We start from the raw sequence: 72,089 nt of genomic DNA on the forward strand, positions 1-72,089 counted from the left end.
CCAATGACATTTTTCGGAGTAATTTTTCTTCCAATCAAACACAGTAAAAGTTATTTTCCTCCACAATCATTTTCCTAGATAAATGATTTCCAGAAATTATCAGATTACCCTGTAATCTGACATACTCCAGCCAAATGGACCCTATGAGCGATATCTGGAGCACAGATAATGAGAACCATTAAGGAGTGCTTTTTTACTAATAGTGGAAGCATTATAGCATATATTTGATAAATATTAAAAACTCATGTTTTTTAAGAAATAATTTGGAGGTCATGTAGTTTTCGCCTTGCATAGAATTTTCTATGAGGGCACTGGATTTGCTATCTGCCTTATTCAATAGATCGAATGTACATGATAGGCAGTTATTACAGAAGTGTGAAAACAAAATGAGGTTTTCAATTCTTTAAATTCCAGTAAACAAATATTAAGTTGATTCATGACCTTATCCTGTGGATAGAGCTTGCATGAGTGCAAAAGGTGGTTTAGAATGCATAGGAAATATAGAAATGATCTATTAGGAATTGCTTAATTGTTGATGGATTCTTTTTCGTTGATGGATTGATTGGACTCTTAATAATCATGATTCTATGTCAGATTACTCAGGACTGGTATTCTATCTTTTACAATTGGATCTTTGTTGGATAAACTATAAATTCTTTCCATGTTGAGGGTTGTCCTGAAGGCTTGCTCCCTACATGCATAAATTCTATGACATTGCTGTCCTTGTCAATAGTCCTTATTTTATGTTAGGCCCTTCTAATAGTCAAACCACACACACCCCCACCAATAAAAAAAAAAAAAAAAAAAAAAAAAAGGAAACAACCATCCTACTTGAACTGACCCAATCAGGACTTGACCCATCTAACTCGACTAGTTGGGTGTCCACTGTTCAGGTACAAGCTGGTCAGGCTTGACCTGCTAGCAGGTTGTGTTAAGTTCATGCTTACATTTTCTGACTGTTGGGTCGTGATATTAGCACCTTTCATCATAAGCACACTTTTTAAGTTTGATTTTACGAAAAGATGTTATCAGTTTCTCCTTTTTCCCTCTCCAGAGTGATTACATGAAATCACAGCATTCCATCATGAAATAAGGAAAGATAGAACCTAGAGCTTGCCTTAATCCGCCAATCCATTATGACCTGCCTCATCTCCTCTCCTATTTTCCCCATTGATCGTTTTTTTTTCTTCCCTCTATTTTGTACCTCTGCCACTTTTTTCCCTCCTTCCCTCTCCCTCCTTCTCTCTCTTCTCTATTCCTTCCCTAGCTTCTCTTCTCAGCCACTTCTGTTATCCCCACTCATCTTCTTCCTCTCTCTCTCCTTATCTCCACTGGCATGGCAACCATTGGAACCCTGTTCTTTGAGTTTAGTCCCACCAATGCCATATCTTAAAATCTCCTTCCTCTCTCCTCTCTCATCTTTAATGTCCTGACCACCATTGGAACCATCATTTTACTGCTTGCATCAAGTCTACGACCATCATCCTACTGCCTACCCCTTCTCCTCTTGTTTCTCCATTTTCCTTTTCCTTACATTTGTTAGCTAGTTTGGAAAATGGGTTGGCATATCATGGTCGAGTACCTATGGGTTTGGGTTAGCTAGCATTGGAGGACCTTTTGGTGGGTCAGGTAAGGTTTGGATCTTCTGGTGGAGGTGACCCTACCTGGACCTGACCCATTGCCATCCCTATGTTTGTCATCCATCAATACTTGAGCTAGGAAATCGACACATTCGAGGGTTTGTTGTTATGCATGTACCAAGTTGGGAAACCTTCTTGATCTCGAGCACCATACCTTGTAAGCTGACATAGGTAGGTGGTACAAAGCTCATTGGTTAATGTATTCCATTTTAGATTCCATAATTGCAGTTGCGACTGAATAATGTGCAAGTGTTGGCATGAAAATTGAGCCTTTAGATCTATTCCAGAGTTTTGGTTGCATGTGCCTTCTTCTTGAGGGTAATGGTGGGGGAGCAAACATATACAGAAGCTCCTCCCAAAGAAAGATGCTTTGGTCAAACACTTGGGGAAGCACCTTCCAAAGTTCAGACCTGGGACATCAGAGAGGAGGGCTGCAACCATTAGGCTGCAGTCTACTTTGCAGGATTGCCTATCTATATGCCATTCTGTTTCTATTATTGGTCTTCATATAGTTCATGTTTTAATCCTCTTATTGTTGCAGATACATGATCTCCTCGAATATTGGTGAAGTTGCCTCTATTTTTCTAACAGCAGCTTTAGGTATTCCCGAAGGGCTTATACCAGTTCAGCTTTTATGGGTCAATCTTGTCACAGATGGCCCTCCTGCAACAGCTTTGGGATTTAATCCACCAGATAAAGTTATTATGAAGAAACCTCCTCGAAGGAGCGATGACTCATTGATCAATGCATGGATTCTATTCCGATATATGGTAAACTATCTTCTTTCTGCTGTCCTTTAGAACTGATGATTAATCGGTGCATCCCTCCAAATTCATTTGCACACAAAGAACCACCTGTCTCATATGCCATTGAATGCACCCCTTGTGCTTGTAGTATTGATAATTAAAATATTGAAAAGGTAAATTGTTCTCTTTCTGCTTCTCTGTAGAAGACTGATTAATCTGTCTGCTGTACAGATTCATGCATTTAACTGACAATTGTATATTCATCTTCAGCAATATGAGAGCTAGCTCTGTTATTTGCCTTACTAAATATGCATACATCCATCTTGAAAACTTTCTTCATTTTTTGTTTTATTATCATAAGTGAATTAACTTTCTTATAAGCATCAGAATTAATTATGTAGGTAACATACTTTGGTAGATTTATGGTGACCCACAATATGTCAATTGGTGATTTTTTTTCTTCTTCTGATGGTTCACAACATGTATGTACTCCATGGAAATGATGTGTGAATTTCCTGTTTTGGAAACCCTTTTAAGAAGCCCAAGCCATCAGAACTTAACATTATTATAGTTGGTGCATATATATAGCCAGCGGCATTCTGGATATACACGTGTTGTGGATGAAGGGCACCTACATGTGTTGTGCACATTATGTCCTGTGCGAACTGTGTTTAGTTCCAGATCAATCCTTTGGTGGGATCCATACGGTTGAGTGAAAAATTTGGTACATGGCATGTGTATGTACCACCTCCATGCACGTCTACAGATTACTTCTCTGTATAGCTCAACTCAAGTCAACTAAGCCATAATCCCAAAAACTAGTCGGGTTTAGCTATGTGAATCATTTTCCTCCATTCCACTTGGTTTAGGGCATTTTGAAGATGTTGAGAAAATTTGTGCATGTTAACCTAAGCTTTAACTACTGATCATAGGTGCTCTCAATAGACATGATTTGTGATGCATTTTTGCTAGCGTATCTTTCACTGGAAATTCTTTTACCTGGAGAGGGATTTATTTAACTTGTGAAATGACTCGTTTTCACTCCATATGCAGGTTATTGGGCTTTATGTGGGGCTTGCGACTGTTGGTGTTTTCATCATATGGTATACACATGGTTCATTCATGGGAATTGACTTGAGTGGTGATGGGCATACTCTTGTCACGTATTCTCAGCTCTCCAACTGGGGCCAATGCTCCTCGTGGGAGGGCTTCAAGGTCAACCCGTTCACTGCTGGAGCACGTCGTTTTGTCTTTGACACTGACCCCTGTGAGTATTTCCAGGCTGGTAAAGTGAAGGCAATGACCCTCTCTCTTTCTGTGCTGGTGGCTATTGAGATGTTCAATTCACTGAATGCTCTCTCTGAAGATGGGAGCCTCCTGAGCATGCCTCCTTGGGTGAACCCATGGCTTCTTTTGGCCATGTCTGTCTCATTTGGGCTGCACTTCTTGATTTTATATGTACCATTCCTTGCTCAGGTGTTTGGAATTGTACCTCTCAGTTTCAATGAATGGCTTTTGGTGTTGGCGGTTGCTTTCCCAGTAATCCTTATTGATGAGGTTCTTAAGTTTGTTGGGCGGTGTGCAAGCTCTGTGGGTGCCAAAAGACGGTCTGAGAAGCACAAGTATGAGTAGCTGCTAACAATAGCTGCAAACTGGGAAGTTTCAAACAGGAGATTCTATTCTACAACTGTGCATTGTTATTAGCATGTGGCAACGCTATTGTTCTAAACCCTCGTTCTCTTCTTCCTCGAGGGAGGGATTGTTTGAGAATGGTGGACCAGGACAATACTGAAGAATCAAGATGGTGCTGGATAAGTATGAAATCTGGGGAGACTACCTTAATTTTTGAACACAATTTAGATTTTAAAATGATGCTGAAATAAACAGCTGCTTTTTTTTATAGATATTTACAATGCAATGCAATTAAGATTCTAATTCAAATTATAGGCTTTGTATCCAATGATGCTTTTGCAGCTGATGTATTACAGATCATATTGACCATGTGCACGTGAGAGCGCAAAAAATGCCAATTTGAGTCGCTTTTGAAGAGACTTAATATTGGTTTGACTGTTTGTATTTGGTGCCTTTTATTTTATTTTGTAAGCTTATAACGATTTTTGCATCTCTTGTTCAAATGGTATGGTTGCAATTCTCGCCTCTCAACCCTATTACTACCCTGTTCCCAAGCATCACCCGTTCTTGTTTTAAGAAAGTCATCCATTATTGTGAAGCTTTATGAATTAGCGGCTTTCAGTCTTTGCCTGCTGTTAGGAAAGCTTAGGTGGCTTTTACTATTGAAAGTTTGAATACCGATGCGTCTGGTGTTATGAACCTCAGCTTAAGATCTGGTGGAAACCTTTTTTTCTCTTCTTTGGGTCGGGAGATATGGTACACCTTTTGAGACTACGATTTTTAGGATCTTGCTCCAACCGTCAGTACATTGGGAGTATGGATCCATATTGTTTACATGTTCAGACAGCAGTTTAATGAGAAAAAGCTAATCAATGAAAAATTCACTGGCTAAAAATGAATTAACAGATGAGTAGAAACTGAAAACAAGCAATAGAAAACAAGTTTTCTGAAGTTCGATGAGCAGACATCATAAGGAGGAGATATGATTGTTGGAGATATGAAACATGAAACATCAAAATATGAGTAGGTGAAGTCAAATTTACAGCATAATGAATAACCACTTACGGAGGCATTTTCTGATCAGATGCAATGGCCTACTGAAAAAAAAAAAAAAAAAAAATCTAAATCCTGAACCAATCAAGACCGGAAAGGTTTATGTACTCTTGTTTTCACCCGGCCCACATGGTACTTGCCTAATTACAGATACACAAACCAGGCACAACAAATGTGTAGTAAAATTACTTGCTACACATTATGTTCTGTCTTTCTTATGCCCCACTTTGCTGATCAAGCTGCTAAGCACCTCAAGTGCCTGCACTTAGATACCTGCATAGGCTGGGATGGCAAATAATCGGCAAACTATGTTTTCCCGGTTTATTCCTGTTCCACTTTGCTGATCAGGCTGCTATAAAACACATCCTTTGGCAGCACACCTAAAAGTTGAAGCATCAAAAGAAACCCAGTTGGCGAAGGCTGTTGCAAATTTGGACTAATCAAGTGCCTTTTTCTTCACACCAAAGTACACCATCTGGCATTACAACAAATCAGGTCATGATCTCCTGGCATGTTGTGGCTGCTGGTAGCACATGCCATCAGTGTACCTTTCTACAATATTCAGATTTCCAGACGATCAATAGAACGGCTGCTCAAAATCATGTGCTTAGCGGAGTACTCTTCCTTTGTATCATGTGCTTGGCAGAGTACTCTTCCTTTGCAACTTGGAGAATTGAATGTTGACGCCATCAAGAATGCTATCCAATTTCAGCTTGCAGACTATAGGTAGTCCAGGAACAGATTCTATCAACATGACATTCACAAAAGTACCATCATATATACAAAGTGCAAGCATATATCTACTGCAGATCCTTGAAATGGATGGTTCTGCTCAGAGTTCTGTTTGCCTACCTTCATGCCATGACTTTAGACTTGGTGTTGGTCCACCTAAACAAGCGCATAGACACACATTCAACATCTAAAGATGTTTTCCTTTTTTGAAAAATAATTATTTCCACTTATGAAGATGATGAACAATCAAAAGAAAGGTATTACAAACCTACACCATGATTACATGGTCAGACTGTTTGCTTATGTGAGCAGACATACATAGAATTAGAAAGTAAAACCCGCATTAAAGGACCAAGTGGTCACATTTGAAATGGACTAGAAAGTCCCTAACAAAAGCAGTATCTTGGCAAATTAAAACCAATTTATCTACCTTCAGCCTTGATCAACTGCGAGAAAACTCTATTCATAGAGTCGTTAGAAAGATTGTTGGAACTTGAGGTACTAACTTCCTCAACAGTTGCACCCTCAAGGTTCCCAGTGTTCTGAAACCGTGAAGAAAGTTCAGCAATCCGATTGATGCTATTAACCTCAGAGACCCCAAATCTTCCTCTTGGAGATGCAGCACATATTCCAAATTCCACAGCACATCTCCCATTGTGGGCCTCTCCACACCATAATCTGCCAGGCATTTCTCGACAGTCTCACCAAACTTCCTCAGAGAATCAGACCTAACTGTTCCTGCAATCCGAGTATCCACAATCTGCTTCAACTCTCCTCTCTTCTGCCATTTCATGGCCCACTCTGCTAAGTTCACCATCTCTCTTGGAAGGGTGGGATCGATGACCGGTCTTGCACAAAGCACTTCAAGCAGAACGACTCCAAATGAATACACATCTGACTTCTCTGTCAGCTGTTGCCTGCGGAAATACTCTGGATCAAGATAACCAAAGCTCCCTTTTACTGCAGTACTAACATGGGTCTGGTCCAAATCTGGTCCGGTCTTTGAGAGCCCAAAGTCTGCAACCTTGGCCATGAGATTCTCGTCAAGTAGAATATTTGCGGATTTAACATCACGGTGGATGATAGCCTTGGCAAAACCAGTGTGAAGGTAGTGAAGTCCTCTGGCTGCTCCGATGCAAATTTCCAGCCTCTGTTTCCAACTAAGACTAGGAAGGTCAGAGCCATAGAGATGGCCTTTGAGAGTCCCTTTCTCCATGTACTCATAAACAAGAATCATCTCATTCCACTCATCACAGTACCCAATAAGAGAAACCAGATGACGGTGGCGCAGACATGATAGCAGCTCAATTTCTGTCTGGAACTCATTGAGGCCTTGTTGGGATCTTGGATTACCCCTCTTAACTGCAACCTCGGTCTCATCTTTCAGCACTCCCTTGTAGACCTTCCCAAAACCTCCTACTCCAATCACCCAATTGTCATCAAAGTTGTTTGTTGCTTCCTGCAACACAGCTAAGGAGAACCGGAAACTAAGGCTTGCATTTTGTGCAGATGTAGCAGCGGTGCCATTAGAAGTTTTACTCCCTGTGCTGTGTGAAGTCAGTCCATTGACAGAGAAAGGCATCCAAGTCTTTGAATGAGGCTTCCTTGCCATTTTCCTCCTCCGAAGCACCACCAAGAGAACAAAAGCAGCAATTGCCACAGCAATTGCTCCGAGGACTGAGCCCAATATCACACCAAAATTTTTCTTTGAACCAGGTGGTGCAATAACAATAACGGAACCAGTGGAAAAATTCATTTTCATGATCTCAAGCCCATTCAGAATGCCATCAGGCCAAACATTAGGCAAGGTTGAAGGGCCGATACTAATACGAAGCTTACTGGATGCATCACTAGCTGCCAAAACAAAATCCATATAAACAGGTGCAGCCAAAGTTTGCGATGTCAGTTCGCTCAGATCAAGATTGGAAGCCACTGACCAGCCATTTATGTAAACATCAAAGTAGAGATTCCCAAGTGCCTTGCTAACTATATCACAGAAATGAAGCCGTATAAAATAACCAGAATTTGCATCAACGTTGAACTGCCATGTCATGTTAAAAAGTGCGTTAGAAGTATTTGTTTCTGCCAACTCTATCGCTGTGCTATAGACAATATTTGGGGCAGTCTCTTGAGTGGCTCCTCCTGGCAGATAATTAATCGTTCCAGAGTAAGAAACTGCTTTGGCAACATTCTTATAAAGTTGGAAGCTTTGATCATTAACCCAAGTTCTCCACAGAGTATCATTTTCTGAGGAAACATTGGGGCCGCCCATATTGATCCTATAAACAGTCTCCAACGCCTGCTCTGACAAGCCTTGATATTGCTCGAAAGGATTAACAATCAAGGCAGTATCATTTATGAGATAATCAGGAACTGAAACAACTTCTATAGCGTTTATGAATGCAAGGGCTGGGTTTCCTGAGGGTGCAAACGAAAGGATGAGTTTGTCACGATTTATGTTCACCGAATATTCCCTGAAAACTGGAGAAGAATTCCCCTGCGGTCGGAAATTATGGAGGAGGACAACATCATCAGTCGAAACTGTGAAGTTTGCAGCACTGAGATTGTAGCTTTGGAACATAAATGGGAAGAAGTAGAGGCGGATGAAGTGCCTGCCATGCTTCTGGATCGAGAAAGAGTAGGAGGAGGATCCGGTGAAGATCCGTGCAGTCTGATAAAGCGCCGAGCTGTCAAAAGATGAGACCGAGTTGGATGAGGTATTGGCCAAGATGCTACCAGGAGGCGTTATGGTAGAAGAAACGAAGGTATCAGCGACGAAAATTCTAGTGCCAATGGTCGTGTTCTCTTGCGAACCACAGTCAATCAAGTAGTTGTCTTCGGGGGTAAATGCTCCAAAAGCACGTAGAACAGACATGATCCCAAAGATACAGAAGCCTAATCCAAGTTTTCCGATCCCAATCACGTCACAACCCAGAGTTTCTTGAAGAATTTTTTGAAGCACCACTCTAGAGAAAGAGACGAACAACGCAATGGAGTCAAGCCACCATTTTTGAATGATTAAAAGCAAGAAAAACCCTCTGAGAACAAAATCAATGCACGAAAAAGGATAAAAGGAATGCAATTTCTGAGATTGGAACCAAGAAACTCGTATTCGAAAGCCACCCCATAACCCCCCCAAGACCCAAAGACCAAAACCATCATGATGTAAACACCTTGGGATGCGAAGAAAAAGATCAATAATCAAGAATTGAAACAAGGGAATCCTAGTTTGCAACGGAACAAACAAATCCAGACATCAAGCCACCAACTTTCCTCTACAACTCAAAAAGACAATCAACTCGAATGATTGAAACGCAGTGCAAGGAAGCATTAGGGAAACGATTCAAACGGAGAGAAAGAACGGAAAAGATGGCACCTTTAAGCCTCCTCCAAAGGGTCTTTCCCAGATCAGCAACCAACGATCAGTGGCCAGCGAAGCTCCGAAAGAAGGCAGTGCGCTTTGATCGATTCGACAGGGTCTCAAGTAGGGCTTCCAGGGAGAGAGAGAGAGAAGGGGGGCAGGAAAAGCCCCAGCCGAGTCAAGAACTAAAACAAGAACTAAAACGGCTACCACTGCAATTAAAGAGGAGGCAAAAAAAAATAAAAAATAAAAAAAAATGGAAACAGCTCATTAAATTGGGTAGCGCCGTGTAACCAGAAAAAAAAAAAAAAATAATAAAATAAACCGCCGGCTCGAACCAGCCAAATGCCGGAGCATATGCACGGTGGATAGCGTACAATCGGGAATTGGTGAAATACAATGGGTACCGTGGCGTGTTATCCATCGTGGGATTTGTCTTACGGAGGCCAACAGAAGACACCAACAGCTGGCAGTGCGAAAAATTCTTACGGTTTTTATTGCCAAGTAACCTTAAAACCCTTTTTTTTTTTTTTCCGCCGCCAGCCCCTCCTCTTCCCCACCGCCTCCCTCTCTATACAAAGGATGAATTGAAAAAAAAAAAGAAAGAAAAAGAAATAAATAAAAAAAAGATGAATAATTTTTTTTAACTATTCTTTCATATATTTAATAAAATAAAAAAAATAAATAAAAATATTTTTTTCTCTTTTTGATATAAAAAAATAGATGATATTTTTATAATATTTTATAAAATTATTTTTTAATAAAAATAATTTTATTATAAATTTATAATACTTATTTATACTAAAAAATAAGCAATATATAACTTATAATCTATAATCATATTAAAAATTATATAAATATTTAATTTAATACATAATTTTATAAATTAATTATTAATAAATTAATTATATAAATAACTAACTAATTTATTATTTAATTTAAATAGTTAATTAATATTATATAAATAGTTAATTAAAAAATAATAAATATAAATAGAGAAATAGATAATAATCTAATTATTTAATTATAATTATAGAAATTATATATTAAAATTAAAATAATAACTAATAAAATTTAATTTAATAATATATAATTAATAGTATATATATAAATATATATAAATAATATTAATGAAAAAGTAAAGAAGTATTATATGTTTATCAAAAAAAATTAATGAAGAATAGTTTTGTTAATATTGAAGTCTAACTGCTCCATCCATCTTTCCTTCATCCTCTCAATTCGAAAAGATGCAAAATGATGGATTAAGATGGATGGACAATCCATCTTTTTTTTCCATTCTTTCTGTAATTTTTTGAATCAAATGATCGATGGAGACTATCCATCATTTCAATTTCATCCATTTATCCTCTCATGATCCCAACTAAATACAACATTAGAGAGATAACTGTTATTCTAATTAAAAATCTTGTAAAATTCATTGATTAAGCTAGGACCATCAATGAGATTACAAGCTACATATTAGATTATGCCTATATTCACATAACACTTAGAAATAGCTTTTTTTTCTTATGGTATTGGGGTTGGCCATTCTAAAATTATTTTTGGATATTTTATCTATATCAATCGATGTTACTGATTGTATTAGTTCAATCTATAAATTTTGTAAGATTTTTAGATCAATCTTATGAAAAAATCCAAATAGATTTTAAAAGGAACAATATTCCTGTAGCTTGAGTCGTAGATGATTCTTTGTCCATTTGAGAAAGTCACCTCCCAAATTAAACAAGTTTTGTGTCTTTTTGCTTTTTTGGTAAAAGTTTCACGTCTCTTTCATAGCTGACATCTTGACTACAATTTTGTGATGGCAATTGATGTTCACATGGCTTAGAAAATTGATTTATCTTTGCCGTGATGGAAGGCAGGCAAAAGATTAATACAATCAAGATATTCTCAGATCTCGACCGATATTGTTGCGGCCAATCGTCTCATCATCCGATCGTTGGAGAACGTGCACCTGCAAAAAAGAGAAGTCCACACTGACCGGAGGCGGCTCCGACGGGGACCCTCCAACGGTCAAGTCAGAGAGGTGACTGGGCAACAGTGAAATGAAGACAGAAAGCTCAATCGAGAGAGAGAGAGAGGGGGAGCAAGCCTATGGTTTCCCAGGGGGTGTCCCTGCACTGTTGCCTTCCCCAATATTTATAGTGGAGCGTGGTATGGCGCCGTCATTAATGGCGCGGACAATTGAGGAATTGTCAACTCACTGTAGACTGTCAGAGTCGCCGTGAAAGTGTCACATCGCCGTGGGGCTGTCAAATCGCTAGGGTTGACAATGCCCTAGGAGGGATAATGCCCTTAGGTGGCAGTGCCGCATGTCGCTGTCAGGGCTGACAGGCTCTGGCAGCTATACGGTGATCGGAGGAGTCGACCGACCCTAGGTCGGTGGCCAGCTGTGTGGCGCCGGGTGGAGATTCGGGCCCCTCCGATGGTCAGCCGGGCATGTTGCGAGAGTCGGCCATCAGACTTCCTGGTCGGTCGGCCAGTCGGTCGGTCGGTCGGTCGGCCAGTCGGTCGGTCGGTCGGTCGATCGATCGGCTAGTCGGTCGGTCGGTCGGTCGGCCAGTCGGTGTCGTCCGTCGGAGTCGGTCGGTCGGGGTCGGTATATCCCAACAGTTGCCCCCCCACTCCTGAGCCCGATGTCGTGTTGGCTCGCGTGAACACGTGGGCGACGGCTTCGGACGAAAGGAGTGGTTTTTCGTCTTTTCTTGCCCCGACTCTGGCGATCACATCAACGAACGATCCAATATTGGTCGTCCCGACTGTAGGTCGAGCATGCACGTCGGGTCAGAGGTTGGCCAACCTCCGAACGTTGTTCGTCGACACGATCATTCCGCAGAATCTGATAGTCGAGTAGCATCCGACGTATTCGGATAGGATAACGATGGCAAGTCGAATATCCATTGTCCAGCCCTTGGTTGGACGTATGCGTCGGGATGTATGATAAACGGTGGCAAGCCGAATATCCTTCGATCGGTCGTGACCAGATCGGTATGTCGCAAATACGACTGCGGTCGTCTTGGCGTTTTGCCCTTCTTAGTCGAAGCTAAGTCGGCAAGTTAGCCAGCCGCATTAGTCGAAGCCCTTTGCCTTTAGAGGTGGGGGCCGTCGTAGATATTTCGCTCCTTCGATCTCCGTCGTAGAATCCGATATGTCCTCGACGATCGAGATGTAGATTGAGCCATTGGTTCGGTGATTCATCGATCAGGCCGACGACAGAGTCATAGATTCGGTGATCGGCAATCGAGCCATGTTGGTCGGGGCCTTTTGCCTTCAAAGGCTGAGGCCGTCGATTTCGGTGATCGGTGATCGAGCCGTTGATTCGGCGATCGATGATCGAGCCGTTGATTCGGCGATCGACAATCGAGCCATGTTGGTCGGGGCCTTTTACCTTCAAAGGCTGAGGCCGTCGATTTCGATGATCGGTGATCGAGCCGTTGATTCGGCGATCGGTGATCGAGCCGTTGATTCGGCGATCGACAATCGAGCCATGTTGGTCGGGGCCTTTTGCCTTCAAAGGCTGAGGCCGTCGATTTCGGCGATCGGTGATCGAGCCGTTGATTCGGCGATCGATAATCGAGCTATGTTGGTCGGGGCCTTTTGCCTTCAAAGGTTGAGGCCGTCGATTTCGGCGATCGATGATCGAGCCGTTGATTCGACGATCGACGATCGGCCATGTTGGTCGGGGCCTTTTGCCTTCAGAGGCCGAGGCCGTCGGTTCGACGATCGATGATCGAGTCATGTTGGTCGGGGCCTTTTGCCTTCAGAGGCTGAGGCCGTCGGTTCGGCGATCGGTGATCGAGCTGTTGATTCGGCGATCGACGATCGGCCGTGTTGGTCGGGGCCTTTTGCCTTTAGAGGCCGAGGCCGTCGGTTTGATGATCGATGATCGAGTCATGTTGGTCGGGGCCTTTTGCCTTCAGAGGTCGAGGCCGTCGGTTCGGCGATCGGTGATCGAGCCATTGATTCGGCGATCGACGATCGACCGTGTTGGTCGGGGTCTTTTGCCTTCAGAGGCCGAGGCCGTCGGTTCGACGATCGATGATCGAGTCATGTTGGTCGGGGCCTTTTGCCTTCAGAGGCCGAGGCCGTCGGTTCGGCGATCGGTGATCGAGCCGTTGATTCGGCGATCGACGATCGGCCGTGTTGGTCGGGGCCTTTTGCCTTCAGAGGCCGAGGCCATCGGTTCGACGATCGATGATCGAGTCATGTTGGTCGGGGCCTTTTGCCTTCAGAGGCCGAGGCCGTCGGTTCGGCGATCGGTGATCGAGCCGTTGATTCGGCGATCGACGATCGGTCGTGTTGGTCGGGGCCTTTTGCCTTCAAAGGCTGAGGATGTCGATTTCGATGATTGATGATCGAGCCATTGATTCGGCGATCGACAATCGAGCCATGTTGGTCGGGGCCTTTTGCCTTCAAAGGCTGAGGCCGTCGATTTCGGCGATCGGTGATCGAGCCGTTGATTCGGCGATCGACGATCGGCCATGTTGGTCAGGGCCTTTTGCTTTCAGAGGCCGAGGCCGTCGGTTCGACGATCGATGATCGAGTCATGTTGGTCAGGGCCTTTTGCCTTCAGAGGTCGAGGCCGTCGGTTCGACGATCGGTGATCGAGCCGTTGATTCGGCGATCGACGATCGACCGTGTTGGTCGGGGCCTTTTGCCTTCAGAGGCCGAGGCCGTCGGTTCGAGGATCGAGTCATGTTGGTCGGGGCCTTTTGCCTTCAGAGGTCGAGGCCGTCGGTTCGGCGATCGGTGATCGAGCCGTTGATTCGGCGATCGACGATCGGCCGTGTTGGTCGGGGCCTTTTGCCTTCAGAGACCGAGGCCGTCGGTTCGACGATCGATGATCGAGTCATGTTGGTCGGGGCCTTTTGCCTTCAGAGGCCGAGGCCGTCGTAGATTCTCCGCTCCTTCGATCTCTATCAGGATCTGCGCACGAGGAGCGGGGAGAGGGGCGTAGGAGTCATACCTGCGATGCGTCGGTCTCGGACTCCATTGTCTGGGCAAGACCCATCTATCGGTGGAGGGCCTGCTGGGTTCAGTATGGGCCCGACCTTTCTTCCATTTTTCTTTTCGGCCCGTGCCTTAAGTCAGGCGCCGGTCGGAAGCTCCTTCGTCCGCGCGCATGTACTTGTACGCGCGCTCCAGCAGTTCGGCGTATGTTCGGGGGAGGGTTTTGTCCAGGGAGTAGGTGAACCGAGATGTCCTTAGCCCCCGTTTCATGGCCGAGATGGCCATGTCTCCATTGAGGTCCCGGACCTCAAGCGTGGCCGCATTGAATCGCGTCACGAAGTGTCGTAGAGTCTCATTTTCTCTCTGCTTGAGGGAGAAAAGACTGTCCGAGGTTCGTGGCGGCTTTCGACTGGTGCTGAAATGGACCACGAAGGAATGCTCGAGCTGCCCGAAGGAGTGGATACTTTCTGATCGAAGATCAGAGTACCAGGCCCTGGCAGCTTTGCGGAGCGTGGCGGGGAAGCCGATGCAAAGGAGAGCGTCGGTTGCCCCTTGAATCGTCATGAGAGCTTTGTAGCTTTCCAGATGGTCGATTGGGTCGGTGGAGCCGTCGTAAGACTCCACGTGCGGCATCTTGAACCGACTGGGGATCGGTTCGTCGAGGATGAGTCGGGAGAGAGGTTGGGCGGTCTGGAAGTCGACTTCGTTTGAAGACTTCTGCCCGTCCACCTGCAACTGCGCGAGCCGACAGTCGATTTTTTCGAACCTGCGTTCGTAGTCGTCTATCCGTCGGTGCTGGGAGACCCCAAGAGTGGAGTCTCCAGAAGAGTCCGAGAGAGAGGCGGACGGCGTTCGCGGTCGCTTCTCCTTCCTCGCCCGCTCCAGCAGGGAAGGAGAGAGCTGCTGGGACTATCGGGCATCGCGCCGTGGCCGCCCCTCCTCTTCTCCGTGGGAGCGCTGTTGCGGGCGCTCGCGCGGAGGCGACGGGGATCGGCGCGGGCGTCGGCGGCTGCTCCTTGAGGGCATCGGATGGGCCGCCGGTTGTTGCTGGAGGCTCTTGACCACATCCGTCAGCACGGTCATCTGCCGTACGATGGCCGCGATCTGCGCCTCCGTGGTCACCGCGGGGTGTGGAGAGCTGGGCTCCGCCGCTGAGGGTGGCGGGGAGTCCTCTTCCTGGCGGAAAGAGCGCCTCACCGACCCGGTGATCCTCGATCGTTGGGCTCTTGTCTTTGTCATCATTTTTTCCCCCCTACCTGGCGCGCCAATCTGTTGCGGCCAATCGCCTCGTCGTCCGATCGTCGGGGAACGTGCGCCTGCAAAAAGGGGAAGTCCACACTGACCGGAGGCGGCTCCGGCGGGGACCCTCCGACGGTCAAGTCAGAGAGGTGACTGGGCAACAGTGAAATGAAGACAGAGAGCTCAATCGAGAGAGAGAGAGAGAGAGAGGGGGAGCAAGCCTGTGGTTTCCCAGGGGGTGTCCCTGCACTGTTGCCTTCCCCGATATTTATAGTGGAGCGTGGTATGGCGCCGTCATTAATGGCGCGGACAATTGAGGAATTGTCAACTCACTGTAGACTGTCAGAGTCACCGTGAAAGTGTCACATCACCGTGGGACTGTCAAATCGCTAGGGTTGACAATGCCCTAGGCGGGATAATGCCCTTAGGTGGTAGTGCCGCATGTCGCTGTCAGGGCTGACAGGCTCTGGCGGCTATACGGCGATCGGAGGAGTCGACCGACCCTAGGTCGGTGGCCAGCTGTGTGGCGCTGGGTGGAGATTCGGGCCCCTCCGATGGTCAGCCGAGCATGTTGCGAGAGTCGGCCATCAGACTTCCTGGTCGGTCGGCCAGTCGGTCGGTCGGTCGGTCGGTCGGTCGGTCGGTCGGTCGGTCGGTCGGTCGGTCGGCCAGTCGGAGTCGTCCGTCGGAGTCGTCCGTCGGAGTCGGTCGGTCGGAGTCGGTCGGGGTCGGTATATCCCAACAGATATTAATAGGATTGAGGTATCCGATATCATCAAATATAATAAATTTTTAATTTTTAATATTAATAATTAAAATATATCATAAATATTAAAAAATAAAATAAAATTAAAATTGATAAACAAATAATAAGTATGGATCATAATACAATCAAACTATTTTAATATCTCAATCGATATAATATGATTGAGGCATCCAGGTATCATCAAATATAATAAATTTTTGGTTTTTAGTTTTAGTAATCAAAATATATCATAAATATTAAAAAATAAAATAAAATTTAAATTGATAAACGGATAATAAGTGCAGATAATCTCCAAATTATAGTTCGAATTGAATTCATCCAATGTACATCACAAATATCATCTATGTTAAGTTGAATATCATCAAGTAGGATCTTAAGTAATATCCATCTTATCTCATCTGATTATTAGCCTTTTGCAATTTACATCGGCCGATGATTCAAGATGAAACTTCTCATGCTAAAAAAAATCAACTGGAGAGGACTTGGCTTTGTATTAGTTACATAACAAAATACTTGGTGACATAGATGGCGCATAATGCTGCGTAGAACAAGCCATCATAGGATCCAGGAGAGCTAATTTAACGAGGGCTTGGTCAAAGTCAAATATGATAACTGGGACGTGTTTACAACTGGTGAAGGCTTGGTTCTTGTTATCAGAGTGTCCTCCAATAGATTCAAAAATGTCTGATCAACTTGTCTCATAAAGAATGCTCCAAGAAAGACAGCTTCTATTGACCACTAATGAAGCATGCCGATCTTGATGAATCATATCTTATTTATTGTACCATATCAATGAGAAAAAACTCAGCTAGGATATGAGTGGGGCAATGAGGAAGCAAGGATGTTTTTTTTTTTTTTTGCGTTTAAGTTAGGGTAAACATATTAGTAGGAATTTAGCTATAATGCTCGCTGCTCTCAAATGATTACAAAGGTACATCAGGTGATATCCATGCATGAGAAGTGTTGGTACAGAATTCTGCTGATGCCGGAGAAGCTGGAGTCGAGGAGATCGCGGCCGTCGTTGGAACCTATAAAGAAAGTCTAAACCGGAGTTGGGGGTGCTCCGACAAAATCCTCCGACGTTCTAGTCAGTACTCTGCTTCAACAGAAATGGAGCACTCGAATGGGATTTTGGCAGAGTTTTGAGATCAAGTTTAGAGCTTAGAGAAGAACGTATCTGGGGGATCTCTTTTATAGACTGGAGAGCGTAACCGATTGACAGCGACGTCCGCAACTGCCTGGTAGTGGGCCGTCCGAGGCCATGTGGAGTTTGTTACGAAGAGTAGTGGTGTCCGTTGTCGTGACTTGCCAGAGAGTGGTAGGGCCACGTGGAGTTTGTTATGGAGAGTAGTGGTGTTCGTTGTCGCGACTTGTCAGAAAGTGGTGGGGCCACGTGGAGTTTGTTACGGAAGGTGGAGTGATGTCCGTTGTCGCGATTTGCCGAAAAATTCGGACCGGATGGCTGAAGCTCGGTTGGGACGTCTGGTGGAGTGGAATAGCTCTCTGTCTCAGTAATTTAAGAGAAGCTCAGATGTTTTCGAGGTTGCTGATAGGTCAACTGTTGTTGGGTGCCTTACGCGTCGATGCTGCAAACGGAAGTCATCCGCTGTAGAAGCCCGGATGAAAACTTTCTGTTGGAGAAAAGTCCGACGGGAGTCCGATTGCTAGAGAAGTCCGTCTGAAATTTGTCCGGTGTAGAAGCTTGTCTGAAGATTATTCGCTGGAGAGATCCGGTTGTATGAGAAATCCGACAGAAGATCGACTGATAGCGAAATTCGGAAGACGTTGTGGAAGTTCGTCCGTTGGAGGAGATCGGATGGCTCTGTGGAAGGTCGGTTGGCGCTGTTGAAGGTTGATGGCTGGAGAGGTATGGAAGACACCGGAGACAGTCGGTCACTGTAGAAATTCCGTCCGTTGTAGAAGTTCGTTCGAAATCCAACCACTGTAGAAGTTTGGATGGAGTCCGGTTCTTGTAAGAGTCCGGAAGGAGGCCGCTTACCGTAGAAGCTCGGATGAAGTCTTCTTGCAATAGGAGTTCGGAGTAGAAATCCGACTGTTGGAGCCCATCCGTTGTAGAAGTTCGTTCAGAATCCAGCCACTGTAGAAGTTCGGACGGAATCCGGTTCTTGTAGGAACTCGGATGAAATTCGAAAAGTGATCGACCGCTGCAGAAATTTGGATGAAGTTCAGTTATTGTAGAAGTCCTGCTGTTGGAGAAGCTCGGACATTAACGAAGTCCGGAAGAAGCTCGGAGTAAAGCCGATCGTGACAGAAGGAAGTCTGGAAGAGATTCGGAGAGTAGTCGATCACTGTAGAAAATCGGCTGATAGTGAAGCCCAGAGAGCATTTTGAGCAGTCCGATAGACGAATGAAGGAGCTCATTATTGGAGAAGTCCGGATGGTACGATAGGAGTTCGTCCGTTGGAGGAATCTGGAGGACACTGTGGAAGGCCGACTGCTGGAGGAGTCCGGATGGTACTGTGTAAGCTCGGATGGCCGGGGGAGTTCAGAAAGACGCCGCATAAGGTCGGAAACTGGAAGAGTCCTGAGAAGGTTGGCCTCTTATGAACTTCGATTGGAGTTATTTTATACCCAACAGGAAGGTTTGAAAGGAACCATCTATTTCTCAAAAAAAAAAAAAAAGGAAAAAAAAAAAAAAACTAGAGAAATAGTAGAGGAACGTAGGCTCTCCCATTGTGAGCTGTTATATCACAGCTAATTGGTGCTGCCTTCGCATAGAAATGATTGGGCAAAAAGATTTACAATGTTACCACGAGATAAAACCTACCCCCGTGCGTTCTTATGGCAAGTGCCATTGCTTAAAAACGAATTACCTCAGGCTTCGAACCATGAAATTAAGGCTTGTAATGAACACATATTCTTATAATACAATGATTGGATTGTGGCTGGGCCCAATCCAACAACCCATCCTAGGAACCGAGGACAGCTGGGGATGGGGTTGGCCACAAACGTAAACTGGCACCAGAGAGCCAGCACAAAATAGAAAAGAGAATCTGAACTGTTATAGTCGTAAAGTCTGGCATTAGAGAACGGGCAGGTAGATCAAACAATGCTGTCGTTTTCTGCAGTTGGCTATACATCATAATGGCATGAAATAAAGCAACATTTGGCGTAACACGGTTGCGTCACCTATGCCTCTGCTTGTCACATTTACCTCTCTTTTCCTTCTTCTTTTCATATTTTATTTTATAAAATGAATGATTTGTACAAAATTAGTATGGATACATTTAAAAGAATTAGAAAATAAAATATATCCAAATTGTCCGGAGCTATCTGTCCAAATCGTATCTTCACGACTTAATCTATCGTGTTGTTTGCTTTTTGACAGACATGTGTAACACAAAAAAAAACATATTATCCGGTTAATTTCCCATCATTCAACTTTTGATTATATAAAATATCCAAGGAACCAATCTCCATCTTAGTGAAATAAGTTAAGACGAAAGAGATTCTAACACGACGAGCTAGAGCTAGGGCAAAGAAAAAGAAAAAGAACTTGGGATAGGACAGGAGGGAAACTGGTGGAAGACTACGCACTAGCCGGCTTAAGCGGTGGGGAAATTGGTGCCGGCTATCCGGGCATAGAAGAAAAAGAATCCAACCAAGCGCATGATGAGGTTGTAGGGCACCCATGTGCCCTGTGTTCTAGAAAGTCCAAGAATTAGGTGTGGGTGCATTAAATCTAATGAGAGTACATTGGTTTGGTGAAGGCATAGGTGGGTCTATTCCAGCAATTAAGGATAATGTGCCACAGCTAAGGGCTAATTTAATTGGAATGCATCAGGATCATGGGTCTTAGCTTTGGGTTGTTAGCTTGGACCACTTTGTAGGTAAGCAGCTCAGGCCTGGCTGCGAATGATTGAAAGAGTGAAACTATGAAGACATCACTTTTTCTTGCATTCCAGCTTTAATCCCTGTTCCTTGCTATAGCAAGTTGCCATGTACCTTGTTGTCATTTATTTCATATTAACAATTCTTATTAATAGAGGTATATGACCAAAAAACAAGGAAAAGAGAGGCAAATAATACATGAAAAACTAAAATCCAAACTCTCACAAAATAAACTATATAGAAGACGCCAGGACCTACCTTTGCAATTCCATTTATGTTCTCCTGCTATTCTTCTCCATTCATGCAGCTTTAATTTGTATAGAGTCTATCATCACCAAAGTTAGGCTGGAAAAAATCTACATCCATCATGCCGTTTCCCTGAGCTGATTGGCTCGAGGTCTTCATTTATTATACCAAGAAACAGAAGGAGCTAGCTTAAGAACTGAATTTGGATGCCCCACCAAGAATGAAATTGAATCTTGGTGCCTCCTCTACTCCACATTTAGAATACAACTAATGAAATTTAGGCCTGGTCAGCATGAAAATATTGCATAAAATTTTGTATGCTTTGAGTCTGCATGCATTAACTGGTTCATGGACACAACTTGAACCTGATATGATGTGGATCTCCGGCAATATGTAGGTCCATGGGTTCTTTCCAAGTCCAACTATGTACCCTGGAAAGCTCACCGAAGTTTACCTGCATGTTGCTATCCACTTTATATCCACTGGTTAGGTTAGTCGGGCCATGGACATGACCTACGTCTTGGAGAAATTGTTCACTCCGCTGCATACATCATATGCATTCCATCAATCATAACTGCTCATAGAAATGAGCAGCTGTGATTGATGGCGTGCACAGCTATATAGTACTGCAGACGGTGTAGAGAATAATCTCTCTTTTCTATTAGCATCTTTAGAGAGAGAGAAAAAAAAAAAAGTTGTGCAACGACCTTCCTTTTTAAAGTTGTTCCAAGTCAAACAAGATGCATTCACACAATTGCAGCCTCGTCCACGATATTTTCCGGTCAGAGTCTTCCTACAAATTACTTCGCTTTTATCAATGGCGGTGGCGTACGGGTGCTTCAAGCTGGCTACATGGGCATGGGCGTTGTGTTTCCTCATTTCCATGCTTTTACATTTATCGACCAATAGTCATCTATAAATTTTTTTCTTGAGCATGTGGTGTTATAACAGAGTCCTTCTGTTAACGATATTTTATCGAAGAGAAGATAGATTTAAATAAAAATTTTTAATAAATTTTAAAATTATTTAAAAAATTATATAATAAAATAAAAAAAAATAAATTTACTGAGGATCTAATTAGATTGGCTCATTAACGTACGAAGTAGAAGAAGAAAAAAATATCTTGAAAGCATGTGATCAATATCTTAAAACAAATTTTCGAATTTCGTATTGATGTTTATCGAAAATTCTACTCTAAGATACAATCGAGATATCCTCTCTTGGAGCATGATCATGAAGAGGACAGACAAATCGTCCAGAACTCAGCAAAAATAAAATAGGAGAGAAAGGAAAGAGAGAAAAGAAACTATATTGCTATATTTGTGATATCCCATGTCATCTGAACTCATAATTTTATATAAACTATGGGAAGACACGAATAAGAGATGCTTCGACTAGCGGACTATGAAGGGAAGCGACTGATCAGAGAAAGAAATATCCATCTGAAAAATATGGCTGTGTGATCAAACGGCCAATTGACCATTCTGGTAGTGAAGATTTTAAAAATTATGCTGATAAAATAGTAAAAATTAAAATAATAAACCTCCGTCCAAAAAATACGGCTATTTGATCAAATGGTAATTGACTATTACGGTAGCGAAGATTTTAAAAATTATATTAATTAAATAATAAAAAATAAAATAGTAATAAGATAATCGTATCATCATCCATGCGCGCCATGCCATGTAGCACCATGTTTGCTAGCCGAGCTGGGCTGAGCGGTATGCACGTGTGTGGTGTAAAATTTGCTTTCCTTTTTGACCCAAGCAAAGATAGACAAGGAAAGAAGGTAGATAAACATAAAAAAAAAAATTTGTCCTTTTCCAATATGGGACTAAACACAAGATAAATAATTTAGGATCTTTTGGAGAGAAGAAAATTTTAAGTTTTTCCTTTAAAACTTTAAAACTCTGACATGAGGATGGTGCTTGACTAACTAATTAATATAAATGATGACAAAATATTTATATCAAACAGTCTATATGCATCTCTCAAGCTTTAAATGTGAAATCTCTTACCAACACAACAGTGTTAAGTAGTGAGATATAGCTAATCTGTTTGCCCCTTCATAATTTAAACTCCATCCATGCTATATCCTATATCTATCATCCCTAGATTAATTATATATTAAAGTGGTGATAAATAGATTGTATTCCAATGGAGCTCAAGTGGGCAATTTGATCATCATCGGAATTCTATTTATTGATTGTGTAGTAGAGTGCCAACCTTCCATAGCATGTGGGCATGCAATTGGTTCTATTGCACAGCCTGCACGTCCCAACACCAATGCACGATTGATTTTGGGCCAGACAATGCATGATTGATCCTACGAAGGATGATCAAATAGTTGGGCACCTTTTGGAATTGCCTCCTTTGCCTATTTGTTTGATAACCTTTTACTCGAGACTCCATCGTTAAACCTCAATGGTCATGGAGAACCTTCTCACGGAAACTGCACCTTAGAGGACCACTGATCTCCAACGAATCAACTAAAAGCTCTCAATGAATCAATATTCAATATCAGGCCTTCTCGAATTGGTGATACTCTAACCTAGAAACTCTCTTCCTCAGGTATTTACTTAGTTGAATCCTTGTATAAGTTCATTAAAAATGGAGATCTTATTTGCTCGTATTATAAAATCATTGAGAAGGCTGCAATACCTGAAAAAGTAACTCATCTTTGCGGCTGGCTATAAGAAACAAACTACAAACTGGTGTCATCATTGTGAGAAAAGATTCGAAATTAAGTACATGATGCATGCTATTGGTGATGCTTTAAAAGTTCTCAATGAATCAACTAAAAGCTTAGGTGAATTAACTAAAAACTCTCAATAAATCTGTAACAGCCCAGGTTCTTGGGCCTGTAAACCCTTGACGGCCCATACAAAAAAAAAAAAAAAAAAAAAAAAAAAAAAAAAAAAAAACAGGGGAGAAGACTCCCTTTGGGAGTCTTCTTCCTCCGTTCACTGACTTCCAATCGGAGTCGGAAAGCGCCCCCTCTGGCTCTATTTAAGGAGGAGAACCCTCCTCTCTCCCTCTCATTGGAGAATCTCGGGTCAATCGACGGCGATCGTCGGGAAAAGTGCTGCGGATACCCTTACTGTGCCCGTCCCAGTTTCTCGCCGGAAAGCCTCGCCGGCATCGAAGGTGAGCCTCCTCCTCCTTCCTCTCTTCCTTCCCCTCCTTTTCATGGCTTCGTGCACCCTCGCCGGCCTTTGAAATCGCCGAAAAATCCATGAAAAGGATGAATCCTATTTTGCTCTGTTTCGGCCGGACCCTTTCCTCTCTTTTCCGGCCACCGACATCGCCGTTTGCGGCGTCTCACCCCTAGGATAGGACTCTCATCCCTCTATCCCTCTTCCTTGAAGGTCTTGGCCGCCGGTGACCGGCCAATGATCGGAAAATAAAAGAAAAGGGGCGGATCCCCTGTTTTTCAAATCCTTTAAATCTCCTGCTGGCCGAACCTCATCGCCGGCCATCCTTTGCTCCACCGCCGCCTCCACCTGCTGCCGGACCTCCGACGAAGCCGTCGCCCTCGCCGGAGCCAAGCTGAAGCCCTCGTCCGTCTCTTGTTTCGGCCCAAGGGAGGCCGTGGGAAGAAAAGGAAAAAAAAAAGAAAGAAGAAGAAAGAAAAAGAAAGAAGGAAAAGAAAAAGAAAAGAAAAAGAGAAAAAGAAAAAGAAAAAAAGAAAGAGAAAAATCTCCTCTCTCTCTCCTTTCTCTCTCTTTCCTCTCTCCTCTCTCTACCTTCTCTCTCCATTTTCTCTCTCTAGATTCTCTCTCTAGACCTTTTTTTTCTCACTTAATGAATTTTATCTCTCTAGTATCTTTCTCTCTCTAAATTTATCACAGACCCTAGGATAAATTTGAAATAAAAATATGATGATTTGAGATTGCTCCAAAATTCATGTAGTAGATCTGATCTCAGCCTGATCCTATTCGAAATTTATAACATTTGATTCATATTAAGTCACCCTGATAGGACCTCTGATGATCTCGACTATGATTGCCTCATCGAAAGGATACGAAGATTCTCTCTCCATTTTCTCTCTCTAAAATTTTCTCTCTTCATGGATTTTCTCTCTCTAGAAGTCTTATGGATTAGTGGAGGATCCAGATACTTAGACAAATCCTAATTTTGGTTAATCCTGAGAGAGGTCCTAGATTTGTGTTATTAGGATTGATTATCGGATAATTTTTTTTATATATGATTTTTATATTTGATTAGGGTTATGAAGAGATGATTGTCTGCATATGATATCGAGTGGAATATTTTGTTAAAGACATTCATAAATCAAAGAAGAACATTGATTTCTGTGCTTGGATCAGTCACCGGTAAATGTAAGAATTCTTGTACAAGATCATCATTATATATGTTATTTTACCGTTGGTTTTATCTCATTGATTTTGCATCGTCGGATCTGAGATCGATGAATTTGTTATATCTGAGACACTGTTATTTATTTATATAATTTTGAGCATGCGTATGTTATATCAATACATATGTATCAGTGATTGATAGCATGATTATATGGGTATGACATATTTATTACACTACAAAATTTGAATTGATTAATGAAGTCAAATATTATAATTTCATGAAAATAAAAAGAAAAGAAATATGGTTTGGACTGGCTTGTCATGTGGAACAGCCTGACAGGAGCTTATGCCTGGGACAGCCCCCACAGGCTTATGTGTGGAAGAATCTGATCCGAGAAAGATCATGAATGATTTGATTCGAGAAAGATCATGAATATTTCGATCCGAGGAAGATCACAGAAATCGATCCGAATAAAAGATCGTCGCATGATCCTGGTAGTCCAAAGCCAAAGTCAAAAAGAAAAGGATTAAAGACGATATGATAATAGAAGAAAATAGAAAGATAAGACACGAAACAATCGTTGAATAAAATTGTTTCACTTATTAACATATGATAATGCATCTCTTTTGATAAAATAGATAATTTATAAATGTTTGCAGTATTCTGGACAGTGAACATCGGCTTTTATGTGTTATTGCTTATCTTTATTTTCAGATTATATTATTATTTTGGTGTGATATGAAAATTCTTACTGGACTGTAAAGCTCACACCCCTTCATCTTTCTTTTCTTCTCAGAGTTACAAGATGTCCATGGTTGGCTATGGGATGGATTTGTAAGTGAACGGATGCATAGATAAAGTACCGTTGATACCTGATCAGAGGATTGAAGGAATGTTAATTATAATTATGCAAGTTTTATGGATTATTATTAAAATTAAATATTATGGTTGATAAGGTTGTAATAATTTAATTTGGCCTTGCATATTCTTTAGGACTTGCTCTAAGGAGTGTACGGCCATCACGTATTCGATCCGGATGTTGGGTTTGGGGCGTGACAAAATTATTATTCAATATTAGGCCTTCTAAAATAGATGATACTCTAACCTAAAAACACTCTCCCTCGGGTATTTACTTAGTTCAATCCTTCTATAAATTTATTAAAAATGGAGGTCTTATCTGCCACCTTATTATAAAACCATTGGGAAAGCTGCAATACCAGAAAAAGTAAGGTATTTTTGCAGCTGGCTTTAAGAAACGAACTACGTACTAGTGCCATCCTTGCGAGAAAAGGTTAGAATTTAAGTACATAATGCGTGCTATTAGTGATACTCTAATGCCTTGTGTTGGGTGGATGTCTGGCCAAAATACCACCTCCCAAGATCCTTTCAGTACCACGCGATGCAGCAGGAAGAAAGAAGAAACAAAACAAAAGGAAAAACAATCAAAATACGTGGATCAGCCACAAAAGGGCTCACCTCCACGGGGCATGCAAACTTCACTATGAAAAGAAAATTTTACAAGAGGAGACCTCACCCTCAACCCTTGTACACCCAATTATCTCTCACATGAAGTTTTCCTCACAAAAGCTCTCTCTCTTGGAGACCCCCCTGAACCCCTGAAGAGCCTGGCGACCGCTGTCCAGGAGCCTCCTGCTCCTTCTCTCACAGCGCCTCACGCCTCTCTCTCTCCTCTCGGTTCGTACGGCGGCGAGAAAACCGAAAACCGCACTCTCTCCTGTTCGTCTCAGGCCTTTTAAAGGCTTAAACAAGACTTAAAACATGTTAGAGAAGGATTAGACCGGGAGCCACCTGGGCCGTCCGATCGCGCTCCGGTCCACGAAATAGGGCCGTGGACCGCGAGAAACGTGTGGGAAACGCCCACGCGGTCCACAGGCCGGGCCGTGGACCACCCGGTCCACGGTGGACCGGGGCAAGGGCCAGCAGGCCGCTGGGTCGCGCGTCCCGCGCGGGCCTGGGCCTGGGTCGCGCGTCCCGCGCGGGCCTGGGCCTGGGACGCGCGTCCCGCGCAGGCCTGGGTCGCGCGTCCCGCGCGGGCCTGGGTCCCGCGTCCCACGCGGGCCTGGGACGCGCGTCCCGCGCGCCGCCGCCTGCAGCCGCGCCGCTGCCGCCCGCCACCGGTCGCCGGCGATCCTCCGCCGCCTCGATTTTTGTGCCGACTTTGAAAGCTCGTATCTCCTCCATCCGAGCTCCGATTCAGGTGATCTTGGTCTCGTTGGACTCCGTTTTTCGCCGCGAACCTCGCTGTGGGCTCAATGTGGGCTGAATCTCGAGGCGTCAAATCCTAACAATCTCCACCTCGACTCGATATTCGGCCACCTCGAAACTCCGAGAGCTTCTAGATCTCCTCGCCCCCATGCCCTGGGGCAATCGCCTGCTGATCATGGATGGGCAAACATGAGAGTCGAGCCAGGCTGCTCGATCCCATCTCCGTCGTATGCTGTGCTCCTCCTGACCTGAGACCTGCTCGGGGCATCATCCTGCGGCAATAAGAATCTTACCTTGCGACGTCGCCTCTCGTCCTCCCGAGTCTCCTGTCTCGTGCCCGATCCGCCTCCTGGAGCTCCACCTCGCTCTGGGCTCCACCTGGCTCCCGATGCTCTACCTCGCACTGGGCTCCCTGCCAGGTAATAATGTCCTCTGCTCCCCTTCTTCCCCTCCAGCACAATCCTATCGTCGCGTAGCACCCTCAGGATTCCTCCACCAGCTACCGTCCTGTAGCCTCTCGAATCCAGTCTGCTAAGTGAGATAAGATTCCGCCTGAAATCGGGTATGTATCGGACCTCCCCCAATCTCCTCACTGCACCGTCATGTGTCCTCCAGCTGACCGTCCCAATGCCTCTGATCGCACAGCTCGATCCATTCGGCAGATATACAGTGCTCTCACTGTTCTCCAGGGAGTCAAACTGCTCCTCTCTGCAACACACATGATAGGGGCATGCAGAATCTAATATCCACTACTGGGAAGAAGTAGATACCTCGTCAGATATCTCCAGGACATCTCCATCTGAATCACTGCCGGCCGTCGCTACAGCAGCCACCGTCCGATTTTTCAGTTGAGGGCAATCTCTGGCTAGATGCCCCAACTCTTCACACCGATAACACCTGGTTTTGCTCAAGTCCCTCCTGGACTTAGACCGCCCTCGATGCGATCTCCTGTCGCTCCGTCTACCGCCTCCTGCACCTCCAGAAGTCATCAAAGCTGAGCTATCGACACCTGAGCTCGAAGCTGGGTTCTCCCTCCTGAGAACCTCGTTCTGGAGTATCGCCGCGGTGACCTCGTCCATCTTGATAGTGCTCTTCCCCACTAGAAGAGCAGTCACCAAGGACTCGTACGAAGAAGGAAGCGACGCCAGCAAAACCAGCGCCCTGGTCTTCTCCTCAACGTTCTCGCCAACGCTGAGAAGGTCGGTGAGGATCTTCTGGAAGTGGCTCAAATGCTCCTGCACGCTCTGTCCCTCAGTCATCCGCAGTTGGTAAAACTGCCTCCAGAGGAAAAGTGTGTTGGTGAGAGACTTCGCCGTGTACAACTCCTCGAGCTTCGACCACAGCATCGTCGGGGAAGTCTCGCTCAGCACATGGATCACCACCTCATCCGTCAGGTACATACGGATGGTACTCACCGCCTGCATCTGTAGCCGTTTCCAATCCTGCACCTCCATTGTGGTCGGTTTCTCATCGCACAAGAGAGCTTCGATCAACCCCTGTTGGATGAGCACGTCCTTCACCCTTGCCTGCCACAAAGAAAAATTGCTCTTACCATCAAACTTGTTGATCTCCATCCTGATTGTTCCTGTTTTCTCCATCTTCAGTCTTGCTCACCACCACTGCAATCTGCGTCCTTGTACCGCCTTGCTCTGATACCACTTGTTGGGTGGATGTTTGGCCAAAACACCACCTCCCAAGATCCTTTCAGTACCACGCGATGCAGCAGGAAGAAAGAAGAAACAAAACAAAAGGAAAAACAATCAAAATACGTGGATCAGCCACAAAAGGGCTCGCCTCCACGGGGCATGCAAACTTCACTATGAAAAGAAAATTTTACAAGAGGAGACCTCACCCTCAACCCTTGTACACCCAATTATCTCTCACATGAAGTTTTCCTCACAAAAGCTCTCTCTCTTGGAGACCCCCCTGAACCCCTGAAGAGCCTGGCGACCGCTGTCCAGGAGCCTCCTGCTCCTTCTCCCACAGCGCCTCACGCCTCTCTCTCTCCTCTCGGTTCGTACGGCGGTGAGAAAACCGAAAACCGCACTCTCTCCTGTTCGTCTCAGGCCTTTTAAAGGCTTAAACAAGACTTAAAACATGTTAGAGAAGGATTAGACCGGGAGCCACCTGGGCCGTCCGATCGCGCTCCGGTCCACGAAATAGGGCCGTGGACCGCGAGAAACGCGTGGGAAACGCCCACGCGGTCCACAGGCCGGGCCGTGGACCACCCGGTCCACGGTGGACCGGGGCAAGGGCCAGCAGGCCGCTGGGTCGCGCGTCCCGCGCGGGCCTGGGCCTGGGTCGCGCGTCCCGCGCGGGCCTGGGCCTGGGTCGCGCGTCCCGCGCGGGCCTGGGTCCCGCGTCCCACGCGGGCCTGGGATGCGCGTCCCGCGCGCCGCCGCCTGCAGCCGCGCCGCTGCCGCCCGCCGCCGGTTGCCGGCGATCCTCCGCCGCCTCGATTTTCGTGCCGACTTTGAAAGCTCGTATCTCCTCCATCCGAGCTCCGATTCAGGTGATCTTGGTCTCGTTGGACTCCGTTTTTCGCCGCGAACCTCGCTGTGGGCTCAATGTGGGCTGAATCTCGAGGCGTCAAATCCTAACACCTTGGTTGAGAGAAAAGAATAGTAGAGATGAAAAAAGAATAGGAAAGAAAGTTAAGCTCGAAATAATCTACATCCATCATGCCATTTTCCTGAGCTGATCGGTTCAAGGTCTTAATTTATTATACCATAAAAAAAAAAAGAGCTTAAGAATTGAATTTGGATGCCCCAGCAAGAATGAAATTGAATTTAGGTGCCTCCCCTACTCTACATTTAGAATACAACTAACGAAATTTAGGCCTGGTCAGCATGCAAATGTTACATAGAATTTTGTATGCTTTGAGTCTGCATGCATAAACTGGTTCTTGGACATAACTTGGACCTGATATGATATGGATCTTTAGCAATATAGAGGTCAATGGGTTGTTTCCAAGTCTAACTATGTACCCTGAAAATCTAGTCGGTGTACAAAGAATTTCGTATCTACTTTCTATCCACTGAGAGAAATTCTTTGTGCACCGTGGGCGGTGTAGAACCACACACACTGTCTATAGTGATTGGTTTCCACACGGAATTGATAATTTTTTTTTTGCATGTCGCACCCAGTCCTTTACATGAATCAATCATGGCGGTGATGATCTATTTTTCAGAAAAATTATTCTCTCCACTATATACATCATACAATCATGCATTCTGTCAATCACAACTACTCATTTCTATAGCAATGCATTAAGACACATGCTGGATGAAAGGAGCCCATAAAAACAAGCGGCTGTGATTGATGGCATGCATAACCATATAGTCCGTACAGCATATGGAATAATCTTTTTTTTTTATTATCATCTTTAAAAAAAAAATTTGTGCACCGTCCTCTTTTTTTAAAGTTGTTCCAAGACAAGCAAGATGCAGTCACGCGATTGTAGCGTGGTCCACGATATTTTCTGGTCATAGTCTTCCCACAAAATTAATTGGCTTTTATTAATGGTGGTGGCGTGCGGGTGCTTAAGCTGACTAGATGGGCATGGGCGTTGTGTTTCCTCATTTCCATGCTTTTACATTTACCGAGTTGATAGTGATTTATAATTTTTTTCCTCGAGCGTGAGGACCGGTAATTGACTAACTAATTAATATAAATGACCGCAAAAAATTTATATCAAACACTCTGTGTGCATCTCTCAAGCTTTAAACATGAAATCTCTTACCAACACAAGAGTGTTAAGTATTGAGTTATAGCCGATCTGTTTACCTCTTCATAATTTAAACGGCATCCAAGCTATATCCTATATCTATCTTCCCTAAGTTAATTATTTGTTAAATTGATGAAAAATAGATTATATTCCAGTTGAGCTCAGGTACGTAATTTGATCATCATTAGAATTCTATTTATTGATTGCATAATAGAGTGCCAACCCTCCCTCCATAGCAGGTGGGCATGCAATTGGTTCTATCGCATAGCCTGCATGTCACGCCCCGAACCCAACACCTGGGTCGGATACGTGATGACCGCACACTCCTTAGAGCAAGCCCTAAAGAATATGCAAGGCTAAATTAAATCATTACAATCTTATCAACCATAATAATTTATTTCAACAATAATTCATAAAACCTTGCATAATTACCATTTAAATTTCTTCAATTCTCTGATCAGATACTATGACACTCTTATTTATCCTTCTGCTCACCCGTAAATCCAAGCCATAGCCAATCATAAGCATCCTGTAATTCTGAGAAGAAAAGAAAGATGAAGGGGTGTGAGCTTTACAGCCCAGTAAGAATTTTCATATCACACTAATATAATAATATAATCTGAAAATAAAGATAAGTAATAACACATAAAAGTCGATGTTCATTGTCCAGAATACTGCAAACATTTATAGATTATCTGTTTTATCAAAAGAGATGTATTATCATATGTTAATAAGTGAAACAATTTTATTCAACGATTATTTCATGTCTTATCTTTGTATTTTCTTCTATTATCACATCGTGTTTAATCTTTTCTTTTTGGCTTTGGCTTTGGACTACCAGGATCATGCGACGATCTTTTATTCGGATCGATTTCTGTGATCTTTCTCGGATCAAAATATTTATGATCTTTCTCGGATCAAAGTGGCCATGATCTTTCTTGGATTAAATCATTCATGATCTTTCTTGGATCAGATTCTTTCACATATAAGTCTGTGGGGGCTGTCCCAGGCATAAGCTCCTGGCAGGCTATTTCACATGACAAGGCCAGTCCAAACCAAATTTCTCTTTCTTTTCATTTTCATGAAATTATAATATTTGACTTCATTAATCAATTCAAATTTTGCAGTGTAATAAATATGTCATACCCATATAATCATGCCATCAATCGCTGATATATATGTATTGATATAACATACTCATGCTCAAAATCACATAAATAAATAACAGTATCTTAGATATAATAAATTCATCGATCTCAAATCCAACGATGCAAAATCAATGAGATAAAACCAACGGTAAAATAACATATATAATGATGATCATATATAGGGATTCTTACCTTTACCGATGATTGATCCAAGCACAGAAATCAATGTTCTTCTTTGATTTATGAATTTTTTTAACAAAATATTCCACTCGATATCATATGTAGACAATCATCTCTTCATAACCCTAATCAAATATAAAAAAAATCATATATGAAAAAAATTATCGATAATCGATCCTAATAACATAAATCGAGGACCTCTCTCAGGATTAACCAAATTTAGGATTTGTCTAAGTATCTGGATCCTCCACTGATCCATAAGATTTTTAGAGAGACAAAATCCATAAAGAGAGAAAAAATTTTAGAGAGAGAAAGTAGAGATAAAAAGTGGAGAGAGAATCTTCGTATCCTTCAGATGAGGCAATCATGGTCGAGATCATCAGAGGTCCTATTAGGGTGACTTAATATGAATCAAATGTTATAAATTTCGAATAGGATCGGACTGGGATCAGATCTTCTGCATGAATTTTGGAGCAATCTCAAATCATCATATTTTTATTTCAAATTTATCCTAGGGTCTGTGATGCAATCAGAGAGAGAGTAGAAAGATCTTAGAGAGATAAAATCCATAAAAAGAGAGAGAAAGATCTAGAGAGAGAAAATAGAGAGAGAATCTAGAGAGAGAAAATAGGGGTCATCTTGTTCATGAATTTTTCGGTGATCCCGAAGGCCGGAGAGGGTGCATAAAGCCATGAAAAAGAGAGGAAGAAAGAGAGGAAGGAGAAGAAGGGTTTACCTCAAGCTTCAGCAGCATCGTCGGCTTCAATTTCTGACGAGCACGAGTACGAGAGGTCACGGCTTCAACGGAAGAAATCAAGAGATCAAGCTCGAAGATCGCTGGTGGAGAGTCTTAAGGGAGGGAAGGAGGGTTTATAGAAGAGCTATCCTACCCTAAGCTGGACTCCATGGGTCCGATTTCACCGGGGTCGGAGGGGAAGAAGACCCCGGTTAGGAGTCTTCCTCCTCCTCCCGTCGGGCTCTGTTTTGGGCTTCTCCAAATTTTGCTAGGCCCAAGAGCCTTATGGGCTGGGCCGTGACAATCTCTCCTCCTTAAAATAATTTCATTCTCGAAATTAAGTTATGTTGTTTAAGATATATTCTAAAAATATATATATATACATGCATCATGTCTTTTATTTCTCATGATTTTGTTATAACAAAAATTATTTGAAATCTCAACTCATTCTTTTTTTTTTTTTTAAAGAACAGTAACATTTTGATCTTGTATTAGAAAAATACCCTAGTTATTTATCTAATACATTCCACTCAAAGTTCATAATTGTCTCAGACTATCTATGATGGAAAAATAAATAAAGACCAAACATCGGGCGCTCTTCACAATCATCGATTTCTTTCTTCTCTTGATCTTCCAATAAATTTTATATGTAGACTCTCATCTTAAGAAAACCTCAATCTTTTATATCAGTCCAAGTAACAATATTAAATTTTTAAAAAATATGAGATCTATGTCAAGATATTTTAAGTTTGAACTAATAACAGAACTATCAAGCTATAACTTGAGATGTCTAGGGTTCTTCTTGATATTATCTACAATAAAATAACCTACTGACAAAAATTATCCGTCTATGATCAGATTAGATCAAGATCTGTAGCATCCTTTCATTATCAATAAAATCTTTCCTTATTTGTAACTAATGTATTCCATCATAATATCTTTTAAATCAAAGGATTAATATTTTTAATCGATTTAAACCACCATGCTTTTGCTGCGCATTCTGATCTTAATTTATCAAATTATATAGGTCTATCAAAGATAAAATATCCTTGTATGTTAGATCAATCCAGGATAGATCCAACCTTCAAATTTCAAATAAAATTTAGAGCAAAACTTTAAGTTTCTTTATCTTGATTGCTCTTTAGACATAGCACATCAAAATTAAATCTTGATCCACTTTCTATGTTTGAAATCATTGCATAAGCTTCATCACCCTTCAAGAATCCAACATGTCTAGAATCGATTAGAGTTAACCTTAGATTTACCTTACAATTATTTAGATAATTTCTAAATCAATCTTCCTTTTTAAAAGAATTAATTCTATGTTGACAAACTAGAAGAACTCAAGCCAACATCCTTATAAGTAGAATTAACTTGATTATTTCTTATAGAGCTTCTTTCATCACAACCCTTAATATTAATCAATAAATCCATACAAAATCTTGTCCCTTGTATAAGTCATTCAAAATTTAACGCTAGCAAAATATCTTAGTTCAATTCAGAAATTTGAACTTTGACTTGAATAATTAATACACTCCACTATCTTCAATAATTATAAAAAAAATTAAAGAATATAATCCAAAGATAGAAATATAAATTATTAAAGATTTCATCATAACCTGTATATCATACTCTGACAAAATAAATTTTCTTCTTTAATTTAACAACAATATCAAAATACTTTTGATCCACTTAGAAAAATAAGCTTTTGACTTGAAATTCAATGCAACTTGAAAGATCAAGGAATCATATTCAGAATATGATATTTTGAGTAATCAAAGATTTCACCAAGATGTGTATCTCATATTCTCATAATAAAATTCAAGTATATATTTTTTTTATCTAAAATTGAATTTCATATATGTCTCTTATAGGTTCAATGCTCAAAAATATTTCTCTCTCATATGATGAAATTTCTTCTTAGACCACATCCTAATTAACTTTCTTTTGATAAGTTCAAAATTTATAATGCTCAGATAATTAACATCGAAATCAGAAAAAGTATCATGATCTTCAATCATATAAGTTTAACATTCCAAAATCATCTAGTATACTCAACATAACTTATCAATACCTTGCACTTCATTCCAGGATCAACTCTCCTCATACTTAGGTCAACCTTACTAATTGAAATCCAAGATATAACTCATCAATTCTATTATCACATGCCACTTATGCATAAATTTCATCTTAATATCTATTGATTTAAAATCTAAATATTGAATCTTCTCTTTTATATCTATCATGTTCCTCATGATCATAACCTAAGTTCAGATATCACTAAAATTATAATTCTGAATAATTATAATCTTAAACTCAAATACTACTTAAATCATATTTTCTAGTGATCATAACCTAAACTCTAATATCATTCTATCATACCTTTAATGATCATAATCTTAAACTCTGATATTATCAATCATACTCTATTGATTATAATCTCAAAGTTTTGATATCACTTATATGACAATCCCTAATGACCTTAAACCTGAGCTCTAGTACTGTTCTATCATATTCTCTGATATCACTCTGTCACATCCTATTGATCTTGCATAAAGTTTTGATATCACTTCATAATCCCTAGTGACTTAAACTTAAGCTCTAATATCATTTTATCAAATCCTAATCACTTATTTCATAATCCCCAATGATCATAACCTAAACTCTGTTATTACTCTGTAATATTTAAATCACTTATATTATAATCTTTAATGATCATAATCTGAGCTCTGATACTACTTTGTCACATCCTATTGATCTTATATAAAGTTTTAATTTTTTCATAATCTCTGGTGATCTTAAACCTAAGCTCTGATATTATTCTATCATATCCTATCACGTATATCATAATCCCTAATGATCATAACCTAAGCTCTGATACCATTTTGTCACGCCCCGAACCCAACACCCGGATCGGATACGTGATGGCCGCACACTCCTTAGAGCAAGTCCTAAAGAATATGCAAGGCCAAATTAAATAATTATAACTTTATCAACCATAATAATTCATTTCAACAATAATTCATAAAATCTTGCATAATTACAATTTAAATTTCTTCAATTCTCTGATCAGATACTATGACACTCTTATTTATCCTTCTGCTCACCCGTAAATTCAAACCATAGCCAATCATAAGCATCCTGTAACTCTGAGAAGAAAAGAAAGATGAAGGGGTGTGAGCTTTACAGCCCAGTAAGAATTTCCATATCACACTAATATAATAATATAATCTAAAAATAAAGATAAGCAATAATACATAAAAATCGATGTTCACTGTCCAGAATACTGCAAACATTTATAGATTATCTGTTTTATCAAAAGAGATGCATTATCATATGTTAATAAGTGAAACAATTTTATTCAACAATTGTTTCATGTCTTATCTTTCTATTTTCTTCTATTATCACATCATTTTTAATCCTTTCTTTTTGGCTTTGGCTTTGGACTACCAAGATCATGTGACGATCTTTTATTTGGATTGATTTCTGTGATCTTTCTTGGATCGAAATATTCATGATCTTTCTCGAATCAAAGTGGCTATGATCTTTCTCGGATCAAATCATTCATGATCTTTTTCGGATCAGATTCTTCCACATATAAGCCTGTGGGGGCTGTTCTAGGCATAAGCTCCTGGCAGGCTATTCCACATGACAAGACTAGTCCAAACTAAATTTCTCTTTCTTTTCATTTTCATGAAATTATAATATTTGACCTCATTAATTAATTCAAATTTTACAGTGTAACAATATGTCATACCCATATAATCATGCCATCAATCGCTGATATATATGTATTGATATAACATACTCATGCTCAAAATCACATAAATAAATAATAGTATCTTAGATATAACAAATTCATCGATCTCAAATCTAACGATGCAAAATCAATGAGATAAAACCAACGATAAAATAACATATATAATGATGATCATGTACAGGGATTCTTACCTTTAACGATGACTGATCCAAGCACAGAAATCAATGTTCTTCTTTGATTTATGAATTTTTTTAACAAAATATTCCACTTGATATCATATGCAGACAATCATCTCTTAATAACCCTAATCAAATATAAAAAAATCATATATGGAGAATATTACCGATAATCGATCCTAATAACACAAATCGAGGACCTCTCTCAGGATTAATCAAATTTAGGATTTGTCTAAGTATCTGGATCCTTCACTGATCCATAAGATTTTTAGAGAGAGAAAATCCATAAAGAGAGAGAAAATTCTAGAGAGAGAAAGTAGAGAGAGAATCTTCGTATCCTTCAGATGAGGCAATCATGGTCGAGATCATCAGAGATCCTATTAGGGTGACTTAATATGAATCAAATGTTATAAATTTTGAATAGGATCGGACTGGGATCAGATCTACTACATGAATTTTGGAGCAATCTCAAATCATCATATTTTTATTTCAAATTTATCCTAGGATCTGTGATGCAATTAGAGAGAGAGTAGAAAGACCTTAGAGAGATAAAATCCATAAAAAGAGAGAAAGATCTAGAGAGAGAAAATAGAGAGAGAATCTAGAGAGAGAAAATATAGAGAGAAGGTAGAGAGAGGAGAGAAGAAAGAGAGAGAAAGGAGGGAGAGGAAAGAGAAAATTTTTCTCTCTTCTTTTTTTTTATTTTTTTCTTTCTTCTTTTTCTTTTTTTTTTCTCTTTTTCCTTTTCTTTTTCTTTTTCTTTTTCTTCTTCTTCCCACGGCTTCCCTTGGGCTGAACAGGGGACGGACGAGGGGGCTCCAGCTTGGCTCCGGCGAGGGATGGCAGCATGGCCGAATGTCCGGCAGCAGGTGGAGACGGTGGTGGAGCCAAGGATGGCCGACGATGAAGTTCAGCCGGCAGGAGATTTAAAGAATTTGAAAAACAGGGGATCCGCCCCTTTTTTTTTTATTTTTCGGTCATTGGCCGGTCATCGGCGGCCAAGACCTTTAGGGAAGAGAGATAGAGAGATGAGGGTCCGGTCTCGGGGATGAGACGCCGAAACCGGCAGTGCCGGTGGCCGAAAAAGAGAGGAAGATGGCCCGACCGAACAGAGCAAAACAGGAGTCACCTTGTTTATGGATTTTTCGGCGATCCCGAAGGCCGGAGAGGGTGCACGAAGCCATGGAAAAGAGAGGAAGGAAGAGAAGGGTTTACCTCAAGCTTCAACAGCGTCGTCGGCTCCAATTTTCGGCGAGCACGAGTACGAGAGGTCACGGCTTCAACGGAAGAAATTAAGAGATCAAGCTCGAAGATCGCCAGTGGAGAGTCTTAAGGGAGGGAAGGAGGGTTTATAGGGGAGCTATCCTACCCTATGCTGGACTCCATGGGTCCGATTTCATCGGGGTCGGAGGGGAAGAAGACTCCGGTTAGGAGTCTTCCTCCTCCTCCCGTTGGGCTCTGTTTTGGGCTTCTCCAAATTTTGCCAGGCCCAAAAGTCCTATGGGCTGGGCCGTGACACTGCATGTCCCAACATCAATGCACGGTTGATTCTGCGTCGGACAATGCATGATTGATCCCACAAAGGGTGATCAAATAGTAAGGCGTTTGTTGAAATTGCCTTTCTCTCAAACTTGGTCATGGCTCCAATATCCACTTTTGGGAGGGTGCATGGACAAGACATACCTCCTTTGCCTATTCGTTTGATGACCTTTACTCAAGGGCTGTGGCTAAAGACCATTGTTAAACCTCAGTGGTTATAGAGAACCTTCTCATGGAAATTGCTACTTAAAAGGACCATTGACATGCAATCAGGTGAATCAACTAGAAGTTCTCAATGAATCACTATCCAATATCAGGCCTTGCGGAATTGGTGATACTCTAACCTAGACACTCTCGCCCTCGGGTATTTACTTAGTTGAACCCTTCTATAAGTTCATTAAAATTGGAGGTCTTATTTGCCCTTATTATAAAACCATTGGGAAAGCTGCAATACCAGAAAAAGTAAGGTATTTTTGTGGCTGACACTAAGAAACAAACTACGCACTAGTGCCGTCCTTGCAGGAAAAGGTTAGAATTTGAGTACATGATGCCTGCTTTGTGGAGCAAGGGAGGAAACAACTACTCCTCACTTTGTCAAAATCAAATGCCCCTTCACTCAGAGTCTTTTGAATGCGGTCAGGATCTAGCTTAACACAAAGGATGGCCTTCTAACTTCCACGAGTTGTGGATTTCTAGGGGATGGAAGAAGATCCCAACCGCAATTAGAAGAGTCGGGGACCAGTTAATTATCACGCCCCGAATCCAACACTCGAGTCGGATACGTGATGGCCGCACACTCCTTAGAGCAAGTCCTAAAGAATATGCAAGGCCAAAATAAATCATTACAATTCTTAACATCCATAATAATTAATTTCAACAATAATTCATAAAATCTTGCATAATTACAAATTAAATTTCTTCAATCCTCTGATCAGGTACTATGACACTCTATCTATCCATCTGCTCACCCATAAATCTAAGCCATAGCCAATCATGAACGTCCTGCAACTCTGAGAAGAAAAGAAAGATGAAGGGGTGTGAGCTTTACAGCCCAGTAAGAATTCCCATATCACACCAATATAATAATATAATCTGAAAATAAAGATAAGTAATAACACATAAAAGTCGATGTTCACTGTCCAAAATACTGTAAATATTTATAGATTATCTGTTTTATTAAAAGAGATGTATTATCATATATTAATAAGTGAAACAATTTTATTCAACGACTGTTTCATATCTTATCTTTCTATTTTCTTCTATTATCACATCATCTTAAATCTTTTTCTTTTTGGCTTTGGCTTTGGACTACCAGGATCATGCGACGATCTTTTATTCGGATCGATTTCTGTGATCTTCCTCGGATCGAAATATTCATGATCTTTCTCGGATCAAAGTGGCCATGATCTTTCTCGGATCAAATTATTCATGATCTTTCTCGGATCAGATTCTTCCACACATAAGCCTGTGGGGGCTGTCCCAGGCATAAGCTCCTGGTAGGCTATTCCACATGACAAGGTCAGTCCAAACCATATTTCTCTTTCTTTTCATTTTCATGAAATTATAATATTTGACTTCATTAATCAATTCAAATTTTGCAGTGTAATAAATATGTCATACCCATATAATCATACCATCAATCGCTGATACATATATATTGATATAACATACTCATGCTCAAAATCACATAAATAAATAACAATGTCTCAGATATAATAAATTCATCGATCTCAAATCCAACGATGCAAAATTAATGAGATAAAACCAACGATAAAATAACATATATAATGATGATCATGTACAGGGATTCTTATCTTTACCAGTGACTGATCCAAGCACAGAAATCAATGTTCTTCTTTGATTTATGAATTTTTTTAACAAAATATTTCACTCGATATCATATGTAAACAATCATCTTTTCGTAACCCTGATCAAATATAAAAATAATATATAGAAAAAATTATCGATAATCGATCCTAATAACACAGATCGAGGACCTCTCTTAGGATTAACCAAAATTAAGACTTGTCTATGTATCAGGATCCTCCATTGATCCATAAGACTTCTAGAGAGAGAAAATTCATGAAGAGAGAAAAAATTCTAGAGAGAGAAAGTAGAGAGAGAAAGTGGAGAGAGAATCTTCGTATCCTTCAGATGAGGCAATCATGGTCGAGATCATCAGAGGTCCTATCAGGGTGACTTAATATGAATCAAGTGTTACAATTTCGAATAGGATCAGACTGGGATCAGATCTATCGCACGAATTTCGGAGCAATCTCAAATCATCATATTTTTATTTCAAATTTATTCTAGGGTCTGTGATGCAATCAGAGAGAGAGTAGAGAGATTCTAGAGAGATAAAATCCACAAAAAGAGAGAAAGATCTGGAGAGAGAAAATAGAGAGAGAATCTAGAGAGAGAAATTGGAGAGAGAAGGCAGAGAGAGGAGAGAGGAAAGAGGAAGAGAAAGGAGAGAGAGGAAAGAGAGAAAATTCTCTCTTTCTTTTTTTTCTATTTTTTCTTTTTTTTTCTTTTCCTTCTTCTTTTTCTTTTCTTTTCTTTCTTCCTTCTCCCATTTTCATCTTTCTTCCTCTTCCTTGGCCGAGTAGGGGAGGACCCGAGGGAGGAGCTTGATAACTCGAGCTCCGGCGAGGGTGGTGGCAGCTGGTTGACAGTGACAGGGCAAGAGAAGGCCAGCGGTGAGGTCCAACCGGCGGAGGAAAATTTGAAAAAACACGGACCCTACCCTTTTCTTTTTGTTTTTCGATCGTTGGCCCGTTGCTAGCGGTCAAGACCCATAGGGAAGGAAGGCTGGGAGGTGAGAGTCCCATCCTAGTGGTGAGATGCCACAACTGGTGGTGCCGGTGATCGAAAAAAAGAAGGAAAAGACCCGACCAAAACAGAGCAAAACAGAGGTTCTATTTTTCATGGACTTTTCGACGAGTTCGACGGCTGACGAGGGTGCACCGCACCGTGGAAGGGAGGGAAAGGAAGAGGGGAAGGAAAAGATAGGTTTACCTCCGACTCCGGTGAGATCTCCGGCGAGTATTTGAGATGAACACGATGATGACATCCGCGGCTTCAATGAAAAAATTCGATAAAAATAAAAGGAGAAATTCGGTGCTCGTCGTGACCAACCTTAGAGGAAAGGAGAGGGAGTTTTTATAGAGGAGCTATCCTACTTTAAACCGGACTCCATGGGTCCGATTTCACCGGAATCGGAGAGGAAGAAGACTCCGGTTAGGAGTCTTCCTCCTCCTCCTGTCGGGCTCTGTTTTGGGCTCTCCAGATTTTGCCAAGCCCAAGAGCCCTATGGGCTAGGCCGTGACATTAATGGCTGCTTTGTGTTGGGAAGTGTGGCATGAGAGAGACAAGATATCCCTTAGGAGAAGAACATCAGTGTTTTCTGTTTTGCAAAGGATGTTGCATTCAATTGAAGCATGGGAACATCTCTATTTGAGGAAGAGACTGGAGGGCCATGCTGCAATATGGAACCAGTTGAAGAGCCTTCTCTCGAATGCTTCTGAGCAAAGAAGCTGACATTGTTTCCTTAAGAAACTCTGATTGTATTCTAATACTGATCTTCTGTATATCTGTTTTCTTGTTGGATGGTAGCATCATTTGAACGTACTGTGCTTTGACCAGAGACCTATGTTTCCTCTTTTTGTAATTACTGCTTCCAGTTTCCTTTTAATAGAAACCAGATGGCTTCTTTGCCTCCTTTTATATCAAAAGAAAAAACTCTATGAAGCACGTAGTGTTGCCATGCCTGTGGCAAGTGGCAACAACTTGTAAGATTTCACCTATTTAATGTAGCGTAATGAATACGTGGCAGACTAGCCAGCCAATGTAGGCTGCCTTGGACGTCAACCCTTTTATCACATGGGGTGTTGATAAATCTTTTGAGCTTTGCAAACTAGAGGACCATCCTTTGGGCAGGATAAGGACTACTCACATAGAATCTTAGTCTCCAATGGCTGGATTAATTAATTATCAGTTTAAGAACGTAAGCAACACACTATCTACTACAACAACTCGGGAAAATTGGGTGGAAGCCAAGAGGTTGGTTTAAATAGAATAGGTGAAAGAACAATATTGTCTTAGCTTTGACTTGAGAAATTGTTTGGTTTGTGAGAAGAGTTTTATTTTATTTATAAAAATGTATTTTCTTGGAAGCTAATGCTTACTTGATAAAGTGATTTTTGCATATTTGATTGAAAATGAAAAAATGGCTAATCTTATTTTGACTCATTCAACATCTTTCCCAATTTTGAATGATGTCAAAATAAATAGTCTCAAAAGTGCAAGAGATCAGATGCTGAATGATGCCACAGAAATAATTTTGAATGAAGAGATCTGCAGTGAGAGCTATCATATATCTGATGGAAGCATATCTAAATTTATCATAGACTACTGAGGCTGAAGTTTTGTTAGACTGTGAAATAGCATGCGTAGTGCATATCACATGTCTAACCACCACGAGGCGTTTAGTTGTACTTGAGCATTTTGTCTACTCTTGGTTGCTTAAATTTGAACCTTCTTCCTAAATCAATAATTTGTGAAGCTTAAAGCTTAGGGTGCGTTTGGTTAGCCCCTAATTTTTTTTATTTTTTAAAAATAAAAATAAAAAAATAGCATTTGATAATAAGTCAAAAAGTAAAAAGTGAAAATAAAAAATATTTGCTTTACGTGGAAAGCAAATTTTTTTTGCTTTCTAAAATTTGCTTTTGCTTCTTTCCAACTTACCCGGGCTCCCTCCTTCGCTCCTTTCGGGCCCACCTCGATCATCTCGGCTGGATCCTCCACCTCACCCTCTCCTCTTCTGTTGGCGCCGCCGCCCTCAACCTCCATTCCTTCCGTTCGCTCCTTGAGCTCAAAAGCCCTTAGCGGTCATGCCATCCTTGAGCTCAAGTGTCTGGTCGAGCTTGGCATTGTCGACGAGACCCTTGACGAGGATACGATAGGTGGTGGGGGAGGGGTTAAAGGGGGCATCTTTGAGGATTAGGTGGTAGTACTCGAGGGCGGTATCAGTCTTGCGGTAGTCGTAATAGGCCTGGAGGAAGAGGTTGTGGGTGATGATGGTGGGGGCGATGGAGGCCTGGGTGATGAAGCGATGGAGGGAGAGAAGGTCGGCACAGCGGGATTGGCGGCATGGACAGCATTGCAGGTGAAGATGGTGGGGCGGCAATTGGAGTAGATGGAGTGGTGGATGAGGAGGGAGGCCTCATTGAGGTCGTTCTTGTGGATGAGGGTCAGGATGCTGTTGTGGAGGTTGAGGCGATTGCCGGCGAGGACGGAGATGGGCTCCGAAAGCTTGGAGGCATTGGGGTTGGATGCGGTTTTGAAACCCGACGAGGGGTGGAGGAGGGGGGCTACTGGTGAGGGAGGAGAGCGGGGGCTCAATCTGAAGGCGGCGCTCGGCGACGGCCTCCTCGGGGGTGGCAAAGGAGTGAAAGTGGAGGCAGAATGGGGTGGCGGCAGGGAAGGGATGTGGGTAGGGTTTTAGGGATTTGAGGTGGGAGAAAAGCGGTTTGGAGAGGGCCAAACATACTTTTTGTTTTTTTACTTTTGTTTTATGGTAAAAAATAAAAAAAATAAAAAATATTTTAAAAAAAATAAAATTTAAAAATCAAAAAATATAATCAAACGCACCCTTGATATGCAGTCACGAATGATTGTTGAAGTTTGATGATCGTTGAAGAACTGTGGTACAACCTTAATGACAATCAAAACATTTATATTCTTTAATTCGGTTATTTTTCAGTTGTCTCTATGTTTTTATTTATTTTTTCTTTTGCATGCATGTGCTTTATTGTGTGATTCACCAATTTAGGAAATCCTCATGTGTACCCTGAGTGAGAAATATCCAACATGGAGTCTAGCTAGCTTTCCCGTTCAAACAGATGGCCTATTTCCATCTCTTATTCTCCTCCATTGACTTATACACTACTAACTTGATTCTTCGATTATTTTCATCTTAAATGATGCATTGCGTGAAATATTTAGTAAACTGCTGAAGGGTTTTGCAATTGTAGGTGAAGCTCGTTAAAATTGCTCAATTCCTGTAGCTTACTAGCTATATATCTGTCATAGCACTTTGAGACTTTTTGTAACTAAAAAACCCACTCAAGAACTTGTGATTCCATTCCAGCATATCACCCGGCGTTTGAGTTGATTACTTAAGCTTGGAGTGGCAATGTTTGCTGGACTTTCTTTTTAAGGTTCTTGCGTTAGGATTATCCCCCTCCTTTTTTCCGTTTTTTCTCTCTTTTGCATATCAATTTCACTCTCTTAGTGAAATGGAGGTAATCTAGTCATCATTGTCCTTTACAAAATTCTCAATAAATTTAATCTAGTTATTTGGAGCTTTCCAATTGTTTCCAGGTTGGCAGCCTAAGTCCAATAACTCCGATCCAAGAAGTCATTGAAAAGCCTCTGGCTTAACTGAATGATATTTTAAGGAGTAGTTTTTGATGCTAACACTTACTAGAAGACTTGTTTTATCAGATCACAGAAATTACCTAGAAACCCAAACAAGCAAGCAACACGATGGTTCCTCAAAATTGGGAAGCCTTTTTACCAAGGCAAATAAAATAAAAATAGCCACCTTGGAAGTGAATCAGAGATGGTAAAAGAAAAAGTTTAAATAAGAACTGGATAAGATGAAGCACATCTAAGAAAAACTGAAAGCCATCAATATGTTAAACAGGCAGGTCTAATGCTTCGCCAAAAAAAACAGGCAGGTCTAATGGATCATTCAGAGTATCTTTTGCTTTCAAAGTGCACATGCGACTCTCCATATTTATTTGCCAAATCGGAAAGTCTACACTATAAAAAAAAATCTACAAATTTTTGTCAAAAATAATCTTTGATAGATAGTTGCACCATCATCGAAACTAATTATATTGTATAAAAGCAACAAAATGGTCTCTGCATCAACTAACAGAGCATGTTAGTTCTGCAAGCTTAGTAGATAACAAGCTGCAACCAACCATTGGTGCACGAATTGCAAAAGAAAGCTAACTCTCATTATTCCGAATGGAATAAAAATTATAATGTGCTACTAAAAGAATGCAATAACAAACCTAACACATCATACTCGGTTCAAATTCTGACAGAAATTTGCTAATAATTTGTTTCAAAAAGAACAGCAGCAGGACAATTTGATTATTCAGGGGCCTTCTGAAATATAGAGCAAACAAAGCGCCGCTTTGAAGTGAGAAAAACAACATGGGTAGGGTATGTTTGAAACATCAAATCAAAAACCAGAAGAGCATACGAGAAAAATGAGTGATACAAGAAAAACACAATAAAGATGGCCACACGGTCCCCAAGGATGTTGACGCCTACTGCCTTGGGCCAGGGGTAGATTCCTCTTATCTGCTTCCTTGTGATGCTGAGGTGCTGCATAGGGCCTGAAAGAAGAGAAATGCTCAAGAATGCTCTTCAATTTGGATTGTGTTTTGGAGCGGGAGTGGTAGCTTGCAAAAGAACTGACCTGCTCGTCATCTGCCGATCTTCGTGTGTGGGATGCCTGAAATGAGGGCCCAATACTTTCCTCCGGCCTTGCATCTTCTCTCCAGTTTTGGACAGCCCCTTATCTCCAGCTCACTGAGGCTGGGGAGATGCTGTTGCAGTCCCTTTGGCAGTGAGATCAGTCTAGGGCATCCAAAAATGCACAAGCTCTTGAGTGCTTTGAGGCCTTGAGGCAGAGAGGAGAGCTTTGGTAAATTAATAATTTGAAGAGAATGGAGTGCTGTGAGGCCTTCCATCCCTTGACGCAGAGAGGAGAGCCTTGGTAAATTATAAATTTTAAAAAACTTGAGTGCTTTGAGGCCTTCCATCCCTTGAGGCAGAGAGGAGAGCTTTGGTAAATTATGAATTTCAAGAATTTCGAGTGCCGTGAGGCTTTTCATCCCTTGAGGCAGAGAGGAGAGCTTTGGTAAATTATGAATTTTAAGAATTTTGAGTGCTGTGAGGCCTTCCAACCCTTGTGGTAGAGAGGAGAGATTTGGTAAATTAATAATTTGAAGAGAATGGAGTGCTGTGAGGCCTTCCATCCCTTGAGGCAGAGAGGAGAGCTTTGGTAAATTATGAATTTCAAGTCTCCTGAGTGCTGTGAGGCCTTCTATCCATTGAGGCAGAGAGGAGAGCTCTGGTAAACTATTAATTTCCAGAAATTCGAGTGCTTTGAGGCCTTCCATCCCTTGAGGCAGAGAGGAGAGCGTTGGTAAATTAATAATTTGAAGAGAATGGAGCGCTGTGAAGCCTTCCATCCCTAGAGGCAGAGAGGAGAGCTTTGGTAAATTAATAATTTGAAGAGAATGGAGTGCTGTGAAGCCTTCCGTCCCTCGAGGCAGAGAGGAGAGCTTTGGTAAATCACGAATTTGAAGAATTTCGAGTGCTGTGAGGCGCCCCAAGCCTTCTGGCAGAGAGCTGATGTTATGGCAACGCATAATGCGTAGATCCAGCAGCGATTCTGGGAATTCAGGTAGTGCTGTCGCTCCTTCACAAGCTGCAAGAGTGAATTCTTTCAGAGCAGTGAGGTGATGCAGCGAATCATTTGGAAAGTCGCCCCACTTTGGACAGCCATCGATGACAAGTGTTTCAAGTGCAGTGAGGTGTTGCAGTCCCAGCACCGCTACTCCACCTGATGATGACGAGCAGCCAATGAAGCTCTCACAATTACTAATCTCTAGATATCTGACGGAACTTAAGCATTGTATCATTTCAACTGGCAAGGAAATCAAACTACCACAGTTTCCAATCGTCAACCGCTGAAGAGAGTTGAAGTTCTCCCACCGCCTCATTGGTGACAGAGTACGTAGGATGGTAGTTAACTTTGGACAAACCGAGATTGTTAAATCCTCAAGTTTAGGGAAGGATGGTCTTCCTTCCACTCCGGACCATTCCTCCAAGTCATACATGCCACGTAGCACAAATGTCCTCAGTGAAGGGAATACGACATCATACTGGCCTCCTCCACCTGCACTACCATAGAAGTCATCACCGCACATGTGCTTCACAGAAGAGAGACCATCTATTTTTAATGTCGCAAGCCAGGGAAGCCGCCCAAGATGTGGGACATGCTCACATTTGGGGCAATTATGCAAAGTGATTCCAACCAGATTCGACAGGAGCATCGATTGGCCCACCAACCATGTAGGAAGTCTTTTACCTGGGTAGTGTGATATTTGCAGCCATTTCAAGCCTTGGGGAGGTTGAAGGGCTTCCAGAACCTTGTCTGCATCCCCTTCTATTAATTCATTAGATGTTCTTCCATCCGACCAGCGCAAAATCAAATACTGGAGATCCTGCTTGGAACCTATATGGGCAGCTTCAGCTTCAGCTACACTCCTCACATTCTCCAGGCCATGAAGTTCGAGCAAGCCCCCGATGCACAAGTCTTTCAGCTCTTTGATACGTCCACTTCCAATCTCATTTCCAACTGGGTATGCTGTCAGCGTACGGAGGCACCTCAATTGCCCTATCCCTCTAGGCATGCTTAATAAGCTTTCACAACCGTGAAGATAAAGATGCTTGAGACTGCGCATCTTTCTAATGCCATGGGGCAGGTGACGAAGTAGGTTACAGTGGGAGAGGTTCAACGTCTGCAGATTCAGAAGGCTGGATGCAGCTTCAGGTAATGCAGTAATGTGAGTTCTGGAGAAGTCAAGGTATCTTAGATGCTTTAAATGGAGATTTGAAATTGGAAAGTCGTTTATCAAAGCTCCACTTAAGCCTAGTACCCGCAACTTGCTCTCTGCGCAATTTATATGGGAAAGATCAATGTTCCTCCAACCGTTCAACCGCAGCAGTGTCCGGAGCGTTTTAAATGTATGCACCTTCTCCATGGTGGAAAGCTGCGGATCATCCATGGTTATGGATAAATGCCGAACGGCTGTATTTGAAATGCTTTGAGGCTTGTCAAGAATCTGGCATTCATTCCCCATAATGGATTGTGCAAGGTCGTGAATCAGATCATGCATTTTGCATGTCTGTTGCGTGATCAGAGTGCGGGAACTTCGAAATTCCTTGAACTCTTGGAAGAAGGACCTTGACAAAAGCTCGTTAAAAATCTCCTGGCCTTTCAATTCCATGTCCTCCTCCCGATCGGATGGAACAAATCCATTAGCCATCCACAACTGGATCAGCATCTCCTTGTCTATTTCATAATCCTTGGGGAATATGGCACAATAAGCAAAGCATTGTTTCACATGACAAGGCAGGTGATTATAGCTCAACCTCAATGAAGGGAGGATCTCATCATCACGTAGTTTCCAAATTTCACTTTCCATCACGAACCTCCATTCCCTCTCCTCCCTCTTCGTGCGCAATAATCTCCCGAGCATCTTCGCCGCCAGGGGCAGGCCTCCGCACTTGTCCACAATTGCTTTTCCAATTTGTACCAGTTTTGCAGACTTCTCCGCACCACCCGCAGAAAATGCGTTTCTTTCAAACAAGCTCCAGCATTCATCATCGGACAGAGGTTTCAGTTCATAAGCATCGAGCGTGCCGATAATAGATGAAACAACATTTGTACTGCGGGTTGTCGCAATAACGCAACTTCCATCAGCTCCAGTTGTTAACAATTCTTTTAATTCTTCCCATGGATTCCAAACATCGTCTAGCACAAGCAGAAATCTCTTACCACTGAGAACTTCTCTCATAGTACGTTGTAAAGAATCCATATCAGAAAGTTCATATTTTCTCTGAGTTGCCGATTCTATTATTGTTTTGACAATATTTTTGATATCAAAATTCTCTGACACACAGACCCATATGCGCTGTTGGAAATGCTCTGCAACCGTTATTTCATTGTACACCAGCTGTGCTAGCGTAGTCTTCCCAAGGCCCCCGATCCCCAGTATTGGAAGGACCGAAACGTCACTCCTGCCAGCTCGACTGATGAGCGACTCTACGATCTTCTTCTTATCTTCCTCTCTTCCAATGATGTTTGACTCGTTGACAAACGAGTGAGTTTCTGGTCTCTCTGTACTCAAATACTGCCTATCCACTGGACCAATTTCTGTCAGATGGAACTTAGATCTCTCCATTGCAATGTTATCCAACCTCTCCACGATCTCTTTAATCTTATTGATCATTGTAATGCGAAATATGATAGGATTATGGAAAGAGAAGAAGTCCCATACCTTCCTCTTCGTGCGATCTCGGATTTCCGCCCTCTGCCGCAGAACTTCGCAGTTGAACTCGTCCAGGATGTCTTCAGTATCATAGGCTGCATCCTTGAGATCTGCCAACCATTTTTTCAGCGCCTCGTTCTTCACCTGCTTCTCCTCAGCATCCTGGAGGACGGCTTGAATGGTGGACAGCGTGCTCTCAAGCTTTTTCAGCTCCTTATAGAGAGTGGAGCCCCACATCTTTCCATATTGACGAAGGATGTGGGATGTGGATTTCTTAAGCAACACCTGCACCAAGGCAGAGAGAATAACCTCCGCCATAGCTTCTTCACACGGTAGCCGGAGGGTCTAAAGTTCGGGTGAGAAAGGCAACTCTCCTCGGAGAAGATGGGGAAGAGAAGCAATGTTGACTGACCGTTGACTTACTGGTTTACTGGAACCCAGAAACAACGGAAACGCGTTTCCCCTCTTTTGCTGTTGACGGTCATTCCTTGAATGGTCGGCAAGCAAAGGAATAAAATGACGGCAGCTTCAACGTCACAAGTAGCCAAATATAATGGTTGCGAGGGCATCTGCCGTGTTCTCTTTCGTATGAAATCACTATAATAATTTATTTTATAATAAATTAATATATATTATTTGTTGATTTATTTTGAGTTTCATAATATATGGAATTAATTTAGCTTGTGGGAAGAATTTTTTTATTATAATTTTTTATGATATTTTTTTTGACATATTTAATTGGTCATAGAAAGATGACATATTTTAAAATATTTTTAATTAAATATTTATTTTTTAAAGAATATATAAAATATCTATTATATTTTTGATAAAAAATTTTTAAGGACTCCGTTGCTATTCATTTGAAGCCTGGGAACATCTCTATTCGAGGAGGAGACTATAGGGCCATGCAGCTACATGGAACCAGTTGAAGAGCCTTCTCCCGAATACTTTTGAGCAAAGAAGCTAACATTGTTTTCTTACCAAATGTCTGATTGTATTCTAATGCTGATCTTCTGTATATTTGTTTCTCTTGTTGGATGGTAGGATCGTTTGAACACTGCTATGACCTGAGACTTTTGTTTCCCTTTGCGTAATTACTTCTTCCAGTTTCCTTTTAACAACACCGGGCAGCCGCTTCTTTGGTATTCTTTTTTGAAATATTTTTTTTTAATATTTATTTCTCAATTTATCCCTTTTTTTCAACTTACTTTTCAAAATATGGTAGTTTGGACATGCGGTGCGGTTTCTGCTTGAAACTGCAAAAATCACGGTTTTAAATGAAATGAATAAAAAATTTAAAATTTAATTTTTATTTTAAATTTAAAATTAAAATTATATGTGAAAAATATGGTTTCAATTTTCAAGATGAAATCGTATCTTCTTGATGTGATTTCTTTTTTTTTCTATTTCGGAATGCTGCCATTTTTTTTTTCTCATTTCCGCTTCGTATCGGACCGGGAGCTTCGCCGAGGCTGGGGAGGGAGGGGAGGGGCCACCGGTCGGCTGGAGCTTTGACCGAGTGATTCGAGTGGTGGCATGCGGCTCGGGAGGGGGGGCATGGGGTGCAAGTGCAGCGGCCGGAGAAGGGCGGAAGGGGTTCCGAGGGGGGGCGGCTTTAGCACGGACGGACGTCCGGGCCCGGAGGGAGTGGAGGGAGGGTGGTGGTTGCGTGGAGCCGAAAGCGGACGGTGGGCGCAGTGCGAACGACAGCGGGGTAGGACTGCGGTGGGTGCGGTGTGGACGATCGCAGTGGATGCCTCGTGAGGGGAGAGATAGACGACCATAGCAACAGAACGGAATGAGCATGGGGCCCATGACAGATGGCACGGAAGATGGTGGCAGGGTGGGGCCGCTGGTGGTGTGCCGAAGGGGGGTGGGTACGGCTCGACCGCCACCGAGGGGAGGTGGAAGGAAGGGAAGGGAGAAAGAAAGAAAAAAAGAGAAAAAGATAAATAATACAATATTTTTATTTTATTAATAATAAAAAATATTATTTGATTAATAGTAATATATTATTATTTGATTAATAATAAAATATTATTACTTGATTAATAATAAATTAGTATTATTATTTAATTAATAATATTATTTTAAAATATATTTACACTAAAAATGAATAAATATATTTCATTAAAAAGTAATAAATATATTTATCATCAAAATAAAATTTATATAATAATAAAATATATATTATCTTAAAAATTTATATAATAATAAAATTTATATATATTATTAATAATATTTTATTATTAATCAAATAATATTTTTTATTATTAATAAAATAAAAAATATTTTATTATTTATCTTTTTTTCTCTTTTTCTTTTTTTTTTAATTTTTTTCCCTCGTCTCTCCCTTCCCTTCCTCCCACCCCTCCACCCAGCCAATCCTCCGCTTTTCTCTATCGACAATTGACCCGCACCCACCCCCCTTTGGAGCGCCACCCTCGATCCCGCCCCGTCGTAGTTCGCCGCAAGCCCCATGCCTGTTCTGCCCCTCTACCGTAGCCCTCCCCTCCGTCGTCCGTGCCGCACTCATTGTTCGCCCTCTGCTCTATGTGACTACCACCCCTCTCCCCCCATGGGCCCCGGCATCCGTCCGCATGAACACAAAAGCTACCCCCCAACCCCCTCCACCCTCGTCCGATTGCTGCACCCGCACCCCACACCCCCCTCCCCCTAGACGCGGCATGCCACCACCCTCGCCGGCCGACGGCCCCCCTCCTGTTGCAGTCTGCCACAGGCCCTACACCTATTCCGCCCCTCTGTCGCAGCCTCCCCTTACCACCATCCGTGCCGCACCCACCATCCGCCTCCGGCTCTATACGACCATGACCCCCCTAATGGGTCCCTATGTTAGTCCGTACGAACACAAAAGCTGGCCCCCCAACCCACCCCCCAGGTGTCACATGCCACCACCCTCGCCGACCGGCGGCCCTTCCTCCCTTCCCGATCCTGGTGAAGCCCCCACCCATGCCTCCGATTGGCCAGTACAGAAATTGAAAAACAAAAGAGTGCCAACGGAAAAAAAAAAAAAGAGTGAAATCGCACCTTAAAGTTGCGATTTCATCTTGAAAACTGAAACTATATTTTCAACATGCGATTTTAATTTTAGATTTAAAATTAAAATTAAAATTAAAATTTTTTATCCATCTTATGTGAAACTGCATCTTCAATATGCGGTTTCGCCACATCTCACCACCTCACTCAAACTATTATATTTTGAAAAATAAATTGGAAAGGAGGATAGATTAAAAAATAAATATTAAAAAATAATATTTAAAAAAAAACTCCACTTCTTTGTCTTCTTTTATTTTTTTTAAAAAAAATCTATAAAGCATAAAGCATTGCTATGCTTGTGGCAAGTGGCAACAACTGGTTAAGTTTCACCTGTTCAATGTAGGGTAATGAATACGCGGCAGACTAGCCAGCCAATGCAGACTGCCTTGGTCATCAACCCTCACATGGGATGCTGATAAATCTTTTGAGCTCTGCAAACTACGGGACTATCCTTTGGGCTGGATAAGGACTACTCACATGGAATCTTACTCTCCAAGGGCTGGATTAATTAATTATCAGTTTCAGAACGTTAGCAACACCCCATCAACTACAACAACTTGGGAAAACTAGGTGGAAGCCAAGAGGTTGGTTTAGATAGAATGCACGGAAGAACAATATTATCTTAGCTTTACTTGAGAAATTCTTTGGTTTACGAGAAGAATTTTACCTTACTAAAATATATTTTCTCGGATGCTGATGCTTTGGTAGATAATATATGGGTAACTGATTTTCGTATGTTTGATAGACCATGGAAAAGTTGCTGATTTTATTTCGACTCATTCAGCATCTTCTCCAATTTTGAATGATGTCAAAATAAATAGTCTCAAAAGTGCAAGAGATCAGATGCTGAATGATGCCATAGAAATAATTTTGAATGAAGAGGTCTGCAATGGGAACAAGCACATATCTGAGTGTAGTATATCTAAATTTATCATAGACTACCGGAGGTTGATCAGTTTTGTTCGATTGTGAAATAGCATGCATAGTGTATGTCACATGTCTAACCACCACGAGACATTTTGTTATACTCGAGCATTTAATTTGTTTACTCTTGCCTGCTGAAATTTGAACCTTCTTCCTAAATCAATAATTTATGAAGCTGAATGCTTTGTTAGCTAGTATGCAGTCATGGATGATCGTTGAAGTTCGATGGTGGTTGAAGAACTGCGGTACAAGCTTAATGAGAATTAAAATATTTATATATCTTAATTCAATTATTTTTTAGTTGTTTTTTTGTTTTTATTTCTTTTTTCTTTTGCATGCATGTACTTTATTGTGTGATTCACTAATGTAAGACATCCTCACCTGTACCCTGAGAAATATCCAACATGGAGTCTAGCTAGCTTTACCATTCAAACAGATGTCCTATTTCCATCTCTTATTCCCTCCACTGACTTATACACTACTGACTTGACGATTTCATCTTAAGTGATGCATTGCGTGAAATATATAGTACACTACTGAAGTGTTTTGTAATAGTAGGTGAAGCTCGTTTAAATTGCTCAATTCCTGTAGCTTACCAGCGATTTGTCACAGTACTTTTGTAATAACCCAGATTAAAAAAAAATTAATAAAAAAAAAAGAGAACGGAAGAGGACTCATGATAGAGTCCGTCTTTCCTCTTTGAATCAAAATGGGATTGAGACTCTAGGAGCCCTAGATCCCATCTATAAATCCCCTTCTCCCCTCCCTCCAAAGGACCCCAGAGCCCGGCCACTTCTCTTCTTCCTCCCTCTTTCTTTCTCGTTTTACCGATTTTCTTAGAACTGTGCTCACCAAAAATTGGAAACGGAGACACTGCCGGAGCTCGAGGTAAGCCCCTCCCCTTCTTCCTCTCCCTCTTCCCTTTCTCCCCTGGCCCAAGGCCTCGCCGCCGGTCACCGACTTTGCCGAAAATTAGTCGCAAAAGAAATCCTCTGTTTTTCTGAATTTTCCCTTGATTTTGCCGCCGTTCTCCTCTTCGCTGCCGGCCGTCCGTTGCTGGCCACCGCCGGCCGAACCCCATCGTCGGTCGCTGCCGGATCTCCGGCTAAGCCGCCGGAGCCCGAGCCACCGAGGGAGGGGACCTCACGGTCTTCTCCTGTTTCAGCCAAGGGAGGCTGCGGGAAGAAAAGAAAAGAAGAAGAAGAAAAGAAAAGAAAAGAAAAAGAAAAAGAAAAAAAGAAAAAGAAAAGAAAAAAGAAAAAGAAAAAGAAAAAAAAGGAAAAAAGAGAAAGAGAAAAATAAAAATAAAATAAAATAAGAAGAAGAAGAAGAGAGAAAATTTTTCTCTCTCTCTCCTCTCTCTACCTTCTCTCTATATTTTCTCTCTCTAGATTCTCTCTCTAGATTTTTTTCTCTTTTTATGAATTTTATCTCTCTAGTGTCTTTCTCTCTTTGTGATTTCATCATGGACCCTAGGATAAAATTGAGATAAAAATAAGATGATCCGAGATTGCTTCAAAATTCGTGCGGTAGATCTGATCACAGCCGATCCTATTCGAAATTGTAACACTTGATTCATTTTAAGTCACCCTAATAGGACCTCTGATGGTCTCGACCATGATTGCCTCATCTGAAGGATACGAAGATTTTTCTCTCCACTCTCTCCACTTTCTCTCTCTAAAATTTTCTCTCTCTTCATGGATTTTCTCTCTCTAGAAGTCTTATGGATCAATGAAGGATCCTGATACATAGACAAGTCCTAATTTTGGTTAATCCTAAGAGAGGTCCTCGATCTATGTTATTAGGATCGATTATCGGTAATTTTCTCTATATATGATTTTTATATTTGATCAAGGTTGTAGCAACCCGTTTATTTGGGCCTGTAGCCCAGATGGCCCAACAACACATAAAAAAAAAAAAACAGAACAGAGAAGGAGGAAGACTCCTAGCCGGAGTCTTCTTCCTTCACGATTTCCGGCAAAATCGGACTCAAAGAGTCCGGCTAGGGTAGGAAACCTCCACTATAAGATCCTCCAACCTTCCTTTAGGAATTTACAACAAAAATTTCAAAGTAAATCAAGGGATTTGAGGGATTTTTCTCAGAGATTTTTGTGGTGGTTGATTGGAAGAAAAGAGGTCGCCGGAGCTGTTTTGGCCGTCGGAACAAGGTATTTCCTCTTCTCCTTGTTATTCTCCGGTCACCGATGTTTTTGGAAGCCGGCGAGGTGCCGGTTCGGGCTTCCGGTTCGGGCTCAAACAGGGATACCCTGTTTTTATGATTTTCTTCCTTCTCTGCCGCCGGCAACAAGGAGGGTGACCCTGCCGCCGGCCAGCTTGCATGCTCGGCCGTCGTTGCTGGATCTCCGGCCAAGTCGTCGGAGCCCGAGCCACCCTCTTTTTCCTCCCTTGTTTTGGCCCAACGGAACCCGCGGGAAGAAAAGAAGAAAGGAAGAAGAAGAAGAAAAGAAAAAGAAAAGAAAAAGGAAAAAGAAAAAGAAAAGAAAAAGGAAAAAGAAAAAGAAAAAAAAAGAGAAAGAGAAAAATAAAAATAAAAATAAAATAAAATAAAATAAAAAAGAAGAAGAAGGAGAGAATTTTCCTCTCTCTCCTTTCTCTCTTCTTTCTCTCTTTTTTCTCTCTCCTCTCTCTATCTTCTCTCTCTACATTTTCTCTCTCTAGATTCTCTCTCTAGACTTTTCTCTCTCTTTACAGATTTTGTCTCTCTAGGATCTTTTCTTCCTCTCTGATTGCATCATGAATCTTAGAATAAACTTGAAGATGAAAATAAGATGATTTGAGATTGCTCCGAAATTCGTGCGGTAGATCTGATCCCAGTCCGATTCTATTCAAAATTGTAACACTTAATTCATATTAAGTCACCCTAATAGGACCTCTGATGGTCTCGACCATGATTGCTTCATCTGAAGGATACGAAGATTTCTCTCTCCACTTTCTCTCTCTACTTTCTCTCTCTAGAATTTTCTCTCTCTTCATGAATTTTCTCTCTCTGAAAGTCTTATGGATCAGTGGAGGATCCAGATACTTAAATAAATCCTAATTTTGGTTAATCCTAAGAGAGATCCTAGATTTGTGTATTAGGATCAATTATCGATAATTTTCTCCATATATGTGATTTTTATATTGATCAGGGTTATGAAGAGATGATTGTCTGCAAATGATATCGAGTGGAATATTTTGTTAAAGAAATTCATAAATCAAAGAAGAACATTGATTTCTGTGTTTGGATCAGTCACCGGTAAATGTAAGAATCTCTGTACATGATCACTATTATATATATGCTATTTTACTGTTGGTCTTGCATTATTGGTTTTGCATTGTCGGATTTGAGATCGATGAATTTATTATATCTGAGATACTGTTATTTGATTTTGAGCATGAGTATGTTATGTCAATATATATGTATCAGAGATTTATAGCATGATTATATGGATATGACATATCTGAGTTGATCATAATGCAAGTCAGAATTGATTGATGAAATCAATACATAATGATTAAATGAAAAGAAAGAGATATATGGTATGGACTAGCCTTGTCATGTGGAACAGCCGGCCAGGAGCTTATGCCTGGGACAGCCCGCCAGGAGCTTATGCCTGGGACAGCCCCCACTGGCTTACAGGTGGATCAGCCGGCCAGGAGCTCATGCCTGGGACAGCCCGCCAAAAGCTTATGCCTGGGACAGCCTCTCACGGGCTTTGGTACGTGGGACAGCCGGCCAGGAGCTCATCCTGGGACAGTCTTGAAAGACTTTTTAAAGTGGATTCGATCCGGATGATGACTGAGGTATAGACTTGGATAGTCCAGAGCCAGAAAGAAAATGTTAAAAATCATATGATTATGAAAGGAGAAATGAAAGATAAGACATGAAACAATTGTTGAACAAAAGTGTTTCACCTGTTAACATATGATGATGCATCTATCTTGACAAGACAGCAAATTTATGAATATTTGCATTATTCTGGACATTGAACATGAGATTTTATATTTTATTGCTATTCTTTATTTTCAGACTATATTACTATATCAGTGTGATATGGAAATTCTTACTGGACTGTAAAGCTCACACCCCTTCATCTTTCTTTTCTTTTCAGAGATACAGGATGTTCATGATTGGCTATGGCTTAGATTTATGGGTGAGCAGATGGATAGATAGAGTGTTATAGTACCTGATCAGAGAATTGTAGAAATTTAAATTGTAATTGTAACGACCCAGAAAAAAAAAAAAAAACAGAGGAATCGGGAGGAAGAAGACTCCCGTTGAGAGTCTTCTTCCCACCGTGAAAAGGAGTGGGGAATCCGAGTAAAAACCAGATTCCTCCTCTATAAAATTCCCTTTCCCCTTCCTTTAGGTTTTTATCACGGGATTTTGAGAGATTGAGGGATTTTTTTTCAAAAGGATCCGCGGGTTCTTAGATGGAAAAGAAAAAGATTGCCGGAGTTCTTCTCGGCTGCCGGAGCTCGAGGTAAGCCCCTCCCCTTCTTCCTCTCCCTCTTCCCTTTCTCCCCTGGCCCAAAGCCTCGCCGTCGGCCACCGTCTTCGCCGGAAAATCCATGAACAAGAAATCCCCTGTTTCAGCCAAGGGAGGCTGCGGGAAGAAAAGAAGAAAGGAAGAAGAAGAAGAAAAGAAAAAGAAAAGAAAAAGGAAAAAAAAAGAAAAAGAAAAGAAAAAAGGAAAAAGAAAAAGAAAAGAAAAGAAAAAGAGAAAAATAAAAATAAAAATAAAATAAAATAAGAAGAAGAAGGAGAGAATTTTTCTCTCTCTCCTTTCTCTCTTCTTTCTCTCTCTTTTCTATCTCCTCTCTCTACCTTCTCTCTACATTTTCTCTCTCTAGATTCTCTCTCTAGACTTTTCTCTCTCTTACAGATTTTGTCTCTCTAGGATCTTTTCTTCCTCTCTGATTGCATCATGAATCCTAGAATAAACTTGAAGATGAAAATAAGATGATCTTAGGTTGCTCCGAAATTCGTGCAGTAGATCTGATCCCAGTTCGATCCTATTCAAAATTTGTAACACTTGATTCATATTGAGTTACCCTGATAGGACCTCTGATGATCTCGATCATGAGTGCCTCATCGGAAGGATATGAAGATTTCTCTCTCCACTTTCTCTCTCTACTTTCTCTCTCTAGAATTTTCTCTCTCTAGAAGTCTTATGGATCAGTGGAGGATCCAGATACTTAGGTAAATCCTAATTTTGGTTAATTCTAAGAGAGATCCTAGATTTGTGTTATCAGATCGATTATCGATAATTTTCTCCATATATGTGATTTTTATATTGATCAGGGTTATGAAGAGATGATTGTCTGCATATGATATCGAGTGGAATATCTTGTTAGAGAAATTCATAAATCAAAGAAGAACATTGATTTCTGCGTTTGGATCAGTCACCGGTAAAGGTAAGAATCCCTGTACATGATCACTATTATATATGCTATTTTACTGTTGGTCTTGCATTATTGGTTTTGCGTTATCGAATTTGAGATCGATGAATTTATTATACCTGAGATACTGTTATTTGATTTTGAGCATGAGTATGTTATGTCAATATATATATATCAGAGATTGATGGCATGATTATATGGATATGACATATCTGAATTGATCATAATGCAAGACAGAATTGATTGATGAAATCAACACATAATGATTAAATGAAAAGAAAGAGATATATGGTATGGACTAGCCTTGTCATGTGGAACAGCCGGCCAGGAGCTTATGCCTGGGACAGCCCGCCAGGAGCTTATGCCTGGGACAGCCCCCACTGGCTTACAGGTGGATCAGCCGGCCAGGAGCTCATGCCTGGGACAGCCCGCCAGGAGCTTATGCCTGGGACAGCCTCTCACGGGCTTTGGTACGTGGGACAGCCGGCCAGGAGCTCATCCTGGGACAGTCTTGAAAGACTTTTTAAATGGATTCGATCCGGATGATGACTGAGGTATAGACTTGGATAGTCCAGAGCCAGAAAGAAAATGTTAAAATCATATGATTATGAAAGGAGAAATGAAAGATAAGATATGAAACAATTGTTGAACAAAAGTGTTTCACCGGTTAACATATGATGATGCATCTATTTTGACAAGACAGAAAATTTATCAATGTTTGCATTATTCTGGACATTGAACATGAGATTTTATATTTTATTGCTTATCCTTATTTTCAGACTATATTACTATATCAGTGTGATATGGGAATTTTTACTGGGCTGTAAAGCTCACACCCCTTCATCTTTCTTTTTCTTCTCAGAGTTGCAGGATGACTTAGATTGGCTATGGCTTGGATTTACGGGTGAGCAGAAGGATAAATAGAGTGTCATAGTATCTGATCAGAGAATTGAAGGAATGTTAATTGTTATTATGCAAGTTTTATGAATTACTGTTGAAATTAAATATTATGGTTGATAAGATTGTAATGATTTATTTTGGCCTTGCATATTCTTTAGGGCTTGCTCTAAGGAGTGTGCGGCCATCACGTATCCGATCCGGGTGTTGGGTTCGGGGCGTGACAGAATGGTATCAGAGCATAGGTTAGGATCATTAGGGATTATGATATAAGTGATTGAAATATGACAGAATAATATCAGAGCTTAGGTTTAAAGTCCCTAAGATTATGAAGTAATATTAAAACTTTATGTAAAGATCAGTAGGATGTGATGGAGTGGCATCCGAGCTTAGAGCTTAGGTTACGTTTATTTGGAGCAAATGATACCAGTGATTAGGATATGACAGAACAGTACTAGAGCCCAAGTTTAAGGTCACTAGGGATTGTCATATAAGTGATATCAAAACTTGAGATTATAATCACTAGAGTATGATTGATAATATCAGAGTTTAAGATTTTGATCATTAAAGGTATGATAGAATGATATTAGAGTTTAGGTTATGATCACTAGAAAATATGATTTAAGTGGTATTTGAGTTTAAGGTTATCATTATTCGGAATTATAATTCTAGTGATATCTGAACTTAGGTTATGATCACGAGGAATATGATAGATATAAAAGAGAAGATTCAATATTTAGATTTCAAATCAATAGATAGTAAGATAAAATTTATGCATAAGTGGCATATATTATCTATAATAAAATTGATGAGTTATATCTTAGATTTCAATTAGTAGGGTGGCCTGAATATAAGAAAAGAGTTGACCTTGAAATGAAGTGGAATGTATTGATAAGTTATGTTGAGAATACTAGATGATTTTATGATTGAAGATCATGATACTTTTCTAATTTCGATGATAATTGTCTGATGCGTTATGAATTTTGGATTTATCAAAAGAAAGTTAATTAGGATATGGTCCAAGAAGAAATTTTATCATATGAGAGAGAAATATTTTTGAGCATTGAACCTATAAGAGGATTATATATGAAACTCAATGAAAAATATACTTGAACTTTATTATGAGAATATGAGATATATATCTTGGTGAAATTTTTAATTATTCAAAATATCATATTCGGATGTGATTTTTTTTTTTTTTTTTTTTTATCTTTCAAGTTGCATTGAATTTCAAGTCAAAAGCTTACTCTTCTAAGTGGTTCAAAAGTATTTTGATATTGTTGTTAAATTAAAGAAAAAAATTTATTTTGTCAGAGTATGATATACAGGTTATGATGAAATCTTTAATAATTCGTATTACTATCTTTGGATTAGATTTTTTTTAATTTTTCTTGTGATTGTTGAAGATGGTGAAGTGTATTAATTATTCAAGTCAGAGTTTGAATTTCTGAATTGAAATAAGATATCTTGCTAGTGTTAAATTTTGAATGACTTATACAAGGGATAAGATTTTTATGGATTTATCAATTAATATTAAGGGTTGTAATGAAGAGAGCTCTATAAGAAATAATCAAGTTGATTTTACTTACAAGGATGTTAGCTTGAGTTCTTCTAGTTTGTTCAAGTTGGAGTTAATTCTTTTACAAAGAAAGATTGGTTTGAAAAAAAAAATATATATATATATCTAAATGATTGTAAGGTAAATCTAAGGTTAACTCCAATTGATTCTAGATATGTTGGATTCTTGAAGAGTGATGAAACTTATACAATAATTTCAAATATAGGAAGTAGATCAAGATTTAATTTTTATATGCTATGCCCAAAGGTAGTAAAGATGAAGAAACTTAAAATTTTGCCCTAAGTTTTATCTGAAATTTGAAGGTTGGATCTATCTTGGATCGATCTAACATATAAGGATATTTTTATCTTTGATATAATTATATAAATTGATAAATTAAGATCAAAGTGCGCAGCAAAAGCATGGTGGGTTAAATTGATTAGAAATATTAATTCTTTGATTCTGAAGATATTATGGAATACATTAGTTGTTAATAAAGAATAATTTTTAATCTGATCATAGTCAGATAATTTTTGTTAGTAGGTTGCTTCATTGTAGATAATGCCAAGAAATCTTAGATATCTCAAGTTTATTAACAGCTTGATAGTTCTGATATTAGTTCAAACTTAGAATGTTCTGACATAGATCTCATATTATTTTTTAAAATCTAATATTGTTATTCGAACTGATATAGAAGATTGAGATTTTTCTTAAGATGAGAGTCTACATATAAAATTTATTGGAAGGTCAAGAGAAGAAAGAAATCGATAATCGTGAAGATTGTCCAATGTTCGACCTTTCTTTATTTATTTTCTATCAAGGGTAGTCTGAGATAATTATGAATTTTGAGTGAAATGTAATGGTGGTATATTAATACAAGTCCAAAATATTACAGTTCTTCAAAAAGTTGAGAAATCAATAAGAAGGGATGAGTTTGAGATTTCAAATAATTTTTGTTATAACAAGATCATGAGAAATAAAAGACATTATTGTAAGCTTGAGAATGATATGAAGAATGTATACTTTGAAATAGATATCTCAAACGACATAACCTAATTTCGAGGACGAAATTATTTTAAGGAGGGGAGAATGTAACGACCCAGAAAAAAAAAAAAAAAAAAAAAAAAACAGAGGAATCGGGAGGAAGAAGACTCCCGTTGAGAGTCTTCTTCCCACCGTGAAAAGGAGTGGGGAATCCGAGTAAAAACCAGATTCCTCCTCTATAAAATTCCCTTTCCCCTTCCTTTAGGTTTTTATCACGGGATTTTGAGAGATTGAGGGATTTTTTTTCAAAAGGATCCGCGGGTTCTTAGATGGAAAAGAAAAAGATTGCCGGAGTTCTTCTCGGCTGCCGGAGCTCGAGGTAAGCCCCTCCCCTTCTTCCTCTCCCTCTTCCCTTTCTCCCCTGGCCCAAAGCCTCGCCGTCGGCCACCGTCTTCGCCGGAAAATCCATGAACAAGAAATCCCCTGTTTCAGCCAAGGGAGGCTGCGGGAAGAAAAGAAGAAAGGAAGAAGAAGAAGAAAAGAAAAAGAAAAGAAAAAGGAAAAAAAAAGAAAAAGAAAAGAAAAAAGGAAAAAGAAAAAGAAAAGAAAAGAAAAAGAGAAAAATAAAAATAAAAATAAAATAAAATAAGAAGAAGAAGGAGAGAATTTTCCTCTCTCTCCTTTCTCTCTTCTTTCTCTCTCTTTTCTCTCTCCTCTCTCTACCTTCTCTCTACATTTTCTCTCTCTAGATTCTCTCTCTAGACTTTTCTCTCTCTTACGGATTTTGTCTCTCTAGGATCTTTTCTTCCTCTCTGATTGCATCATGAATCCTAGAATAAACTTGAAGATGAAAATAAGATGATCTTAGGTTGCTCCGAAATTCGTGCAGTAGATCTGATCCCAGTTCGATCCTATTCAAAATTTGTAACACTTGATTCATATTGAGTTACCCTGATAGGACCTCTGATGATCTCGATCATGAGTGCCTCATCGGAAGGATATGAAGATTTCTCTCTCCACTTTCTCTCTCTACTTTCTCTCTCTAGAATTTTCTCTCTCTAGAAGTCTTATGGATCAGTGGAGGATCCAGATACTTAGGTAAATCCTAATTTTGGTTAATTCTAAGAGAGATCCTAGATTTGTGTTATCAGATCGATTATCGATAATTTTCTCCATATATGTGATTTTTATATTGATCAGGGTTATGAAGAGATGATTGTCTGCATATGATATCGAGTGGAATATCTTGTTAGAGAAATTCATAAATCAAAGAAGAACATTGATTTCTGCGTTTGGATCAGTCACCGGTAAAGGTAAGAATCCCTGTACATGATCACTATTATATATGCTATTTTACTGTTGGTCTTGCATTATTGGTTTTGCGTTATCGAATTTGAGATCGATGAATTTATTATACCTGAGATACTGTTATTTGATTTTGAGCATGAGTATGTTATGTCAATATATATATATCAGAGATTGATGGCATGATTATATGGATATGACATATCTGAATTGATCATAATGCAAGACAGAATTGATTGATGAAATCAACACATAATGATTAAATGAAAAGAAAGAGATATATGGTATGGACTAGCCTTGTCATGTGGAACAGCCGGCCAGGAGCTTATGCCTGGGACAGCCCGCCAGGAGCTTATGCCTGGGACAGCCCCCACTGGCTTACAGGTGGATCAGCCGGCCAGGAGCTCATGCCTGGGACAGCCCGCCAGGAGCTTATGCCTGGGACAGCCTCTCACGGGCTTTGGTACGTGGGACAGCCGGCCAGGAGCTCATCCTGGGACAGTCTTGAAAGACTTTTTAAATGGATTCGATCCGGATGATGACTGAGGTATAGACTTGGATAGTCCAGAGCCAGAAAGAAAATGTTAAAATCATATGATTATGAAAGGAGAAATGAAAGATAAGATATGAAACAATTGTTGAACAAAAGTGTTTCACCGGTTAACATATGATGATGCATCTATTTTGACAAGACAGAAAATTTATCAATGTTTGCATTATTCTGGACATTGAACATGAGATTTTATATTTTATTGCTTATCCTTATTTTCAGACTATATTACTATATCAGTGTGATATGGGAATTCTTACTGGGCTGTAAAGCTCACACCCCTTCATCTTTCTTTTTCTTCTCAGAGTTGCAGGATGACTTAGATTGGCTATGGCTTGGATTTACGGGTGAGCAGAAGGATAAATAGAGTGTCATAGTATCTGATCAGAGAATTGAAGGAATGTTAATTGTTATTATGCAAGTTTTATGAATTACTGTTGAAATTAAATATTATGGTTGATAAGATTGTAATGATTTATTTTGGCCTTGCATATTCTTTAGGGCTTGCTCTAAGGAGTGTGCGGCCATCACGTATCCGACCCGGGTGTTGGGTTCGGGGCGTGACAGAATGGTATCAGAGCATAGGTTAGGATCATTAGGGATTATGATATAAGTGATTGGAATATGACAGAATAATATCAGAGCTTAGGTTTAAAGTCCCTAAGATTATGAAGTAATATTAAAACTTTATGTAAAGATCAGTAGGATGTGATGGAGTGGCATCCGAGCTTAGAGCTTAGGTTACGTTTATTTGGAGCAAATGATACCAGTGATTAGGATATGACAGAACAGTACTAGAGCCCAAGTTTAAGGTCACTAGGGATTGTCATATAAGTGATATCAAAATTTGAGATTATAATCACTAGAGTATGATTGATAATATCAGAGTTTAAGATTTTGATCATTAAAGGTATGATAGAATGATATTAGAGTTTAGGTTATGATCACTAGAAAATATGATTTAAGTGGTATTTGAGTTTAAGGTTATCATTATTCGGAATTATAATTCTAGTGATATCTGAACTTAGGTTATGATCACGAGGAATATGATAGATATAAAAGAGAAGATTCAATATTTAGATTTCAAATCAATAGATAGTAAGATAAAATTTATGCATAAGTGGCATATATTATCTATAATAAAATTGATGAGTTATATCTTGGATTTCAATTAGTAGGGTGGCCTGAATATAAGAAAAGAGTTGACCTTGAAATGAAGTGGAATGTATTGATAAGTTATGTTGAGAATACTAGATGATTTTATGATTGAAGATCATGATACTTTTCTAATTTCGATGATAATTGTCTGATGCGTTATGAATTTTGGATTTATCAAAAGAAAGTTAATTAGGATATGGTCCAAGAAGAAATTTTATCATATGAGAGAGAAATATTTTTGAGCATTGAACCTATAAGAGGATTATATATGAAACTCAATGAAAAATATACTTGAACTTTATTATGAGAATATGAGATATATATCTTGGTGAAATTTTTAATTATTCAAAATATCATATTCGGATGTGATTTTTTTTTTTTTTTTTTTTTTTATCTTTCAAGTTGCATTGAATTTCAAGTCAAAAGCTTACTCTTCTAAGTGGTTCAAAAGTATTTTGATATTGTTGTTAAATTAAAGAAAAAAATTTATTTTGTCAGAGTATGATATACAGGTTATGATGAAATCTTTAATAATTCGTATTACTATCTTTGGATTAGATTTTTTTTAATTTTTCTTGTGATTGTTGAAGATGGTGAAGTGTATTAATTATTCAAGTCAGAGTTTGAATTTCTGAATTGAAATAAGATATCTTGCTAGTGTTAAATTTTGAATGACTTATACAAGGGATAAGATTTTTATGGATTTATCAATTAATATTAAGGGTTGTAATGAAGAGAGCTCTACAAGAAATAATCAAGTTGATTTTACTTACAAGGATGTTAGCTTGAGTTCTTCTAGTTTGTTCAAGTTGGAGTTAATTCTTTTACAAAGAAAGATTGGTTTGAAAAAAAAAATATATATATATATCTAAATGATTGTAAGGTAAATCTAAGGTTAACTCCAATTGATTCTAGATATGTTGGATTCTTGAAGAGTGATGAAACTTATACAATAATTTCAAATATAGGAAGTAGATCAAGATTTAATTTTTATATGCTATGCCCAAAGGTAGTAAAGATGAAGAAACTTAAAATTTTGCCCTAAGTTTTATCTGAAATTTGAAGGTTGGATCTATCTTGGATCGATCTAACATATAAGGATATTTTTATCTTTGATATAATTATATAAATTGATAAATTAAGATCAAAGTGCGCAGCAAAAGCATGGTGGGTTAAATTGATTAGAAATATTAATTCTTTGATTCTGAAGATATTATGGAATACATTAGTTGTTAATAAAGAATAATTTTTAATCTGATCATAGTCAGATAATTTTTGTTAGTAGGTTGCTTCATTGTAGATAATGCCAAGAAATCTTAGATATCTCAAGTTTATTAACAGCTTGATAGTTCTGATATTAGTTCAAACTTAGAATGTTCTGACATAGATCTCATATTATTTTTTAAAATCTAATATTGTTATTCGAACTGATATAGAAGATTGAGATTTTTCTTAAGATGAGAGTCTACATATAAAATTTATTGGAAGGTCAAGAGAAGAAAGAAATCGATAATCGTGAAGATTGTCCAATGTTCGACCTTTCTTTATTTATTTTCTATCAAGGGTAGTCTGAGATAATTATGAATTTTGAGTGAAATGTAATGGTGGTATATTAATACAAGTCCAAAATATTACAGTTCTTCAAAAAGTTGAGAAATCAATAAGAAGGGATGAGTTTGAGATTTCAAATAATTTTTGTTATAACAAGATCATGAGAAATAAAAGACATTATTGTAAGCTTGAGAATGATATGAAGAATGTATACTTTGAAATAGATATCTCAAACGACATAACCTAATTTCGAGGACGAAATTATTTTAAGGAGGGGAGAATGTAACGACCCAGAAAAAAAAAAAAAAAAAAAAACAGAGGAATCGGGAGGAAGAAGACTCCCGTTGAGAGTCTTCTTCCCACCGTGAAAAGGAGTGGGGAATCCGAGTAAAAACCAGATTCCTCCTCTATAAAATTCCCTTTCCCCTTCCTTTAGGTTTTTATCACGGGATTTTGAGAGATTGAGGGATTTTTTTTCAAAAGGATCCGCGGGTTCTTAGATGGAAAAGAAAAAGATTGCCGGAGTTCTTCTCGGCTGCCGGAGCTCGAGGTAAGCCCCTCCCCTTCTTCCTCTCCCTCTTCCCTTTCTCCCCTGGCCCAAAGCCTCGCCGTCGGCCACCGTCTTCGCCGGAAAATCCATGAACAAGAAATCCCCTGTTTCAGCCAAGGGAGGCTGCGGGAAGAAAAGAAGAAAGGAAGAAGAAGAAGAAAAGAAAAAGAAAAGAAAAAGGAAAAAAAAAGAAAAAGAAAAGAAAAAAGGAAAAAGAAAAAGAAAAGAAAAGAAAAAGAGAAAAATAAAAATAAAAATAAAATAAAATAAGAAGAAGAAGGAGAGAATTTTCCTCTCTCTCCTTTCTCTCTTCTTTCTCTCTCTTTTCTCTCTCCTCTCTCTACCTTCTCTCTACATTTTCTCTCTCTAGATTCTCTCTCTAGACTTTTCTCTCTCTTACGGATTTTGTCTCTCTAGGATCTTTTCTTCCTCTCTGATTGCATCATGAATCCTAGAATAAACTTGAAGATGAAAATAAGATGATCTTAGGTTGCTCCGAAATTCGTGCAGTAGATCTGATCCCAGTTCGATCCTATTCAAAATTTGTAACACTTGATTCATATTGAGTTACCCTGATAGGACCTCTGATGATCTCGATCATGAGTGCCTCATCGGAAGGATATGAAGATTTCTCTCTCCACTTTCTCTCTCTACTTTCTCTCTCTAGAATTTTCTCTCTCTAGAAGTCTTATGGATCAGTGGAGGATCCAGATACTTAGGTAAATCCTAATTTTGGTTAATTCTAAGAGAGATCCTAGATTTGTGTTATCAGATCGATTATCGATAATTTTCTCCATATATGTGATTTTTATATTGATCAGGGTTATGAAGAGATGATTGTCTGCATATGATATCGAGTGGAATATCTTGTTAGAGAAATTCATAAATCAAAGAAGAACATTGATTTCTGCGTTTGGATCAGTCACCGGTAAAGGTAAGAATCCCTGTACATGATCACTATTATATATGCTATTTTACTGTTGGTCTTGCATTATTGGTTTTGCGTTATCGAATTTGAGATCGATGAATTTATTATACCTGAGATACTGTTATTTGATTTTGAGCATGAGTATGTTATGTCAATATATATATATCAGAGATTGATGGCATGATTATATGGATATGACATATCTGAATTGATCATAATGCAAGACAGAATTGATTGATGAAATCAACACATAATGATTAAATGAAAAGAAAGAGATATATGGTATGGACTAGCCTTGTCATGTGGAACAGCCGGCCAGGAGCTTATGCCTGGGACAGCCCGCCAGGAGCTTATGCCTGGGACAGCCCCCACTGGCTTACAGGTGGATCAGCCGGCCAGGAGCTCATGCCTGGGACAGCCCGCCAGGAGCTTATGCCTGGGACAGCCTCTCACGGGCTTTGGTACGTGGGACAGCCGGCCAGGAGCTCATCCTGGGACAGTCTTGAAAGACTTTTTAAATGGATTCGATCCGGATGATGACTGAGGTATAGACTTGGATAGTCCAGAGCCAGAAAGAAAATGTTAAAATCATATGATTATGAAAGGAGAAATGAAAGATAAGATATGAAACAATTGTTGAACAAAAGTGTTTCACCGGTTAACATATGATGATGCATCTATTTTGACAAGACAGAAAATTTATCAATGTTTGCATTATTCTGGACATTGAACATGAGATTTTATATTTTATTGCTTATCCTTATTTTCAGACTATATTACTATATCAGTGTGATATGGGAATTCTTACTGGGCTGTAAAGCTCACACCCCTTCATCTTTCTTTTTCTTCTCAGAGTTGCAGGATGACTTAGATTGGCTATGGCTTGGATTTACGGGTGAGCAGAAGGATAAATAGAGTGTCATAGTATCTGATCAAAGAATTGAAGGAATGTTAATTGTTATTATGCAAGTTTTATGAATTACTGTTAAAATTAAATATTATGGTTGATAAGATTGTAATGATTTATTTTGGCCTTGCATATTCTTTAGGGCTTGCTCTAAGGAGTGTGCGGCCATCACGTATCCGACCCGGGTGTTGGGTTCGGGGCGTGACAGTAATTATGCAAGGTTTTATGAATTATATTTGAAATTAATTGTTATGGATGTTAATATTGTAATATTTATTTTGGCCTTGCATATTCTTTAGGGCTTGCTCTAAGGAGTGTGCGGCCATCACGTATCCGACCCGGGTGTTGGGTTCGGGGCGTGACAGAATGGTATCAGAGCTTAGGATATGATCATTAGGGATTATGATATAAGTGATTAGAATATTACAGAGTGATATCAGAGCTTAGATTATGATCATTGGAGATTACGATATAAATGATTTGGATGTGGTAGAATAATATCAAAGCTTAGGTTTAAGATCACTAGAGATTATGAAGAGATATTAAAACTTTATGTAAGATCAGTAGGATGTGACAGAGTAGCATCTGAGCTTAGAGGTTAGGTTACGTTTATTTGGAGACAATGATACAAGTGATTAGGATATGACAGAATAGTACTAGAACCCAAGTTTAAGGTCACTAGGAATTGTCATATAAATGATATCAAAACTTGAGATTATAATTGATAGAGTATGATAGATAATATCAGAGTTTAAGATTATGATCATTAAGGATGTAATATAATGATATTACAGTTTAGGTTATGATCATCAGAAAATATGATTTAAGCGGTATTTGAGTTTAAGGTTATAATTATTCAGAATTGTAATTCTAGTGATATCTGAACTTAGGTTATGATCATGAGGAACATGATAGATATAAAAGAGATGATTCAATATTTAGATTTCGAATCAATAGATATTAAGATGAAATTTATGCATAAGTGGCATATGTTATCTATAATAAAATTGACGAGTTATATCTTGGATTTCAATTAGTAGGGTGGCCTGAATATAAGAAGAGTTGACCTTAGAATGAAGTGGGAGGTATTGATATGTAATGTTGAGTATACTCGCTGATTTTGGAATGCTAAACTTATATGGAAGGAAATTATGATAACTTTTCTGATTTTGATGTTAATTATTTGAGCATTATAAATTTTTGGACTTATCAAAAGAAAATTAATTAGGGTATGGTCTAAGAAGAAATTTCATCATATGAGAGAGAAATATTTTTGAACATTGAATCTATAAGAAGTCATATATGAAACTCAATTTTAAATGAAAAATATACTTGAATTTTATTATAAGAATATGAGATACACATCTTGGTGAAATCTTTGGTTACTCAAAATATCATATTCTGAATATGATTCTTTGATCTTTCAAGTTGCATTGAATTTCAAGTCAATAGTTTATTTTTTTAAGTGGATCAAAAGTCTTTTGATATTGTTGTTAAATTAAAGAAGAAAATTTATTTTGTCAGAGTATGATATTCAGGTTATGATGAAATCTTTAATAATTCGTATTATTATCTTTGGATTAGATTTTTTTTTGTGACTGTTGAAGATGATGAAGTGTATTAATTATTCAAGTCAAAGTTTGGATTTTTAAATTGATCTAAGACATCTTACTAGTGTTAAAGTTTGAATGACTTATACAAGGGATAAAATTTTGTATGGATTTATTGATTAATATTAAGGTTATGATGAATGGAGCTCTATAAGAAATAATCAAGATGATTCTACTTAAGGATGCTGGCTTGAGTTCTTCTAGTTTGTCAAGTTAGAATTAATTCTTTTAAAAAGGAAGATTAATTTAGAAATTATCTAAATGATTGTAATTTAAATCTGAGGTTAACTCTAATTGATTCTAGATATGTTGGATTCTTGAAGAGTGATGAAACTTATGCAATGATTTCAAACACAGAAAGTGGGTCAAGATTTAATTTTTATATGCTATACCCAAAGGTAGTAAAGATGAAGAAACTTAAAATTTTGCCCTAAATCTTATATGAAATTTGAAGGTTGGATCTATTCTGGATTGATCTAACATATAAAGATATTTTTATCTTTGATATAATTATATAAATTGATAAATTAAGATCAAAGTGCGCAGCAAAAGCATGGTGGGTTAAATTGATTAGAAATATTAATTCTTTGATTCTGAAGATATTATGGAATACATTAGTTGTTAATAAAGAATAATTTTTAATCTGATCATAGTCGGATAATTTTTGTTAGTAGGTTGTTTCATTATAGATAATGCCAAAAAATTTTAGATATCTCAAGTTTATTAATAGCTTGATAGTTCTTATATTAGTTCAAATTTAGAATGTCCTGACATAGATCTCATATTTTTTTTAAAATTTAATATTGTTACTCAAACTGATATAGAAGATTGGGATTTTTCTTAAGATGAGAGTCTACATATAAAATTTGTTAGAAGGTCAAGTGAAGAAAGAAATCGATGATTGTGAAGAGTGTCCGATGTTTGACCTTTATTTATTTTTCTATCAAGGATAGTCTGAGATAATTATAAATTTCGAGTGAAATGTATTAGACAAATAATGGTAGTATATTAATACAAGTCTAAAATGTTACAGTTCTTCAAAAAGTTGAGAAATCAATAAGAAGGGATGAGTTTGAGATTTCAAATAATTTTTGTTATAACAAGATCATGAGAAATAAATAATATATATGATATTATCGTAAGCTTGAGAATGACATGAAGAATGTATACTTTGAAATAGATATCTCAAACGACATAATCTTATTTCGAGGATGAAATTTTTTTAAGGGGGGAGATTGTAGCAACCCGTTTATTTGGGCCTGTAGCCCAGATGGCCCAACAACACATAAAAAAAAAAACAGAACACAGAAGGAGGAAGACTCCTAGCCGGAGTCTTCTTCCTTCACGATTTCCGACAAAATCGGACTCAAAGAGTCCGGCTAGGGTAGGAAACCTCCACTATAAGATCCTCCAACCTTCCTTTAGGAATTTACCACAAAAATTTCAAAGTAAATCAAGGGATTTGAGGGATTTTTCTCAGAGATTTTCGTGGTGGTTGATTGGAAGAAAAGAG

General features: G+C 39.9%; 3 protein-coding genes across 3 annotated transcripts in view; 1 reads left to right on the forward strand and 2 right to left on the reverse strand.

The window, feature by feature from the left end:
• Nucleotides 1-4,458, forward strand: part of LOC105057016 (calcium-transporting ATPase 4, endoplasmic reticulum-type) — a 13,508-nt gene extending 9,050 nt beyond the window's left edge. Inside the window, exons 8-9 of the mRNA XM_010939442.4 lie at nucleotides 2,182-2,410; nucleotides 3,440-4,458. Of these exons, the coding sequence (XP_010937744.2) occupies nucleotides 2,182-2,410; nucleotides 3,440-4,018 (808 nt within the window). The 3' untranslated portion in view covers nucleotides 4,019-4,458. The remainder of the gene's footprint in view (nucleotides 1-2,181; nucleotides 2,411-3,439) is intronic.
• Nucleotides 4,459-5,989: 1,531 nt separating this feature from the next.
• On the reverse strand, nucleotides 5,990-9,358 carry LOC105057015 (receptor-like protein kinase HERK 1). Its single transcript, XM_010939441.4, is given in 3 exon segments — nucleotides 5,990-6,398; nucleotides 6,401-8,769; nucleotides 9,180-9,358. Coding segments are annotated over 2 exon segments (2,451 nt in total). The 5' UTR covers nucleotides 8,679-8,769; nucleotides 9,180-9,358; the 3' UTR covers nucleotides 5,990-6,225.
• A 35,718-nt stretch (nucleotides 9,359-45,076) lies between these two features.
• LOC105057054 (putative disease resistance protein RGA3) lies at nucleotides 45,077-49,692 on the reverse strand. Its single transcript, XM_019854838.3, has 2 exons — nucleotides 45,549-49,692; nucleotides 45,077-45,465 (listed from the first exon to the last, which is right to left on the reverse strand). Exon 1 carries the CDS (start codon nucleotides 49,510-49,512, stop codon nucleotides 45,556-45,558), a length of 3,957 nt encoding a protein of 1,318 aa, XP_019710397.2. The 5' UTR covers nucleotides 49,513-49,692; the 3' UTR covers nucleotides 45,077-45,465; nucleotides 45,549-45,555.
• Between the last annotated feature and the right edge of the window lie 22,397 nt (nucleotides 49,693-72,089).

Source organism: Elaeis guineensis, chromosome 14, assembly GCF_000442705.2.
Source record: "Elaeis guineensis isolate ETL-2024a chromosome 14, EG11, whole genome shotgun sequence".
Lineage (NCBI taxonomy): Eukaryota > Viridiplantae > Streptophyta > Magnoliopsida > Arecales > Arecaceae > Elaeis > Elaeis guineensis.

Bases quoted from the DNA above. Each gene is read 5' to 3' on its own strand.
- LOC105057054 (XM_019854838.3), bottom strand. From the start codon at position 49,512: ATGGCGGAGGTTATTCTCTCTGCCTTGGTGCAGGTGTTGCTTAAGAAA.